The sequence below is a fragment of the Ictidomys tridecemlineatus genome, chromosome 1, assembly GCF_052094955.1.
Source record: "Ictidomys tridecemlineatus isolate mIctTri1 chromosome 1, mIctTri1.hap1, whole genome shotgun sequence".
Lineage (NCBI taxonomy): Eukaryota > Metazoa > Chordata > Mammalia > Rodentia > Sciuridae > Ictidomys > Ictidomys tridecemlineatus.
The window spans coordinates 77,102,085-77,174,173 of NC_135477.1; the positions used below are offsets into that span (position 1 = coordinate 77,102,085).

General features: G+C 37.8%; 1 protein-coding gene and 1 long non-coding RNA gene across 5 annotated transcripts; one reads left to right on the forward strand and one right to left on the reverse strand.

Annotated features, from left to right (window-relative positions):
- Window positions 1-5,373: 5,373 nt before the first annotated feature.
- On the forward strand, window positions 5,374-35,290 carry Znf239 (zinc finger protein 239). Of its 4 annotated transcripts, none has more exons than XM_040273823.2 (3): window positions 5,374-5,496; window positions 6,309-6,350; window positions 25,749-35,290. In XM_040273823.2, exon 3 carries the CDS (start codon window positions 26,242-26,244, stop codon window positions 27,418-27,420), a length of 1,179 nt encoding a protein of 392 aa, XP_040129757.1. In that variant the 5' UTR covers window positions 5,374-5,496; window positions 6,309-6,350; window positions 25,749-26,241; the 3' UTR covers window positions 27,421-35,290. The 4 variants fall into 4 exon arrangements, with proteins under 4 accessions (XP_040129757.1, XP_040129759.1, XP_040129758.1 ...); XM_040273825.2 differs by having other exon boundaries at window positions 5,389-5,475; XM_040273824.2 differs by having other exon boundaries at window positions 5,483-5,561.
- Window positions 13,659-25,753, reverse strand: LOC120885902 (uncharacterized). The gene is made up of 3 exons (XR_005728699.2): window positions 25,536-25,753; window positions 25,342-25,437; window positions 13,659-13,875 (listed from the first exon to the last, which is right to left on the reverse strand). It is a non-coding gene; the product is annotated as an uncharacterized LOC120885902 (long non-coding RNA).
- Window positions 35,291-72,089: the final 36,799 nt, after the last annotated feature.

The window sequence follows — 72,089 nt, forward strand, 5'->3', positions numbered from 1 at the left end:
GTAGCAGATTACAACAGTCACTAATATGCCATTATGTAAAAATGTGAGTATGTAACAGATGTGATTCTGCAATCTGTATTTGGGGTAGAAATGGGAGTTCAAAACCCAATGGAGTCAAACGTATGAAAGATGATTTATCAAGAGCTCTGTAATGTTTTGAACAATCAATAAAAAATAAAATAAAATAAAATAATTACTCGGAGGCATATTGTCTTTAAATGGAAGCATATATTCAATCATTCCAATCATCAAATATAAACAATTAATGCAAAAAGTGTTGGGTGTACCAGAGCACCAAACTATCATTAATGCACACTAATTCAATACTATAAACAAATCATACAATGCTGGGGTAACGTCGAGCCTCAAAATACCTCCAATGCCATGTGACTTCTCTAAGCCAAAGAGTAGACATTGTCGTTGTCTAGTGGTTCTCTCCAGACAATGGCTGGATGTCAGGGAATGGTGAAGGTGGTTCAAGGATGGACAGTAAGACAGCCAGTCTCACCAATGTCCTTGGAGAAAAACTCTTCAATGTGGCAGGACAAGACAAGCAATTTAAAAATACAGTTCCAAGTTGGTGGTGTATGTTGGTGATTGGTTACACCCAATGCCTATTGTTTATGTCCAGTGAAGTGATGTAATTGCGATTGGGCATGTTCTTTGCTCATGTCCATGGAGCTGTGCCCCCTATCAATTGTAATTGGTCATTGCTAAGCATGTCTATGGCTAATGCCCCTTCCAGACCTTATCAGTTGCAAGCAGACATGACTAAGCACTTCAACAGCTGCTGTTCCTTATGGCCAGCAACTTAGTAGGTCCCATCATGTCCCAGAATATCTATGGCAGCTGCTTATTACACTTCGGCTGGTCTGAAGTTTGCAATCCTTCTGCCTCAGCCTCCCATGTCGCTGGAATGACAGGCCTGCGCCACTGCACCTGCCTGGCTATGCTTCTCAAGGCTGTGTGTGTGTGTGTGTGTGTGTGTGTTAAATCCCAAAGCACATGTTCTTTATAATTGATTCTACTACTTTCTTGCTTTATCTGGTTATTCCTCATAAGACTTGGTTTTTCCACTTATAATATGGGAAGAATATATGGGCCTTTTCCTGTTGCAAATAATCAGCTGTTTCATAGCAGGCAGCAGAATCAAAAAATGCCATTACCCTATTAATCAGGGTGTGAATACCAGTTTCTCTTCCTATCCTTTTGTTTATTATCTGACCTTATCTCCCTCCCTTTAGGATGGACCTCTGTCCCATCTACCCCATGTCTATTCTAGGTGAAGAGATTTTGAAGAAAAAGGACTGTCCCCAAAAGAGGAAATGTTTTGGCCTTATACATTGAGTAACTTCAAGAGAATTGCATTTTTCCCTTAATTTCCCACATCTATAAAACCAAGCCAAAGTTGGAAAGACAAGATCCTTAGGTGGATTTGTACATTACAGACAGCAAAATAATACAGATGACATAAAATCTTGGGTTCCTGGAAAATGGGAATTAGAGCCACATATAAAGAATTTACAGGCTCTAATTTGTTTTGGTATAAAAATACAATATATAGTTTAAATATTACAAATAGATTCTGCTCCAACTGTAGTTCTTTCCTAGAAAACCACCATGTCCTTCCCAGGATCTGAGACTAGTTTGGGCTGTGTAAGTAGTATTTGATTCTCTGGGCTCAACAGAACAAAGTTCAGTACTTTGGTGAATGATGTCAGAAACCATGTGGGCAGCATATTCATGGGATAGCATCTAGAAGGCACCTTTGTGGGGTAGGCTTGCAAATGGTAGAAAAGTGCTTTACCACTGAGCTACCACAGCCTCCTGAAGTTTCTCCCCTCCCACTGTACTGGGGATTGAATCCTGAATCCAGGATTCTGAGCTTCATCCCCAACTCATCTTCCTGCATGTTTGTTTAATTTTGAGATAGGGGTCTCACTAACTTTTCAAGACTGTCCTCAAACTAAGTAGCTGCCATAGATATTCTGGGACATGATGGGACTCACTAAGAGTCCCCAAGGCTGCTAAGTAGCTAGAATTACAAGTGTGCACCATCACATCCAGCCTGAAGTTTCTTTTGTGAAATTTTACTGTATAATATCAACCAAATACTTGTTGAAATTTTGTTCCAGATTTAATGGAAATAATCTTTGTGACTTTTATATTCAAAATGTTCAATTTTTTTTTAAATTTTAGACTTCACTATTCTAGATCTTCTAAATCAAGTATATTAATTGTTTTTCTGTATTCCAAGCATATTATTGTTAATACTTTTTTTTTTTTGGTACTGGGGATTGAACACTGGGGCACTCAACCACTGAGTCATACCTCAGTCCTATTTTGTATTTTATTTAGAGATAGGGTCTCACTGAATTGCTTAGTGCCTCACTTTTGCTGAGGCTGGTCTTGAACTCACAATCCTCCTATCTCAGCCTTCCAAACTGCTGGAATTACAGGCTCCACCACCACACCCAGCTGGATACTTTTTTTTTTTTTTTTCTGTAAGAGTGTGTGTTCCAGAAAAATCCTCTACTATGATAGTTAACATAAATTAACATTCACAACTTTCAGGTATTAGGAAAGATTTTTCCTGTTAATGAAAGTGGTGGTTTCTTTGATTTGAGTTTGGGTTTTGTTTGGGGGCTAGGGATTGAACCTAGAGCCTCATGCTTACTAAGCAAGTGTTCTACCACTGATCTATACCCCCAGGCTAAAACGTTTTACTCATATATTTTGAACCTATGCTGTTGAAAGTTAATGATGAGGGGGCTCAAGCGGTAGCGCACTCGCCTAGTGTGCGTGCGGCCCGCGTTCGATCCTCAGCACCACATACAAACAAAGATGTTGTGTCCGCTGAAAACTAAGAAAAAATAAATAAATGTTAAAATTCTCTCTCTCTATCCCCCTCTCTCTCTCACTCTCTCTTTAAAAAAAAAAAATAGAAGAAAGTTAATGATGACTTTTCCATTGGACTGGTAATGGAAAATCACCTAACTGCAGTAGGTTTAAGGGAATAGAGGAAAATTGGAATTGGAAATATCTATAGAAAATTCTTTGAGGAGGTCTGCTGTAAGGGGAAGCAGCAAAATTGGGTGGTAGCTAAAGAGAAATAGGGTGGGAGGAAAACATTTTATTTTAAAGCAGATAGCACAGCATATTCATTAGTATGCTGGTAAATACGTACAGAATGAAAAACTGGTGACAGAAGAAAAAGGTGAATGTCATCATGCATGAGAAAAGGAATAAGATCCAGGACCCAGAAAGAGAGTTCATTCAGAATGCAAAGTGGAGCACACAGGTTCCGTGCAGAGAGGTCTGCAGATGTGCTTGTGCTTGGGTACAGAAATTCTCTTTTCTCAGTAACAGAGAAATCAAATTCATCAGTTATCAGTGAGGTGGGAGAAAGGAGTTGTTGGAGACTTGGAGGAGGAGGAGAAGTTGTGAATTAGTCATTTAGGAAAATAAATTGGTCACAAATTGAAAGCAAGAACTTTCAGGGGCTGTGTGTTTTTCTTAGGCCACATCTGCTATGCAAGTACAGGCAGAGAGCAGACAGGGAGTTGGAATCAACTAGGTTTTATGTTTTATCAGAATGAAATAAAATGAGACGGAGCAAGACAGTTAATGGTATATACAAAGGACTGATCATATGATGGTCAGTGGTCTCTAAAATATATCAGCAAAGAGGGATATGAGGACATTGGGGTAGGGGTGAGGGGTGAGGCAAGGGTTATACAATCAAAAGATTAGGGAAGAGCTCTATGATTTTCCATCAGAGATTAATAGTGGTGAGTCAAAAAGAGATAACTTTGTGTTCCCAGACAAAAGGTAGGAGAGTAGTTCTGAAGGGGAGCCCAGACAGGAAATGGGTTCATGCTCCTACAATAGGCTGAATATAATGGTTCCCCAAATGTGTCCAAGCCCTAATCCCTAGAAGTTGTGAATGTTAATTTATAATTTATATGACAAAAGGGATTTTCAAAATGTGATTAAATTAAGCATCTATTTTTTTTTTAAAGAGAGAGAGTTTCTCAATATTTATTTTTCAGTTTTCGGTGGACATAACATCTTTATTTTATTTTATGTGGTACTGAGGATCGAACCCAGCGCCCTGCTCATGCCAGGCCAGCACGTTATCGCTTGAGCCACATCCCCAGCCCCAAAATTAAGCATCTTGATGTAGAATGATTTTCCTGCATTATCCAGTTGGGTCCAATATAATTGCAACTTATTGTAAGAAAAATGTAGGAGTCACCAGTGCTGAGAAAGTGATATCATGAAGGAAGAACAAATTGGATTACAGTACTTGGAAGATAGGAAGAGGCCACAGGCCAAAGAATACATTGAATCACTGGAAATTGGCAAAAATTCTTCCTCTAAAGCTTCCAGAAGGAACCAGCCCTATAGACACTATTAGCCCAGTGAAAATTATATCAGACTACTGACCTCCAGAACTGCAAAATAATAAATTTGTTGTGGTGTACACCAATTTGTGAAAATTTGTTACAGGAACAAATGGAAACTGATAGAAGAAGAAGAAGGGTATAGAAGAGACGCCCAGGAAGCAGCTTTCTGATCTCCCAAATAAATCTGAAAAAGATTTGAAAGAGGCCAAACGGGCAGCTCTGTGTCACTTAGTGAGAGGTGCAGCCTGGTAGAATTATAGTGCCTCCCTATGAAGATATCAAATAAAAGAGTCTCTGAGGCAAGATTTCTGCTTCCCTTAGTAAATATTTGATATTATTCAATTGTAAAAAGCAAATTGCAGGCCCACATACATGGCATGTTTTTAAAAATACGTACAAACAGTCATATCTGTGTAGTTGAAGGAGAGTTCTGACTGCTGAATGCCACATGACCAATCCTCTCACCTTCTCAGTCTTTCAATTGTAGCCTACATAAAATCAACCACACATAACCACACAAGCACCCCTCATCAATCTATTTTTTCCATAACATCTTTCCATATCACCTTATACCATACTATGTCATTTATTTCTATTTAAATTGCTTGTTTCCCCCACTAGAATTTAACAAGAATCACTGAAAGGGCAATGATTTGGGAGTAACATCTTGAAGAGCTCCTGCTATGAATGAACTTCGGAACTGAGACAGAAGATATCGAGTGGTAAGTATTAATTTCAGAATTTTTTTTTAAATGGTGGTATTTACGTCCTTCTCCCCCAGCGGAATTTTAACATTAAAAAAATCATAACAGGTATTCCTAAAATAATTCTTAGGCGTTTGTAAGAAAAAGCCTGGAGGATAACTTTACCACTTTGCAAGGAGAGGTGAACAGCAGCGTGGACAATCGCCTACACCACTGCTCAGCTCTTCGCAAAACGCTCTCATCTCGGGCGCCGCCGGAAGTAGGTGCCGGAAGTGGGCTGTCCCGCGCGCGGTTCGCTGGGACTTGTAGTTGGGGGCCCATGGCGAGGGCACGGGTCAGTTTGCGGATCACTGCGTTGCCAGGTGTGGGATCTCACGTGGGAGGTGAGACGGGGCCGGCGGCCTTCGTGGCTGGCAGAGGTGTCACGGATCAGGGTCGTGGGCCTCTGGTGAGGTGCTGGGCCGCCAAGATCGGAAGCCGGGCGAGAAGCCGAAGGAGAGTGCGACCCGCGGAGGGCAACTCAGGGCCGCACGTGTGTCTGGGTGCCGCATTCCGAGCAGTGGCGCCCCCTGGGCTAGGCCACACGGAGGCCAGGCCTCTACCGCAAAGGAGGCCTGGCCCCTGAGGGCCCCTCCTCTCGTGTGGCTGAGACTTGGCCTGGGCCTGCCTGGGAGCTTTGTGGTTGGCTACATCGGCCTTTTCCAAGGAGTTGTTCTGTGGACATTAGGCAGTCGAGAAGGGCTCCCTGTGGGACCCAGGTTTCTGCTCCACAGCACCTTTTTTCCTCGCTGAAAAAAATGTTACATCAGAACCCTGTACCCCAGAAATGAATCAGGTTGCAGAGAAAAAGGATGGCGTCTTATGTATCCAAAATCCCATCTCAGAGGCGATCTATATAACCTGAGAGCTCCTACTCTAACCAGAACTTTAGGGCAGAAATTGGGAAGTCTGAGGGAAAAGGCTTTCAGATGCAGACAGCTACCGAATTTGAATTTGCTTACTCTCACGTGCTTTGATGGGAGACTTGGCCTATTTGTTCCAAAGCCCTGAAGAGAGGGATAAGAGAACTGCAGGGAGTGAGAGAGGAAGGATTGACTGATAGCAAGAGCTGAGTAACTTTTTCCAGTGTTGGACCGGCTAGTCTGTGTCCTACAAGTTGGGCTTGGTTTTTATGGATTTTTCTCTGCCTTTCCAGGAATCTGCATTTCCCTGAGAGGAAGATATGACAAAGTTCCAGGTGAGTTGGAGTTTTTCCTAAAATTCCTTTCTAAAAATTAAACATAACCTTTTTTTTTTTCCCCCTTGGGACAAAGAGAACATGTGCATGAGAGCTTGGCTAGTGTTAGATCCTGTGTCTGTACTGTACTGTATTTATTTTCCTCTCCCTCATCCTTTTTTTTTTCCTTTGTCAAAAAGTTCAGTATGAGAAACATATATTTCTGATTATATTTTATACTGCCCTACTTTTTTACATTTGGTCTGCTCTTCAGAGTACCTGCATGTGCACTTCTAAAGAAAGACCACAGAGCATCTTTGCCTGGTCCTTTCAAAGCTAAACTTTTCCTGCCAGACATTTCACTCACATCCTGTTAGTTAACTTTCTGTTGCTGTGAGAAAATGCCTGATGTAATCAATTTATAATATTTATTTTGGCTTACAGTTTCAGAGGTTTCAATCCCACAGTTGCCTTTGGGCCTGTGACAGCACAGTGCATCATGGTGGGAGAGCAAGGTAGAGGAATTCTCTTCATCTCATGGCAGGCAGGTCACAAAGAGGTGAAGGGGCTGAGATTCCAATACTACCTCCAAGGGCATGCCCCCAGTAACATAGTTTTGCTTCCACTAGGCCCCACCTTCTAAAAGTTCCACCACCTCACAGGCTGTTCTTTTAGCATATGAACCTTTGGGAGACACAAAAGATCCAAACTATAAACTATAGCATGTTGAAAGTCGTTCAGAGCTACTGTATGTCCAGTCCAGTGCTAAATGGTCTCAGGAAAACAAATAGAATGATAAACTATGGTGCTTTTCTTCAAGGAGCGCACTTCTTGATGAGCATATTATGTGTACTCAAAACATATGCATATTAATCATGACCATTTATAATTGTGAAAGAATGAAAAATATTAGAACATTAGTTAAATGTCAGCACAGTGATAACAAAATCACTGCTACAAATGCTCCTCACCTAGGCGCTGCATCAGAATCATCTAGGTTTCCAAGAATTAAGGTTCTTAGCCCTCCCCTGCAGATCTACTAAAAGGAGACTCTCATTCCTCTTTGTTTTCTGAAGATTTATTGTGAAATAATAATACTCCACATACTTGATGTTAGTAAGTATGGTAGGTAAAATGACTACCTAACCAGATAATTTACGCTCTGGTTGCTATGTTCCCTTCCACCAACATGTCTACTAAATTGATACAGTGAATGTAGATTTACCAAATAGCACTTTTTTTAAAAAAAAAAATTGTCTCTGTAAAACCATGTGTAGATAGTTACCTAAAGATTGACAGAATCATGAGTGTTTGAGATGGAAATGGTCAGCCCACTCTCTGTCAGAGTGCTAGTGTTTTATGGCTGCAGAGAGCTGTGACTCAGAGGAAGTTGAAGAGAAAGCCTTGTTTTTTGTTGCAAAAAACAGCAGAGCCAGAAATAAACTCCATGTTTTTCAGATCCAAGCTGCTCTTTCTCCATAACTAAATAGGTCATCACACCTGAAATTATTTGAATAAAATATCAGGCTACATTTTTTTTTTTTCCAATGAGATGGGGTCCTCTGTGTTGCCCAGGTTGGCCTCAAACTCCTGGGTTCAAATGATCATGTTGCCTGATACCACAGGCCTATGCCTCTATGTTGGGCTCAGATTGCATTTTAAGGAAAAAAAGAGAATTGGTTCTCTCTCTCTCTCTCTCTCTTTTTTAATTTAAGAATTGATTCTTTTTTTTTTAAATATTCTTTTAAAGAGAGAGTGAGAGAGGAGAGAGAGAGAGAGAGAGAGAGAGAATTTTTAATATTTATTTTTTAGTTCTCGGCGGACACAACATCTTTGTTGATATGTGGTGCTGAGGATTGAACCCGGGCCGCACGCATGCCAGATGAGCGCGCTACCGCCTGCGATTCTTAACACCACTAGCAGTAGAAGCCTCTTTTTGTGTCCTGGTTTACAAGAAGAGACCATTAGCCTTATAAAAATCTGTGTGTATGGAGGATAGTAATCTTCCTGGAGGTACAGAGAGCATTGAAAATGTTTAAGGACTTCAAGAGAGATTAACATGCACAAGACCCTGTGTTCAGTATATTTTTCTCCCTTCTACCTATTCCCCTGTAATTATTCAATGTTGATGTAGTTAGGGACTGCAGGCATAGTAAATTTTGAGATTCTGGTATGTTAAGTAATATGTTAAGTATGTTAACTTATGTTAAATAATAATTTTTTTAATTTAAAGAAAGCACTTTATTCTACCACATATACTTATTGTTTTCTGTATTCCAGACATCATCTTTGTGTGTGCCAAAAGGCAGGAGTCCCAGTTTAACCCTTTTCTCCCTCTGCAACCTTGGATAAGTCACTTCATTATGAACCTTGGTTTCTCATCTATAAAATTGGGGTGTCTGGCTTGATGATCTCTAGGGTCTCTTTATTTGTTGCATTTCATTAGTCATTTAAATTGAAAGTGGCCAGGTATGGTGGGGTACACCTGTAATCCCAGCAACTTGGAAGCCAAGGCAGGAGGATTGCAAATTTGAAGCCAGCTTTAGCAACTTAGCAAGGCCCTAAGCAACTTAGTGAAACCCTGTGGATGTAACTCAGAGGTAAAGCAATCCTGGGTTCATTCCTCGGTTCCAAAAAACAAAAGAATTGAATGTGAATTTATAAACTTCTATCTTTTAGATTCCAAGTTGGTTGTGTTAATTGCTGGGGATTTAAAGATTAGTTGAGTGTGACCTCTGTCCTTCACAATCTTACAGCCAATTTGTGAGACAGATTTAATAGCTATATCAGAGATATGAGAAAGATGCTCTGAGGTCTTAAAGAAAGAAGCACCTGGCTTATCCGCCTGCTTCAGAAAGGGCTTGCTGATTATCCTGAGATAAAGGAATTCCAAAATGGATGTGAGAAATCCAAGTCAGGGTAGAAGCAACGTGAAAAGAACTATGCTAGACTAGAACATGCTGGGTGTAGATGGTTCCAAGTAATCCACTGTGACTACGCCACTTACCAGCTTCTGCATTACTGTGTCCTGCCTCTCAGTAAATTGTTATATCAAGCTGGGAGGCATCTGGAATGGAAGTTGAGAGCCATGGGATAACCTGTCTGGAGTAATGAGAACTTTAACATTTGGTGAAAATAGGAAACTACTGGTCCTATGACCTTCCTCTTTGACCAGCCTGCAGGATATTGAGAACACTTTCCCACTGTATGCAGAAGTTCAGTCTTGGGGGCGATTCATTAACTCCACTGATACCAAGGAAGACTGTTTATTATTTAGATTCTTTTAGTCTCAGCTCTCTCTTGCTATAAAAGGAGCATTATTTTTTTCCCCTTCCATCCTCCCCTTCCTCTCACTTGGTCCTCTCTTGTAATATTTCTCACCCTGGAATTTTCAGTCTTCTACAGTTAATAATCCACCCACATATCCTTTTCATTCTTGGCATGGATTTCCCCCTGCCACTTTGTTTACAGGATCTTAAAAACTACTAAGTCTGACTATGAACTGAAAGACAATAAAACTTGTTCTGTGAAAATTTGGTAAGAAGTTATTGTGGTCTAAGGTTTATTTTAAAAACAATGACCTTACTAAGACATTGGTAATGGAGGAGAGAGAACACATTGGAAGGAAATTCAAAGGATAGAACTGACAAGATCTGAAGTGGTTTGAATATTGTTGAGGTAGAGAAGGACGCTTAAACAATCCAGGTGACTAGTGGAAAGGGATAAAAATTGAAAGAAAAGATAATTGATGGATCTGAATCTGAGGAAAGAGGAAGGGATTCAATCTAGAGTACCCAAAGAGAGATTAGCTTGAGCAGAAAGAAACCTTTCTAAAGTGGGAAAGAAAATGTCTGGTTGAGAGGAGTGACTGATTCCTCTCCTCCTCACTGCCCCCAGCCCAGTGCAGGGGATTGAATTCAGAGGCTCATGCAAAGCCAGGTTAAGTGCTCTCCCCATCCCCCGAGCTCTACCCCAAAGAATCCACTTGCTTGATATTCACTGGGCCCTGCTTCACTAGAGGCTATGGTGATGGAGCACTAAGGCATCATTCTCCACTTCTTCTTTGTCCCGCCTTTGCCCAGGCTTCTGTTGCCTAGCCTTTTAAGCAGAGTGGAGACACAGTCATTGAAAGGAGAGCTTGAGAGAAAGCTTCTACTCTCCTCATTTTTACTTTGTCCACTGGTGACTAGTTGGGTAAGTCACATGCTTCCTGCATGGCAGGCCCTGCTATCCTCAATTACTGAGGAGGGAGTAGTGGTGTCTCCTCAGCCTGGAAGTTGTCTAGGCTAATCAAATTTATGAGGTAATGCTGCCTTCTCAAAGGTATTGTGGACTTCCTGGTCCATAATTTAGGTTTCATTTGACTCATTATTTTTAATAAATTCTATCACTTTTTTTTTTAAAGAGAGAGTGAGAGAGGAGAGAGAGAATTTTTAATATTTTATTTTTTAGTTCTCGGCGGACACAACATCTTTGTTGGTATGTGGTGCTGAGGATCAAACCCGGGCCGCACGCATGCCAGGCGAGCGCGCTACTGCCTGAGCTACATTCCCAGTCCTCACTTTGCTTTTCAAAGTGTGCCTTCTTAACTAATGCCAGCCCATGAACCATGCAGACATAAGTATAGAGAGTAAATTGTTTATTAAAAAACAGAATCCTGGTCCTTCACAGCAGATAGTTTGAAAAGTGTTGTACCCTCAGACAGAACCCTGGAGAGAAACAATCATCTGAAATTAAATGAATAAGTAATTGGATTCCTTTTATGTCCCAGCCTGTTTGAGGCCTTAGGAATGCAGCAAAGAATGACAACCTCTCTGTCCCAGGAAACTTACATCTTAGGGGAAGAGACAGTAAGAAAGCCCTTGAATAGATAATGAGGTAAGATAGAAGTAGAATGAAGAAATTTAATTGGGAAAATGATTAGCTGGTCAAGGAAATGCTTTTCTGAGGAGACAGTAGGTGGGCTGGGATCAAAATGATAAGGAACTGGGATGAAGGTGTGAAAAAGCACATTTGGGACAAAGAGGGAAGCTAGTGCAAAGGCCTTGAGAATGAATTTGATGTGGTTCAGGAACCTGCAAGGTTGCTGGGACCAAGTATAATATTAAGAAAGGAGTGTGTACAGCTGAGGTTGGGAAAATGACAGGTATTGAACTGTTGATTACCAGTGACCCAAGTTCCATTTCCCAGAAGTAAAGATTAAACACTGAAGCAAGTGTAGAAAGCAAGTTTTATTTAAAGAATAATAATAAACTTCTCTCGGGAAGAATAAAGGGCCATAGCTGGTATTCTGATATCCAAAGTAGGAGTGTCCTATACCTTTTAAACATTTTATATTTTCTTTGTTCTACCCTGTTGTTCCTTCATTTTCCCATCCTGCCTACATGACTAGTGACCTGATTAGTTGGGAGGTGGTGGGGTGCCGGTGGGATGGCCAAAAGGTGAGAAACAGATGGGCTAGAAGGGCCAAAGATGGAATGATCCTGGGCAGGAAGGGAGCTATAGCCCAGGAGGCATTAATTAACAGCTCCCTGTCTGCTCAGGAGGTGCTTGTTAACATCCTTTTGGGAGGAACAGTATAAATTGGTAATCTTGGTAATGGGTGGAGAAAGGTCTCTAGAGGCATTAGCATTTCAGTCCACCAAAGCAGTCTCCAACTTCCCAGACCTAACTCAGCTTTCATTTTCCCCATCACCTGTCTACACTAACTAACTAACTGCCTGTCCTTAATCATTGCTTTAGTACTGGCTCTGCAGAAGCTTCCAAGCCAAGATGAAAGGTCTGGATTTTATTTGATGTTCACTGAAAAGCCTTGGAAGGTCTCATTCCTGGTTTGTGATTTTCAAAAATCACAATAGCTGCTGTATGGCAAAATTTTAAGTTCACAGGAGTGAAAGTAGAAATAGAATGATTAAAAGTTTGGTGCATGTGGAAGACGACCACCCCTCAGGCTGTAGCAAAAACAATGCAGTGGCCCTAGAGCTGCAGCTCAGCAGCAGAGCACTTGCAGAGTGCTTGCCTAGCATTTGTGAGGTACTAGGTTCGATCCTCAGCACAAAATAAAAAATAAACAAATAAAATAAAGGCATTATTTCCATCTATAACTACAAAAAAATTTTTTTTTTAAAAAAAAGCAATACAGGATGGAGAGACACAGATATGTTCTAGAGTGAGTAGGGGTGAGAGTTTGTGATGGATGAAATGGAAAGAAGTGTGAAGGAATCAAAGAGTAAACTATTCTTGATTATACTTATTGTGATTTAATGAAATGAGACTGAGATCATTGGCTCAATGGAGTTTAACAAATGCAAGGTCAGAATGTGGGGTCAGTTGTTGCTAGTGTTGAGGTTGTCAGGATAATGGTGAGAATGGGATTTGAGAAATTATATTCCATCTATGTATGATATATCATAGTGCATAAATACATTCTACTGTCATTTTTGTAAAAAAAGACAACATAGCAATGACCATGAGATGACAATGACAAGGAAAAATGGAATAGCTGATAGCTTGAGCTTGGATGGGTAGTGGACAAAAGGGGAAAATTTGAATGGAAGTAGCAAAGTAGCTGGAAAAGGAAAGGTTTTCCAACACAACTTGATTTAGTTTGCTCAGATCCCTGATCTGCAAACTTCTCAACTCTTCTCACCTTTTCCAGTGCTACCAATTTCACTTTTCCAGGGCATTTGTGCAGTAGTTGTTGGTTCCTAATATTTTAGGAACCAGTAACATTCATGGATGTGTGTATGGTTTCACTGAGGAAGAGTGCAGTTACCTGGATCTTGCTTAGAGGAAGCTGTACAGAGTTGTGATGGTGGAAAATTACAGGAACTTAGTCTCAGCGGGTAAGAACATTACAAACCTGAACATTGCTTATTGGAGTCTTTGTTTCCTAATTCTTTTTTATACCAAAGGATATTTTCTAATTATCCTAAGCAGTTGAAGAACTTTATTAAGAATTGAGACTAGGCTAGGATTGTGGCTCAGTGGTAGAGCACTCCCCTAGCACGAGCAGGACCCGGGTTCGATCCTCAGTGCCATATAAAAATAAAGGCATTGTGTTGTGTCCATCTACACTTAAAAATATATATATTTTAAAAAAAAAAAGAATTGAGACTAGTGAGTGGCTTCACTGAATCCTTTTCAGAACCCAGACGTGTTCCTTTTTTATAAACCAGGGATTGGGGTTTATACCTGTGGGTTTAATCCCTAGTACCAAAAACTAAAATAAATAAATAAATAAAGTAGTGAAAAAAATGTGTTGCTTACTAAATGTATCCAAGGGCAGTAGTTAGATGAATTATTATGAATCACAGAAAAGATAATACATCCTGTTGATAAAGAATTTTTAATTAGTTGGGAAGATGAATAGACACATACTAGGTTAAGTCATGTGAAATTACCATTTTGTAGTCAAAAACAGACACCACAAAAATGACTGAAAAAAAGCATACTGTTGTGGTGGCTCTTTAGGGTTTCCCTGCCTCAGTCTGTGGCAGATTCCTGGTTGTTCTTCTCTTGATAAGTGTGGCTCTTCAAGCTAAACCTGGAGAGGAGGTTGAAAAATACTTCTGAGTGGTAAGAATTATGTATTTTCATGTCCTAGGCCTGTGCTTTACATGGATACCAAAATTGCTTACTTGAAGCAATAAAGCAAAACTTTCATAAGGAAGTATTTTAATTTTTTATTTTGTTTTGGTACTGGGGATTGACCCCAGGGGTGCTTTACCACTGAGCAACATCCCTATCCTTTTTGTCTTTTATTTTGAGACAGCATCTTTCTAAGTTGCTGAAAGTCTCACTAAATTGCTGAGGCTGGCCTTGGGACTTAAGATCCTCTCTATTGCCTCAGCCTCCCAGGCCACTGAGATTTCAGGCATGTGCCACCATACCTGGCTTGACTTTTGAAATGGGGTATCTCTGTGTTTCCCAGGCTAGACTTGGACTTTGGGCTCAAGAGATCCTCCTGCCTCAGCCTCCCAAGTAGCTGGGACACACCTATAGGTGTGTGCCACTATGCTGGCTTGTTTGTCCCCTTCAGAGTTTTTCCTTTTTCTTTTCTTTCTTTCTTTTTTTTTCTCTTCCAGAGTATTTACTGTTATCAGTTTTATTAATGGGTTTTACAGTGTTAACCTTTTCTTGAAATTCTTTGCCTTGTTTGAGGTCATAGTTGTCCTGTTTCCTCCAGCCTCCTTCATATTTCTTTTTGCTGCAGATTTACTTTCTTCTGAATTTGGAAATCCCAGAGGGCTGTTTTGTTTTTACAGTTCTGGAGATTGAACCCAGAGCTCACAGATGGCTAGGGTAAATGCTCTATCATAAGGTACACTCCAAGCCTGCCTTTTTGTTGTTGTTGTTTGTTTGTTTGTATGTTTTTGTTGTTGTTGTGTGGTGCTGGGATTGAACCCAGGGACTTGTGCATTCTACCAACTGAGCTATATCCCCAGCCCCTGTTTGTTTTTGTTTGTTTGTTTGGTACTGGGGATTGAACTCAGGGGTACTGGACCACTGAGCCACATCCCCAGCCCTATTTTTTATTTTATTTAGAGACAGGATCTCTCTGAATTGCTTAGTGCCTCACTTTTGCTGAGGCTGGCTTTGAACTCATGACCCTCCTGTCTCAGCCTCCCAAGCCACTGGGATTACAGGTGTGCACCATGGCACCCCGCTGCCTATTTGTATTTTGATCACTATACACCCCATCACTATTTGTCAATGATTCACAACCATTTCTTCCTAAGGAGACAAATTGAATTAAATTTCTCTCCAACAGAAATTAAGTACTAAGGAATAAGATTTTGCCAAGTAGAATTGCTTTAGAGGACTAAAAACCAAGTGTAATGTGTTAAGAACAAATTCTCATCCCTTTGGGGGTGATATTGCCCCTCTTGAGAATGCATACTGTGTGTAGATATTTGAATAAAGAGATAATATATATTTAAAAGGCTTCAACTACCTTTCTATTTTGATAGCCCTAATGTCTTTATTTTTCTATCCTCATATTAAACTCTACTCCCATGTGTTTTCTTGGCCATGGATAGATATCCATGGATAGATATCTTGGATAGATAGTACTTGAATATCCAGGGCTACTTCAAATTCAGAGTGTTGAAAATTTTAAGACTTTTCCTTTTTAACTTCTCATATTCTTACTTTTGTTTTTCTAGTCCCCTCGTTTAGAAATAGGCCTTTATTAAGTTCTTTCTCCCCATCCTCAGTATCTGCAAATTTCACTGTGTGTACATGCACTTGTGCTTGCACTTGAAGGACCACAGGAAAACAGACTTAGCTGAAAAGAAGGGTGAACTTGGCAGCAGAGAACAATGCTCCATAGACCACAGGACACAAAAGACCTCAAAAGTCAGACAGGGAGCTTAGCCTCCACACCAGCAACTAGGGTAATTCTGGCTTTTTATCCAAAAATGACAGATAAGTGACATTTAAGGGAGAAAAGTCACTGGGCATGGCCACACTGGCCTGTAATCCCTGTAACCCAGGAGGCTGAGGCAGAAGGATCACAAGTTTAAGGCCAGCCTCAGCAATTTAGTGAGGCCCGAAGCAATTTAGCAAGACCCTGTCTTAAAATAAAAAATAAAAATTAAAAGGGCTAGGGATGTGGTTCAGTGGTTGAGCACCCCTGCATTCAATCGTTGGTACCAAAAATAAATAAATACATAAATAAATAAGGGAGACAAGTCTATGTATAATATCTAATTTAAGCTTGAAAACTTAAGTTAACAATCTGTCTAATTTTTACCATAATTCAAACCTTAAGTGCAGCTAAACTCTGTGGGGCTTAAGTGTGCAAGTAGGAGGTAGAGGAGGACAGTGGGAAGTTGGAGAATAAGTACCCAGACACAGTTAGATAAAAATAATAAATTCTAAGTTCTACAGAACAATGAGGTGACTACACTTCACAATAGTCAATTATATACTTTATGATACCTGGAAGAGAAGAGCTTGAAGTCTTCAAACACAAAGCAATGATAAAGAGATGGAAACATAAATTACCCTCATTTTTTTAGTACATACTGTGTGTGTGTGTTTGTGTGTGTGTGTGTGTGTGTGTGTGTGTGTGTGTGTGTGTGTTGAAATATCATACTGTACCCTATAAATTTGTACAATTTAAATAATTTAAAATGCTAAGGAGGTAGCTCAGTGGTAGGGCATTTACATTGCATGTGCAAGCAAGTAAAAATAATAATTTAAGTGTTAATAAATTTAAAATAGCTTAAAGTAAACAAAAAAATCAGTGGCTAGGGTGTGGCTCTGTGGTGGAGTTCATCCATAAGGTCCTGGGTTCAATCCTTTGATTATCCCATGCTCTGGTTCCTGATTGGTTTTGCCCTTTAAGATTTTTTTTTTTTTGAAGTTCAAATCTATATGAAACCTTTTATTAAGCCTTCCACTTGACCCCCCCCTTTCAAAGCTTTCTATTTATATCTCACAGTCTCAGACCCAGTGGCATATTCTTTTATATGTTCTTCTTTTAACCATTGGATGTTCAAGTCTGATATTTTCCTTGTTTCCAGCTAGGTTCCTGGAGAGAGCCAGCTATCTAACACAGACATCCATCAGTATCCATAGATTTGTTCCAGGGTCCCTGCAGATATCAAGATCTGAGGATGCTCAAAACTCATATGAAATGACTTAGTATCTACATGTAAGCTATGCACATCCTCTTGCAAACCTTACATGATTTCTAATACAATGTAAATTCTAGATAAATTGTTGTTTTGCTATATTATCTAGGGAATAATGATAAGAAGAAAATTTGTACATGTTCAGTTACAGGCATAGTTTTTTTCCCAGATATTTTTCATCCACAATTGGTTGAATCCATGAATGTGGAATCCACAGACATGGGAGACTGACTCTATTTTCAGTGCTGTATGTACATGGTCAATATTTAATAATTGACTACTGCAAATTTAGTAGAGAAAAAACTTTTTTCCTAAATGTATTAATTATACATTAATTCTTTGTATTATTGCAGGTTTTTTGGTGGTGATTATGGTTTTGTTGTTGTTTTTTGTTTTGTGTTTTTTCAGTGCTGGGATTGAATCCCTTTGGAGTTACCTACCCAGCACTTCTTATTTTTTGTTTTGAGACAGGGTCTCCCTAAGTTGCCCTAGCTAGCCTTAGGCTGGCCTTGAACTTGCTATCCTCCTGCCTCACCCTCTTGAGCCATTGAAATTACAGGTATATGCCACCATGCCCAGCTATATTATTTTAAATATTTAAAAATCTGATAACCACAAAGTTTTATTACTACTTGTGAAAGCTATCAATAAAATTTCTCCTTCATTGATTTCATACACCTGTAATTTTTGTAGCCACTAGCCATTCCCAAGTATTGTACAGTGAGGATGTTGAAATAGTATCCTTTCATTATTTGATAATTTTGGCCTCAAATTAGTGGTTTTTCTTTTGTCATTTTTTCTTTTTTTATTCTATTTGTGTCAATGTGGTTTTTTGTTGTTGTGTTCTTTTTTTTTTCTTCCCATTACTCTTTTTTTTTTGGTTCTAGAAATCTAACCCAGGGGCTCTTTACCACTGAACATTTTTACTCTTTATTTTGAGACAGGGTCTCACCAAGTTGTTTATGGCCTTGCTAAATTGCTGAGACTGTCCTCAAACTTGTGATCCTCCTGTCTCAGTCTCCCAAGTTGTTGGGATCACAGATGTATACCACTGTGCCTGGCTCTTCTCATTATTCTTAAAATTTGTAAACACAATGATATATATTTACTAGGTAAGCAAACTGTAACAAAAGGCTTATGATAAAAGCAGTTCTTTGTTATCTGCTGCTCCTCCAGCCACACTGAGGCTTCCTAAGGGCACTCAGTTGTGATCCTTTCAGCTGTTCATTATTGAGTGTGTCTTCATTCCAAACCATATGCTTAGACAGCTGTTTGTTATCTCTCTTTTTAAATAATAAATGTATTTACATGGTTAAGAAAAGAAGTTTGAAAAGGAACACATTGAAAAAGCTTCTTTATGTTCCTAACAACTATCTACCCAGATTCTAGTCATTGGCTTTTACAAGCCACATAAGGTGATTAATCTTATATAATTGCCTGGAAATCTAGAACATGAATGCACACCTTTATGATTTTGATAGATAACTATCAAAATATTCTTCCTTCGTGATGAGTGATACCAGTTTGTACTGAAGTATGATGAGTGATACTAGTTTGGGAAGTATGCCTTTAGACTTTGAGTTTGTGCTGGCATAAAAAATGGGAAATAATACCTCTGCATCATTTTAATTTTAATTTGTAGTATTGTGATATACTGCTATTTCCCAGTTTATCAATATTTGATATTTTCTATTGACTTCTTCATATCAGAGATGAGGATATAGCTTTTTTTAATTTAACATTTTTATTTGTTTTAATTAGTTATACATGACAGTAGAATGCATTTGTGCACTTTGATATACATAGATGAGATATAATTTCTCATTTTTCTGAGTGTGCATGTTGTAGAATCACACTGGGCATGCAGTCACGTATATACATAAAGTAATGTCTGTTTTGTTCTACTAAAGGATACAGCCTTTTTTTTTTTTTTAAGAGAGAGAATTTTTTTAATATTTATTTTTTAGTTTTTGGCGGACACAACTTTGTTGGAATGTGGTGCTGAGGATCGAACCTGGGCCTCAGGCATGCCAGGCGAGTGCGCTACCGCTTGAGCCACATCCCCAGCCCAAGGATACAACTTTTTGATCTTACCTCCCCTAGCATTCTTATTCTCCTGTATGTTAGTCTTTCAGTAACTAATGCTTACATTGCTTTTTACATTGGACTTATGGGTCATTTTAGAGTTAAGTAGTATGTATTATGATTATGATTCCTTTTTTTTTTTCACAACTCTAGCTAATACTTGCTTCTCTTCCCCCCCCCCCACCTCCACCAGTGCTAGGACTTGAACTCAGGACCTTGCTTATGCTAGGCAGGCAAGCAGTGTGCCACTGAACTATCTATACTCCGAGCCCTTATAAAAATTTTTGAGACAGGCTCTCATTAAATTGCCCCAGCTGGCCTCAAACTTGCAATTGTGATGCCTTAGCCTCCCAAACTGCTGGAATTATGGGTGTGCACCATCATGTTTGGATAATACTTGAATTAAAAAATATATATATCTTATTTCAGGGGATTTTGATTCCATATTGCTATTGTAGAGTCTGGGTTATTTTTTTATATGTTAACTGTAGATGCAACCTAATTATGTATTTTATTGACGTATTTGCTTGCTGCAATTCTATCATGCATCTTCTTTTCCTTTTTCTTTTTTACCATACGATTTATTTTTATTTTTTTTAGTCATAATGACAGCAGAATGTATTTTGACATATAATACATACATGGAATGTACATACATCAATCATATTGTCTATTCTATTCTGCTGCCCTTCCTATCCTCCCTACTCCTCCCCTCCTCTCCCATCCTTTCTCTCTATCCAATCTAATGTAACACACTTTTTTTTCTCATCACAACATCATATATGTATTCTGTATAACAATGAGGTTCTCCTTCCATCTTCCGTGCAACTCCCCTTCTCCCTCTTTTTCCCTCCCATCTCTCTTCCCTATTTAGTGGTAGTCTTCTTCTCATGCTCTTCCTCCCTATTCCATTTTGAGTCAACCCCCCCCTTATATCAGAGAAGACATTCGTCATTTGTTTTTTAGGGATTGGCTAACTTCACTTAGCATAATCTGCTCTAATGCCATCCATTTGCCTGCAGATGCCATGATCTTGTTATTTTTTAGTACTGAGTAATATTCCATTGTGTATAAATGCCACATTTTTTTAATCCATTCATCTATTGAAGGGCATCTAGGTTGGTTCCACATTCTAACTATTGTGAATTGTGCTGCTATAAACATTGATGTGGCTGTGTCCCTGTAGTATGCTCTATTTAGGTCTTTTGGGTATAGTCCGAGAAGGGGAATAGCTGGGTCAAATGGTGGTTCCATTCCCAGCTTTCCAAGGAATCTCCATACTGCTTTCCAAATTGGCTGCACCAATTTGCAGTCCCACCAGTAATGTATGAGTGTACCTTCCCCTGCCCCATCCTCACCAGCACTTATTATTGTTTGACTTCATAATGGCTGCCATTCTTATTGGAGTGAGATGGTATCTTAGAGTAGTTTTAATTTGCATTTCTCTGATTGCTAGAGATGGTGAGCATTTTTTCATGTATTTGTTGATTGATTATATATCCTCTTCTGAGAAGTTTCTGTTCAAGTCCTTGGTCCATTTGTTGATTGGGTTATTTGCTTTTTTGTTTTTTAACCTTTTGAGTTTTTTGTATACTCTAGAGATTAGAGCTTTATCTGATGTTTGAAGGGTAAAAATTTGTTCCCAGGATGTAGGCTCCCTATTCACTTCGCATATTATTTCTCTTGCTGAGAAAAAATTTTTTAGTTTGAATTTGTCCCATTTGTTGATTCTTGGTTTTAACTCTTGTGCTATAGATGTCTTATTAAGAAATTTGGGGCCTGCCCACCCCACCCCACCCCCCCTGGTGAAGATTAGGGCCAACTTTATCTTCTATTAGACACAGAGTCTCTGATCTGATTTCTAGCTCCTTGATCCATTTTGAGTTAACTTTTGTGCATGGTGAGAGAAAGGGATTCAATTTCATTTTGTTGCATATGGATTTCCAGTTCTCCCAGCACCATTTGTTGAAGATCCTATCCTTTCTCCATTGCATGGTTTTAGCACCTTGGTCTAATATAAGGTAGTTGTAATTTTGTGGATTTGTCTCTGTGTCCTCTATTTTGTTCTTTTCCTTAATTAAAAAAAAAAACTGCAGTCCATCTCTGAATGTTTCAGTAATTGAATTATTTCTTATCTGAAAAATTATCTCTTGGGCTCTGGTTGTGGCTCAGCGGCAGAGCACATGCCTAGTATGTGCAAGGCCCTAGGTTAGATCCTCAGCACCACATAAAAATAAATTAATTAAATAAAGGTATTGTGTCCAACTATAACTAACTAAATAAATAAATATTTTTAAAAAATATCTCTTTTCCTTCTATTGGATTGACTGTGTATAGAATTGTTTTTCAATTTTTTTTTGTTAATGGACAATTAATTAATTAATTTATTTATTTATATATGGTGCTGAGAATTGAATCCAGTGCCTCACACATATAGGCAAGCTCTGTCACTGAGCTAAGACCCCAGCCCATAGAATTTTTATTGCACAATCACTTTTTCTCCAGATTTTGTTTAATGTCCATATAATTCATATTTTTTACACATAGTCTGGCTTTCCTATCTGGTTGCTTTTAGCATTTTGGGGGTTTTATGGGGTTTTTATTATTTTATTATTTCCTTGGATTGAACCCAGGTGTGCTCTACGACTGAACTATATCCCCAGATCTTTTAATTTTTTTAAATTTTGAGACAGGGTCTCCCTAAAGTTGCTTAGGCTGCTCTCAAGCCTGTGATCTTCCTGCTTCAGCTTCCTGAGTTGCTGGGATTGCAAGCGTGTGCCACCATGCCCAGCTTTTTGTTTTGTTTTGGGTTTGTTGTTTTGTTTTGTTGTTTTGATTGGCCTTGTTATTATTTGTTTTTCTTGAATTCCTGAGGTTTTATAAGGCTGTGCCTAAAAATTATGGGTCTTTTCACATACCATTTTAGCATCGGCTCTGAATCTTGATTTCTGAGGGGAGAAATTTTTTGTTATCTCTTTTGATAATTTTCTCTGACTTTATTATGCCATTACTACCCTCATAATACTAGTAGGAAATGGACCTTTACTTTTATCTTTCTTCTAGGAGAATCCCTCAATCTTCCAGCTTAGCCATATTTTCTTTTTCGCCATTAAAATAAGATAGCCTGACACTTATCTGTGATACAGGTCACTTAAGCTTTTTCAGCCTGAGTTTCCTCATGTGCAGAATGAGTATCCTACTAGCTCTTGTAACATAAAATTATGCAGCCAATACTTGAATGCTTTAGTTGGGTACAGCAGGTATTACTTATGTTTAGTCATTTTTTAGAAGAATTATGATTTATTTTTCATAGCAGTATGTTTATATTATCCAGTTGTGTTTAAATATGATATCCTCTGATTTCTCTGGTATTTTAATTATGTACCTTTAAAATCCTATTTCCTCTGTTCACTGTTTCTTGAGTTTGTGCCTCTTAGTAGTTTTTTTTTAGTCCGATTATATATATTTTTTAATTGACTCCTTTTATATTTTTTCAAAAGTCTTGTATTCCCAGTATGATGGTATACTGTGCATCCTCAGCCAATGCTCTACCACTGTGGCACATGTGTGTTCTACTTTAGGGATTCCTCTGCTGGTTGGGCTTGGGAGAATCTAATGAAAATTTAGATGGTGGATGGTAGAAGCCACTTTTAAAGGCCACCCCTTTGTTCCAGTAAGTTACTTGGGCAAGTCCTGCTTCTCCAGCTCAAGCTCTGGGCTATCTTGCTTTCTCCAGAAGTCTGCTTCAGAGGTTACCATAAGGCTATCCTGGGCACATATGGAGTCAGTTGCTTCTTTTTGTACCTTAATTGGTCCTGTCATTGTATAGATTCAACAATAACCCAACCTCTGCTTCTCTCTTCAGCCCAAGTAATACTATTAGGAGCCTTCTGGCTGGCTGATGGTGTTTCTTGAGACTTTATATGGGGTCTCTGCTGTTAGTCACCAAAATTTCAGGTTTTGTGGGCAAGAGGAAAGTTGGGAGAGTGGTGCTACTAATGACAACATGTGCATTTGAAATGCTTAACTTGAATTAGTAAGCCTGTCTTGCTTTATATTATTGATTCTAGAGTCTGGTTTTAAATTTCTAGGACTTTTTGAGAATCCCTTACCTCCAAATTCTTCTCCTATACATGATTTGAGCTGTGTACTTTTTTCTTTAATTTTCCCATCATTCCTAATCTGTCTGTTTTCTATCATCTAGAAGTTCCTCAACATTTCTATTCTAATAGCAATCTAATATTTACACTGTGTTTTAATGTTTTTTTGTAGTTATAGATGGACAACGTCCCTTTATTTTGTTTCACTTTTATGTGGTGCTAAGGATTGAACCACATGCTAGGCAAGTGCTCTGCCACTGAGCTACAGCCTCAGTCCGACACTGTGTTTTAACTAGCATACATACCAGTAAGTAAACTGTGTATTCTGAGCCAATTCTATTAGGATTCTAGACCCATGTAGCTCTCTGATCCTGGACAGCTATAACAACACCCCACCAGCACCACAAATTAAACAAGTCAAATTTTAAGTTTGTTATCTGTCTCCTTCCCCACTTCAACCTTTTCCCCTTTCACTTCCTATCCATTATAGCACCAACACACCAGTCACTCGGACAGGGAACCTGGAGAGCATGCTTAGTGTTTCTTTCCCCTAGGCTTCTAGGTTTTGGTTTTTATCACATGATTTAGAATGAATTTCTCTCTGTCTCTCCACAACAGTCACCCTTACCATTTTTTTTTATGAATTGCTATAGCAACTGTCTATCTAAAGTCTTGCTTTCCAGTGGTGTTTATAATCACAGTTATTTCACCCTAAATGTAAATCCTTAATAGGTTTCAGTTAATGCTAAGTTTGGCTGGAAGAACTCAGTGTCAGACAGCAAGCCCTTTGCTCTGCCTCTTGCTTTGTGTGTATATGTGTATGAGAGAGAGAGAGAGAGAGAGAGAGAGAGAGAGGAAGGAAAGAAAAAATGAATTGGGTATGAAGCTCTGGGACCTTGTATGTGCTAGGCATGTCCTCTTCCACTGAGCTACACCCTCCAGTCCCACTGTTACCTTTGTTTTTAATCTGCTTTACAATAAGCTACTTTTAGTTTTTCCAAACACATATTTTCTCTCCATATTTCACTTTTTTTTTTTTTTTTTTTTTGGTACCAAGGATTGAAGCCAGGGGTGCTTAACCACTGAGCAACATCCCCAGCTTTTTTTTTTTTTTTTTGAGACAGGGTCTTTGTTTTTTAATTTTTTATTCTTTTTAGTTATACATCACAATAGAATGTATTTTGACTTATCATACATACATGGAGTGTAACTTCCCATTTTTGTGGTTGTGTATGATGTGGAGTTACTGGTCATGTAATTGAACATTCAAAATGTTCATGTATATGTACAATTCATTCTACTGACTTTCCCATTCCCCTCTCCCCTGCCTCTGTCCGCCCCCCCGCCCCCCTCCAATCTAGTGAACCTCCCTCCCCTCCCCCAGCCTATTGTGAGTCAGCATCCACATATCAGAGCGAACATTCAACCTTTGATTTGGGGGGATTGGTTTATTTCACTTAGCATGATAGTTTCCAGTTCCATCCATTTACTGGCAAATGCCATAATTTCGTTCTTTAAGGCTGAGTAATATTCCATTGTGCATATGCATCACATTTTCTTTATCCATTCATCTGTTGAAGGGGACCTAGGTTGGTTTCATAGCTTAGCTATTGTGAATTGAGTTGCTGTAAACATTGGTATAGCTGTATCGCTGTAGTATGCTATTTTTTAAGTCCTTTGGGTATAAACTGAGGAGTGGGATAACTGGGTCAGATGGTGGTTTCATTCCAAGTTTTCTGAGGAATCTCTAAACTGCTTTCCAGAGTGATTGCACCAATTTGCAGTCCCACCAGCAATGTATGAGTGTACCTTTTCTCCCACATCCTCACCAGTGTTTATTGTTACTTGTATTTTTGATAATTGCCATTCCGACTAGAGTGAGATGAAATCTCAGTAAAGTTTTATTTTGCATTTCTGTAATTACTAGACATGTTGAACATTATTTCATGTATTTGTTGACCGATCATTTTTCTTCTGTAAAGTGTTGAGACAGAGTCTTGCTAATTTGGTTAGAGCCTCAGCCTCCCAAGCCCTAGGGACATTTCACTTTTTCCCCCCGCTTTGGCCATCATATTCTCTGAGAAATTTTTCCAAGGCCCCAAGATTTGGGTTGATTTCCCCTACTTTGTGCTCCCATTGCTAGTTGTGCATGTATTATGTTGTATATACATCTGTACCACTTACCTTGATATTATTGTTGTTGCTATATTTGTCTTTCATCCCAGGAAGCTCTAGCTTGCTAAGCAGAAGGATTTCTGTTTTCTTGTATCCCCAACACCTCTGAAAGTAGAGTATCAATAAAATAAGAATTTGTTAAAAATAAAATACAGTAAAATGAAATGTTATTTGTGGGAAAGAAGGGTATAGGATTCAGTAACCTCTTCGTGATTATTGGCCTTGTTTTAGATCAGAAAGGGAATGTCTGACTTCTGAACTCAAGGCTTTTTCCTCCTGACATTAATCCAAGGACATGACTAGAAAGACAAGCTGAACTTTCTCCTGGTTACAAAGTCTTCAGGCCTTAGCTACTCCTGTCTGCTATCTTAAAATTTACCCTTGGTTCTTATCACTAAATTCTTCTTGTTCCCTAGGAGACATGAGTGAAAGTTCTGTGGAAAACCAAGAGAAAGAACTTCAGGATCTGTTATGGCATCTACTGGCTAATTTTGAAAGAGATGACAATATAATACCTGGAATCTGGATTACATTTATAAATCCTTAAAGAAGTCCATGGGGATCCTGAGACATTTCCCTGTGTCAAAAGTGGAGAGAAGCATCTTGTTATAGTTCCAGAAACAGGAATAGTAATAGTGTAGTTACTCTTTTTTTTTTTTAAGAGAGAGAGAGTGAGGGGGCGGGGAGAGAGAGAGTTTTTTTTAATATTTATTTTTTAGTTCTTGGCGGACACAACATCTTTGTTGGTATGTGGTGCTGAGGATCGAACCCGGGGCGCACGCATGCCAGGCGAGCAGGCAAGCATGCTACCGCTTGAGCCACATCCCCAGCCTGTGTAGTTACTCTTCAAAGTGATGATTTCAGAAACATTGCAAGTGAAATATATTTGTCTTTGATATTCCAAGCCAAATGGCCACACAAGACTCCCCTGTGAAATTCTGTAAGAAAGAACTTCAGGATCTTCAGGAGAGCAGAGATCTCTTTGTAACTGAAGAAAGCACTGAGACAAAAGTAATAAGAGGGGAAAATCTTTCGATAAACCATTGTTCAGAAAACCTTCAAGTTAAACTTGTGTCTGATGTAACAGAACTGGAGTCACCATTGTTTGGTCATGAGGCCAATTGCCAGAGTAGACAGTTGGAGGGTTCTCTGGGTCCCTTTGACTGTAACTGTAAAGATAATTACAGATGGAGATCACAGTTGGTTAGCTGTAGTCATCAGAGAGCTCACACAGAGGAACAACCTTGTAACCATAATGACTGTGGGAAAATACCAATTACCAGCCCAGATGTGCACCCCTCTGAAAAAATCCATACTGCAGACAAACAGTGCAAATGTGGTGGGTGTGGCAAGGACTTCAGTCAGAACTCAGAAATACCACTTCATCAGAGAGACCACACAGAAGGAAAACCCTACAAATGTGAGCAGTGTGGGAAGGGCTTCACCAGGAGTTCAAGTCTGCTGATCCATCAAGCAGTCCACACGGATGAGAAACCTTATAAGTGTGACAAGTGTGGGAAGGGCTTCACCAGGAGCTCTAGTCTGCTTATCCATCACGCAGTCCATACGGGCGAGAAACCTTATAAATGTGACAAGTGTGGGAAGGGCTTCAGTCAGAGCTCCAAACTGCACATCCACCAGCGAGTCCATACTGGGGAGAAACCCTATGAGTGTGGGGAGTGTGGGATGAGCTTCAGTCAGCGCTCAAACCTCCACATCCACCAGCGAGTCCATACAGGAGAGAGGCCCTACAAGTGTGGAGAGTGTGGGAAGGGCTTTAGCCAGAGCTCAAACCTTCACATTCACCGGTGCATCCACACAGGAGAGAAGCCTTACCAGTGCTATGAGTGTGGGAAGGGCTTCAGCCAGAGCTCAGACCTTCGCATCCATCTCAGGGTCCACACTGGGGAGAAGCCCTATCACTGCGGCAAGTGTGGGAAAGGGTTCAGCCAGAGTTCCAAACTCCTCATCCACCAGAGAGTGCATACTGGAGAGAAGCCCTATGAGTGCAGCAAATGTGGAAAGGGCTTCAGCCAGAGCTCCAACCTTCACATCCACCAGCGAGTTCACAGGAAAGATTCCCACTAAGTGACATGAAACCTGTTCAGGCTTTTGAGTACTTGTACTATAAAGACTCAAATATTTTTAGTATAACTCTTACTGTATCTCATGAAGGAGATAGATAGTAAGGTTATTCATATATGTTCCCTCACTGAAAAATCATTCATCCATTTAAAGTATTTAAGTATCACTCACTGTGTTATGCTATACAATGAGTGGATATTATTCTGGTTGATGACAGTGAAAACATCTGTGTTGTGCAATTTAGCAGTGTTATTAGAATTATGTATCCTATCCAGAATTTTTAACTGCAAGAACTTTATGTTTATCCAAGCAGGGCATGTTTTTCTTTGTTCACATCCTCTTGAGAAATAAGACTTATTGTTTCTCTTCAAATTATGTGCCTTATGTTTTTCATATTTCCTTTAGGTTCTACGTAGCCCTCTAAAATTCAAGAGCAGGGATCAAGTTACTAATGGAAATGGAAAATGGTATAGGCCTTTGGAAAACAATTTGGCTGTTCCTATAAAGTGAGACAAACTTATCACCTGGCATGGCAATTCCACTTCTAGGAGTTTATTTTAAGAATAGTGAAAATTAATGTTCACCCATAGCCTTTACATGAAAGTTCTTTGCAAGTTTTATAACAGGTGTAATAGAGTGAAAACAACCTAAGTGTCCATCAGAAGATGAAAAAGCAAAACAAACCACAGATTCATGTAATGAATACTTTTTTCATAGTAAAAAGAAACTGCTGAGAAAACAACAGGGATGAATTGCAAAAGCATTATGCCAAGGGAAAGAATTCAGGCTCAAATTACTGCATACTGTTTAGGAAATTCTAGAAAAGGCAAATCTGTAACGAGATAAAGCAGTTTAGTGGTTGTTAGTGGGTAAGAGGTGACTGAAGTGGCATAAGGGATGGAAATTTTCTGTAACTGTCTGATCATTCAATTGAGATAACTCACTACCTTCAGACCAGCCTGAGGGATGGAAATTTTCTGTATCAGGTTTGACTACATGACTGAATTGCTCACAAAAATGGGTGGATTTTATTGTTTATAAATTGTACCTCGATAAAACTAATTGACATAAACACACCAGTGCACATCACCTTGTCATCAAAACACTGGTTTCACAATCTCTCCTTAGGCAGCGTTGGCAGTTTGTTCTACTATTGAAAACTGGAGTTTTAAACTCTGCTGTTAGATAGATACTAACCATGGGTTTCTTTGAACTCAGGGAAAAATTCTCCCCACATAATTTTTGGTCAGGTTTTCTTGGGTCACCAACTGATCTCTGATTTCCTGAGAACACTGGCTCATTTATATGAATTTTCCTCCCACAGATCTGAGGCAGCATGATTGTCAGGATTTCAAAAGACTCAAGATTCTTTATTTGTAAAAGTCCTTTGGTCCTTTTCATCTTGAAAATTTACCACTTGCTCCTCATTTTGGGCAATCTGAACAGATGATCCTCTCTTTTCTCCAGAGAGAAAAGATTTTGTGGCAGGATTCTATTTTTTTTTTTTTTTAAGAAAAAGGAAAAAGAAGTTTTATTGCTTTGCTAGCAAAGGAGAAACACAGGGAACTCCTATCCCAAAGGCTGTGATTCTCACAGGATTCTTTTTTTTTTTAAATATTTATTTTATTTATTTTCATGTGATGCTAAGGATCGAACCCAGGGCCTCATACATGCTAGGCAAGCGCTCTACCACTGAGCCACAACCCCAGCCCTCACAGCATTCTTAGGCTTTTTTCTGGAAGCTCTAACTCACAGTGTCATAGTCTGTTTTATGTTGCTAATAATCATACTACTAATTGGGTTATAAAGAAAAAAGGTTTACTTTGGCTCATGGTTCTGATCCAAGGTCTAGGGATTATATCTAGAGAGGTTTTCTTGATGGCAGCAGAGGGCATCACATGGGAAGTGTGCATGTGTCATTATATCCTCCCTCTTATAAACCCACCAGTCTTCAATGATGGGGTTCCACCCTAATGACCTTACCTAAGTCCTAATCAATTCTCAAAGGCCCAACTACTAATCACCATAGTTGGATTAAGTTTCCACCCTCTTAATGCCTCATAATAGGGTTTTTGAAGGGGATAAGCCATTTCAAACCATACTGCACAAATAAAATTAAGCACCCGTCTTTCCTAGACACTCTAGCCAGAGAAAGGTCCAATTTGTGTGTCTTCATTATTGTTTTATCTTTGTACTATAGAAGATTTTAAACAGTAGCAGCAAGAAAAAACAATAAAATGTTGCTCCAGTTCCTACCATTTTAATATTCCACATCTGACCCCTTCTCACCACCTTTACCAGCACCACTGTGGTTACTGCCTTTGCTACAGTCATCTGTCGATTCCACTTTTATCCCCTTTAGACTAAACACAAAGAAACTGGAGTTATCTTTTTAAAAACCAAATATGTACAAAACTTGTTCAAAACTCCTTTAATGGCTTTTCATGACAAAGTAGAATCCAACTTCTGCAGTCTTTGTTCTGGGTCCTTCTCCCTAATCTCATTTTCAGGCACACTATCATTCTTTTCACTTCAACCATACTAGCCTTGTTCAAAATGTGTGAGGAGAACAGAAATCCTACACAGTGGCAAGCCTCTATGATAAAGGGAAGGAGGAAAATAAGAGAAGGTTCCAAGGAAGCAAGGAGATTGAAGGATCAACCATATTAATTCTGTAGACAGCAGAAGGGTGAGCATGTTAGATTGTGGAGTAGGGGTTCAGATGGGGAGGAGGAAGAGACATGCATGGTCATGTGAGGTGAAAAACCTCACTGGTACTTATAAGTCCCACCTCTTCCTCCCAGCATTTATCTAAACATTCCCTAAGCAGAAATGTCAGTATTCCTCCCTTCTATTCCCTTCAGGTTACAGAGATAGCAGAACTGTTAGAAAGTAGAACTGAGATAAAAAGAAAAGTGGTCTCATCCTAGATTCAGATTATGAAGACTTTAGTGTTACTGTGCCTAGACTCTTGTCGCCCCACCCTCCACACTCTTTTGGTTTGTTTTTGGTTTTGGTACCAGGGGTTGAACACAGACATACTTAGCCACAGAGGCACATCCCCAACCTTCCTTTTTTTTTTTTTTTTTTTTTTTTTTTTTTTGAGACAAGGTGTCAGTTGCTTAGGTCCTTGCTAAGTTGCTGAGAATGGCCTAGAAAGCCTGCCTTGGCTTCCTGAGTCTCTGGGATTTAGAGTGGGCCACCACACCTGGCATTCCTTATCTTTTTTGACCATCTTTTAGCTGGCTCTAGGTGGTTAAATTGAGCTGCCAGCAGTAGAAACAGAGACACAGAAAAGACATTGCAGACTTAGCTTTAATCTTTTTCTCCATATCTGGGAGTCCGCTGACCTGTCAACCACCCAAAAAAGTTTGGGTTTTTTTTTTTTTTAAAGTTTACTAGTGGGCTGAGGGGGGATAGCTTGATAGTAGTAGGATGCTTGTTTAGCATGTGACGGGAGTTGGGGTTCAATACCCAGCACCCCCCAATTTTTTTTTTAAGTTCACTTAAGCAAATTGTAACTTGATTTTGGCTCCAGATACTAGAAAATGCTTCCACCCAGTTCAGGAGAATAATTTTTATGTATGTGGTACAATAAGTGGCTTCAGGGCTCCCTAAAATTATACCCACTTATATATGTATGATGTTTTCTAATTTTCCATTGTTATTCTGTGTTATTTAATCCTCACCAACCACCCTGTGAAATAGAAATTCTCATTATACAGATTTATGAATTAAAAATACTGAGATGGCCACAAATCAGTGACCTGAGAAAGTTGATGGCTGGTAAAAACAGTAGCTAACACATGTAGTGCTCATGAAAATTAGGTACTGATGGCCGTCATACTATTGACATGACCTCTGAGGGAAGGACCATGATTATCCTCTGTTTAACAGTTGAAGAATCCAAAACGCAGAGCGAGCAAGTTGCTCGAGTTCACACAACAGGTAAGAGGAAGGCCTGGCGTTCTACTCCAATCGGCTGTCTCTAGACCCTACACTGAACCTCTAGTCTGTATGTGATGGGCTTCTAAGGCCTCAACTTGCATTTGAACTGAATCATATTCCTTTGTTGTTAAAGATACCTTTAAGTTTTTAGAATAATTGGAAAAGAACAGTAACAGATCCTAGTTATAATTCTAACCCACCAAACACCATTGACATCCAGGCCAGAGCTCCAGCTCTTGGAGCTCCTCCTCCTCTAGCTCCCCCACCTTTCTGCTCCTCAATATGTCTTCCTCCTTTTTAAAATGGATTCCTTTAGTAATAGGAATAAGGTCATTTTAGTTCATCTTGTCTGTAAACATGAATTTTCATACATGGGGTATGCTTTAAATGAAATACAAGTAACTGGTATGTTCCTCTCTTCCTTCTTTCAAGCTTATAGGATTTTATTTTTTTGTTTTTTGCCTACCATTCCCACTAGCAAGTGGCCCATTCTCATTAGCACCAGGGGAGTTTTCAGTGGATCACTATTTTTTTTGTTTCTCTTTTTTTTATCTTTTTATTTTTGTTATACATGACAGCAAAATACTCTTTGATTCATTGTACACAAATGGAGCACAATTTTTCACTTCTCTGGTTGTACACAAAGTAGAGTCACACCATCTGTGCAATCATACATGTACCTAGAGTAATGATGTCTGTCTCATTCCACCGTCTGGGCCATTCTTTTCTGTTGCTGTATCTCAGTAACATGTCCACCATTTTGTGTGAGTGGATTTTTGGACTGACATTTTGTAATCTCTTGATACATAAGGTGATAACCAATCTAAAGGCAGAACTTTAATCTTCACCTTGGTAAGCATGTGTGTGCTTCCTCCTTAATGTAAACACTCTTTGTTACCTTATGACTGTTGGTACCCAACCTCATTTGTGGACTGAGAGGTATACAATGTGGAATTTTAAGAACAAGAATGCTGGAGGTTGATCCCAACTACCACTAGCGAGCCCTGGCCCTGTGTGTCACCTTGGACAAGTTGCTTGAACCTTTCGTTTCTTAGTTTCATCTGTAATCTGAGGTTGTGATAGATAGTTCCTCTCCTCATAGTGTTGTGAGGATTGAGCCAACAGAAAGGATTTAAAGCAGGCATGTTCCATAGTAGATGAGATATAAATATCATTGTTATTTCCAACTGAACCAAATGCAAGATGCTTGGTGTGCTGAGTAAGAAGGTCCCAAGGATGATAGAACATTGGCAAATGTTTATATATATCTATATATAGACAACCTGTAAGGAATGATCTGAGAGAGCATCAGGTCTGCACTTTAGAAGAAATGTGATGTCACCCTGCAGGTCAGGGTCTGAGAATGTTTAACTGTTGGGAGGCAAAATCAGATAATTCTTTGTTTGGGAGAAAATATGTCCTGTGCATAGTAGCCTGTTAAGCAGCATTCCTGGCCTCTACTTGCCAGTAGAAAACCCCCTACATTAGTGTAAAAACCAAAAATATCTCCAAAAATGTATGGGTTGGGTGAAGATTGTCCCTCATGAGAAGCCCTACATAGCCCTAACCAAACAATGTCTACATTTGAATCCTATCTAGGAATACAGAGATGAATTAGTTTTTACTTATTGCACTATCACCACCTTAATGATTTATTGAACACATGCTTTGTGCCAAGCTCTGTGTGTGTCTATATGTAAGTATATGTACGTGTATATGTGTATGAGTTTATGTATATTGTTTTCCCTCTGTACCCAAGAAGTATTGGGTTCAGGATTTCCCCATCCCCTAAAGATAAAACCAAGTCCACAGATGTCAAGTCCCTTTATAAGGTATATAGTATTTGAATGTTCTCTGTATGTTCTCTGTATCCTTTGAATCTAAATAATTTATAATACATAATGCAGTGTAGGTACCATTGTGTATTTAGGAGGACATGACAAGAATAAAAAGTCTGTATATATGCAATACAGACGAAATTTTTTTCAAATAGTTTTGATCCATAGTTGGTTAAATCCATGGATGTGGAGCTTATAGATGTGGAGTATATATGGCAAAGAAAGAATATATGGTATTTGGTGGATCCCAGAAGGATGAAGAATTTCTACCACCATTGACAAATAACATTTTTCAATGAAGCCAAGATCCTGAACAAACAGGAGTGAGAATGAATACTACTCACAATACCTCTTGTCCACAGAATCTCTCATACCAACTCACTGCCACAGTAGAAAAATCAATAAGTATTTGTGAATAAATGAAAATGTATGATACTGTGAATAATACTATGAAGACTTTAGATTAAAAAGCACTTTACTGTAATGTGGCCTTCTCTAAGGGAAAGGCAGTGTTATCTCTTGTGGGCAGTCCCCATTGGCAGCAATGGGAAAAGATGATTGTTGTTGGTTAAGTATAGAGACAGATGTGTTTATTTTTTCTTCCAAAGTGCTCACATTGCATTTCAATAGGTATGGATTCAGGTATACAGGAGTCACATATGTAACAAAATGGCCATGCCAAACTCAAATGGTTTTGGAAGGCCAGTGGTTGTGTCTCAAAAGTAATCCTTCAATGGGGCTGGAGCTGTAGTTCAGTGGCAGAATGCTTGCCTAGTACATGTGAGGCACTGGGTTTGATCATCAGCACCACATAAAAATAAATAAAATGATGGCATGCTGTCCATCTACAACTACAAAAATTTTTTTAAACAAACTAATCCTTCAAAAACTGTGGAGAGATAAGTGGAAAATAAAACATTTTAGTTGACGTTAAAAACAAGCACACAAATAATGGAGGAGTTCAACCAGGGAGTACAGATTGTGTTTCTGAGAGCCTGCAGCAAGGATATCCATCCACCTTGAAGACCCAAATCTTCAAGACATTCCTGCCTGCATGTAGTTTATCTTTAGGGTGAATCTGGCAGTGCTTTTATCTATTTCTATTATAGGGAAGATTTTTATCTTTGGCACACCTTCTTTTTTTATAAAAAAAAAAGTCTTAATTTCTTTATTATGTTTCCTCTCTTTTAAGCACAGGAGGAAACCTCATTAGGAGCAAGGAAAATCTTCCCTTCTGGGCTCGCTCTTTTCTCAATTTGATTCCACACGCTGTATCTTGTACTCACAATTTTTTTCTAACTCCATTGCCTGTTAATGTTCACCATTCATCTAACTCCCTGTTTTGTCCTTTCAGAATTTTTATTAGGATGTGGACTGTGAAGATCTTTCTGGAGATCTTCATTTATATAATCAAATGAGGCCATTTCACATGGATCCCAGGAGAGAGCTGTTCTGAGGGACCCTGTTTGTTGGCAGTTTCTGTATGTGAGCTGGTGTAGGGGCAAGTGAGATTTTCTTTCTTTCTTTGGTTTTTATATAATACGTATAACAATTCTCTGAGCCTTGGTGCATAAATTAGGGACTTGACATAATATAGGGGAAAATATATGAGTGAAGATATACGTTTGGCTGCAGGATCTATGAGTCTGAAATTCAAGAGAAGTGCTATGATTCGGATCTGGAATATCCTCCAAAGGCTCATATTTGAAGACTTGGTCCCCCATGCAGCAACGTTCAGAGGTGGGCCTCTTGGGACATGATTGACTCATGAAGACTCTGATCACATTCGTGGATTAATCCATTGATGGGTTCATAATTGAATGGACTGTTGGGAGGTGATGGAAACTATAGAAGGTGAGGCCTAGCTGAAGGAAATAGATTACTGGGGCATGCCTGGAAGGGTATATCTTATCTTGGCCCCTTTTCTCTGCTTCCTGAACACCATAAGGTGAGCAGCCTCCTTCACCATATGTTCCCATATCCATGATGTTCTGCCTTTCTTCAAACCCAAAGCAGTGGAACCAACTGACCATGGGCTGAAAAACCTCTGAAACCTTGAGCTGAAATAAATATTTTTCTCCTTTTAATCTGTTTATTTCTGCTATTTTTGTCAGTGCAACAGAAAACTAACTCAAGAGGGTTCTTCTTTTGAGATGTAGTAATGTCCTGATAAACCCATTGTAAGTTGAAAATATCATAAATTGAAAATGCACTTAATGCAACTTACTGAACACCCTAGCTCAGTAACACAGTCTATTGTAGAGTATAAGTTGCTGCCTCTCCTGAGCTGTGACTGCACTGCCCAGCATGAGAAACTTATACAGCAAATCACTAGCCTGAGAATAGATCATATTTTAAAACTAAAAGTATGGTTTCTACTGAGTGCACATCTCTTTTGCACCATTGGAAAGTCAAAAGATCATAAGTTGAATCATCATTAAGTCAGGGATCATCTGTATATAAATCTAAGTGTTATTAGCATATAGATATTTAAACCGACAGACTTGCCAAAATTCCCAGGGAGTCAGTATAGATTGAACTGAGGGTAAAGGACTTAGGACTGGGGAGCTCCAGTAATTAGAAGTGGAAAAGACAAGGAGGAATTGAAAGTGACAGCCAGGACAGTAAGAAGCCCAAAGAGGGTGAAGTCCTGGGAGCCAAGTGATGAAGGTATTTGATTGATAAAGGAAGATATAATCAGCACTGGCAAATAATGCTTATTCTTTAAGTTACTTGGATTGACCATTTTATCTGGCCACCCATAAGTCATTATGCATTGATCACTGATGCTTTGACAAGGACTGGTTCAGAAAAAGGCTGAGCATGAACCCTAACTGGGGTGAACACCTGAGAAACAGACCAAGGGTCTTCATCAATAACACTGGAATCATAAAATCCCTATCTGGGGACTCAGTGGTAGAGCGCTCGCCTAACATGTGTGAGGCACTGGTTCAATCCTCAGCACCACATAAAACATAAAAACAAAAATAAACAAAATAAAGGTATTGTGTCCGTCTACAACTAAAAAATAAAAATAAAAAAACCCTATCTGTCTCTAAGTATCTCTCTAAAGATCAAATATTACATGTGAAAAAGTTTAATAAAATAGAGAGCAGGATATAAAAAGACATAGAGTTTTCATTATAATCATAGCTATTGATAACTACCCACAATCAAAAATGTGTACATTTACTTTAACATTCAGGATTACTTCACCTCATATTGGAAAAATAAGTACACCTCTCCTCCTTTCAGGTTTTACTTCATTTCAGTTCTCAAAACTACTAGCTGCTCAGAAGACTCAGGAGAAAATGAAAGACCGTGTTATAAAAACAAATCAAAATTAATCACAATTATTTACTAATACTTGATGATGAGGCAACATTGGGAAATTGGAGAAAGAAAGCATTGGAAGCTATACAATAGCAGATAACTATCTTAATAATGAAATAATAATAATTGTCAGAAACCCTGACAATGGGTCTCTCTCACTGCTTACTACCACTTCTTATTCTCTACATGTCTCTTGCCTAAATATGTTTCCCTTTTTCTGGTAATTATGGAGAATCCAAGCCCTTGTCCCAGTCAATATGGCTCTCTGGCAACCAAGCTGCATAGCTAATCCCCACAGAGAAGCTTCAGTGGAATGTAGGCCCCCACCAGCTGGAGTGCAGGCTGAGGTAAGCCAGGGTGCACCAAACTTTCGCCCCTTGGCAGTCTGGATCCCATAAACAGTGTGAAAATGGAAGTGGGAACAGACCCAAATGGAAGAAAGTTTAGACTGAAGAGCTATCTAATAGTGTTGATACTTTTCTGAAACCTGATTAACATAAATTTGGATCAACAGCATTGACCCAAGAGCTATGTAAGTCCCTAGATCAGCACACTCAAGCAGCAACCTGCTATCAGGTCCTCCTCGCCTTGTAACAGTTCTATTTCTATTCTCATATTTAAATAAATCCTACGCCTTTCACTTTTGCATTCCATTGTTTGTAAATTTCATTCTTTGGATTTGAGAGACAAGAACCCAGAAAGAAATTGGCAGTTAACTGTTGAATCTGCTGTGACACTGAATGGCATAGCCTGCCATTAAGAGCTGCTACATGTCACTTAATAGTAGTGAAGAAGAATCCAGGTTTGCAAGTTGTGACCCCTGCAGCTATTGCTGGCAGGCATCCCCTGCCTTCATTATCTGATAACACTAAAATGAGCTTTCTTAGCTGCAGAATCCTGCAACTTATGCAAACCCTACCCACCAGCAGAAGTAGAGAAACTCCAGTTTTAGTGGGACTGAACAATCAGCAATTATGTTCAGCTAGGGTCCCATTTGAGGAGTATAAGATACTTCCTCCATATTTCATATATCTTTCCTCTCTCTCAAAGAAATTTGGAGATGACAGTTGTTATTATTATGCCCTCAGTCCCCTCTGTGTGCATTCTCCACCTCCACTGACCATCCACTAGGTACACAGCATGTGTAGAGCATAACAGGAACATTGTTGCTAAAAAGGAGGCCCAGTTTTGCCTTTGTAATTAAACATAGGCTAAAATGCAGTCACTATCTACATGAATAAGATATTGTAGTCACTCCTGACCCTCAAATACCCTTATCCACAGACTCCAGTGGATGCCTGAAAGAACAGATAGGACCAAACCCTATATATACTGTTCTTTTCTATACATACTATGATAAAGATTAACTTATAAATTAGGCACAGAAAGAGGATAACAACAACAATATAACAACAAGTATAACACTATTCTATAACAAAATTTATGTAAATGTGGTTTCAAAATATTTTCTTATACTGTGTTCAAACTTCTTGTGATGAGGACAGGAGACACAATGCCTATGTAATGAGGTGAAGTGAGGTGACTGACATAGGCATTATGAAGTAATAAGGCTACCACTGGCCTTCTTACCAGAACAGAAGCACTGCAATACCACAATCTGATAGCCAAGATGGCTACCACGTGACTAACAACAAGCTACACTGAACAAAGTGTTCTGGGCTAGATGGAACAGGACAGCATGGAATTTCATCATCCTCCTCAGAATGGGATGCAACTTAAAAGTTCTGAATTGTTTATTCCTGGAATTTTTCATTAAAAAATTTCAGACCACAGCAGACCACAGGTAACTGAAAGTATAGAAAGCCACCCATAAGGGTGGATTAATGTATTACTTACAGGGAAGATATAACAAGATATAGTAACTTTGGTCCAATGCTTTTCTTCTGACTTTTTAGGGAAATTGTCCTTTCCAGGATCTTGGTAAGAGAAGGAGAGTGTGTAAAGCACATGGGTTGAGATGGGGGAGTAGTGAATTCACCTATCAACCCTGAGATCTGCTTTGTCTTAATGGTGAGCCTATCTTGGAGGAAGGTAAAGGTGAAGGAGACAATAGAGGATTGTCTATTGTCTATTTTTTTGGTCTTAGAGAAGACCAAAAAAAAAAACACAAAAAAACAAAAACCCTCCCAATAAGCAATTTTTATTATTTGTTTTAATTAGTTATACATGACAGTACAATGTATAACTAATTAAAGACATATCATACATTTGAATCAGATGGGATATAATTTCTCATTTTTCTGAGTGTACAGGTTGCAGAATTACATTGGTCATGCAGTCACTTATATACTCACAGCAATACTAATGTCTATTTTTATTCTGCTGTCCTTCCATTCAATAAGCAATTTTAGCATGTGCTCAACCCTGGGGAAAATGTGGTACTTCAGTAGAAGGAGAAAACTTTATTTTCTAATCTCATATTAGTACATTACTAGTGTTGTTTAGCTGGACTTATCACTCATTTTTTTCTAAAGTTCATTTTCCTTATCTATGTCAAAAATTCATGAGAACTAACTAAAATAATAAACATGAAAAAACAACTTTGTAATGCCCAAGATCCTGCACTATGAGGTGTAAGACACTTCAGGAACACATCCTAGTCTGTCACTGATTTCCAGCAGCTCCCTGACTGTTCCATAGTCACTGTTAGGAACAGCTCTCCACAGACAATCAGGGGATGTGTGGATCTTTCCCACAGGGGGATATAGTGTAGCTTACCCTCTAGATCAGTCTGGCAATGTTCTTGATCTCTAATTTCTCTGTACCAAGACATGCCGTGGTGCCACCTGAAATGCAGGTTCTCTTAGTCCCCCTTCCTGGTTTACCTGCAGTGGATCAGCTCCCCACCAGTAATGGGTTTTCTTCTTTTATTTTACCATATCCAAATTTCTGTTTCCTTAAACTGTTCTGAGAGTCTAGTATTAAGTCCCAGTTAAATCTCTCTTTTCACGAACCACCTCACTGAGAAGCTGTTTATCTACCTTCCTGGTCTCATGCCATGGAGCAGCTTGGAAAACAACCTCCTCAACCTTTCCATCTTCCTCTAACCCCTGTCTTCTCATGGTTTCTTAAGGTGGAATGTTAGATGACTAATTTGAGAATTTTTAAAATATAAACATTATACCTATAAATTCCCTTTAAGAACTACCTTAGCTTTATCACATAAATTTTAATATATGATTTCATTCATCTCAAATTATGTTCTAGATTTATTTATTTCTTCTGTCACTTACTGGTTATTAAAGAGTGTTATTTAATCTCTATATTTTTGTGAGTTCCTCAAATTTGGTACTGATTTTAAATTATTTCTCTGGTGGAGAAGAAACTTTATATTTCAATTATTTTATATTAATCAAAGTTTGTTTTATGTTTAGTATATGGTCTGCCCTGGAAAATGTTTCATTTATATTTGTAAAAAATTATATTCTGCCCTTATTAGGTGGAGTGTTCTTTATAAATGACTCTGTTAGGTCTAATGGGTTACATTATTGTTCATGGTTTTTCTCTTCCCTTATTAATCTTCTGCATAATTATTCTATACATATCTTAGTCAGTTTGGGTAAATAAAACAGATTACCATAGACTGGATGGTATACACAACAGAAATTTATTTCTCACATTTGTAGAAAGTTTGAGATCAGGAGGCCTGCATGGTCAGATTATGGTGAGGACATTCTTCTTGGTTTGTAGATAATCTTCTTGCTCTGTCTTCCTCACAAGGCAGAAAGCATACAAAAATTAGTTCTTTTGTCTCTCCTAATAAAGACACTAATCACCTCAAAATGGTTTCACAATCATTACCTCCAAAGGCCTTATTTCCTTATGAAAACGTCCCTCTGGGGATTAGAATTTCAACATATGAATTTTAGGTGAGCCCATTCATGCAATCCATAACAATACACTACTGAAAGTGGATTACTGAAATTTTCAAGTATAATTAATTTTCTTTTTCTCCCTTCAATTTCTGTCAGTTTTCACTTCATGTATTTTTGCAATATACACACACAGTATACACACTTGTTATATCCTGATGAAAGTACCCCTTTTATTACTGTAAAACATCGCTGTTTACCTCTCTATTTCTAGAAACATTTTTGTGTGTTTTAAAGTCTACTTTGTCAAATAATACATAGCTAATTCAGCTTTCTATGGTTACTTATGAATATCTTTTTTTTTTTTTAAATACTAGGGATTGTGCTTTATCACTAAGATTCATCCCCAGGACTTTTAAATTTCTTTTTAATTTTATTTTTTTGATACCCAGGGGAAATTTACCACTGAGATACATTCCTAGCCCTTTTTATTTTTAATTTTGAGACAGGGTCTCAAAATAGAGGCTCTCTAAATTGCTGCATAGTATGCCTTGAACTTGTAATCCTCCTGACTCAGCCTCCCTACTAGTGGGATTACAGGCATGTGTTGGCTATATGCATATCTTTTCCATACTTTTACTTTCACTCTGTTGGTATCTTTGAACCTAAAATGTGTCACCTATAGATAACACAGAGTTCATTTTTATTTGTTTTTTCCTGTTGGACAATCTGTACATCTCATTGGGTTGTTTAATCTATTCCAATTCACTATTTTAGCCAGTGATTCTTCAGGAAAGACGCTGGAGACTGGTAGGAAGGCATTTTCTTCCTCTTGGAAAATTCAAAGGAAGTTCATCTCTCCCTCTGGATGTGAGCAAGAAAGAACTGTCACCCTATTTTTATAACCTCATGGGAAAATAGCCAGTATTGTGGACAGAGCAGATAGAGAGAAAGAACTTGTGATAACTAATATCAACTGCTTAAGATAAAAATAACCATTTGCTTCAGGTTCATCCTACGTGTGTGAAAGTCCTCTTCAGGCCCAGTCAAGACAGTGATGTTTTATTGTGGCCCATCTAACCCATGGGCCACAAATGCATCTTTTTTGTCCCATCATCCCTACACACTCTTAGAAGCAAACCACAACCTATTGCTTCTCTGAAGAGGATCTAGCTACTGAGTGTCTCTGCCATCACGGTAAAAGCAACCTCACATGTGTTGACATACTGGAATCTCTGCTCTTTCTGTATCACATCCCAACAACCACTGACTTATTAGTTATTTGATGCAGTTAGGAAGATTTTTGGAACTATCTGTTCAAATCTGGCAATTTCCTTCAGTGCATAAATTGGTCAAAATTATCTTGTTTACTCAATGGAATAAGTCTACTTACTGAGAAAAATAGAGGCTATCTAAATATCCAAAGCGGGGCTGGAGATGTGGCTCAAGTGGTAGCACGCTTGCCTGGCATGCATGCAGCCCGGGTTCGATCCTCAGCACCACATACCAACAAAGATATGTGTCTGCCAAGAACTAAAAAAATAAATACTAAAATTTCTCTCTCCTCTCTCTCTCTCCTTTTTAAAAAAAATAAATAAATAAATATCCAAAGCTAGGACATGGGTAAACTGAAAAGCAATTTTGAAAAGTGGAAAATTATTTGGCCATTAAGGACACCGTTAAGATAAAATAGGGACATGGAATAAGATTTCATTGTTATCATAATATTTAAAATGTAATTACATAAGAACATGTAAGATATAATCTCTTTTTAAATACTATACACATATTCATACATTCCCAGCCCTTTCAATTATTTTTATTTTGAGACAGGAACTTACTACATTGCCAAGGCTGGCCTCTAACTTATGATCTTCCTGCCTCAGCTCCCTAAGTAGCTGGGATTACAGATGTGCAAAACCATGCCTAGCTAAAACTATTTATTTATTTACTTGTTCTAATCTGTTATACTGACAGCAGAATGCATTTCAGTCCATAGTACATAAATGGAGCACAATTTTTCATTTTTCTGGTTGTATACAAAGTAGAGTCACACCATTGGTGTCTTCATACATGTACTTAGGGTAATGATTTCCATCTCATTCCACCATCTTTCCTACCCCCATGTCCCCTCCCTCCCCTTTGCCCTAACCAAAATTTCTCCATTCCTCCCATGCTCCCCACAACCCCCATTATAGATCAGCATCCACTTATCAGAAAAAACATTCAGCCTTTGGTTTTGGGGATTGGCTTACTTCACTTAGCATGATAGTCTAACTCCATCTATTTACCTGTAAATTCCATGATTTTATTCTCCTTTAATGCTTAGTAATATTCTTAGTTTTCGGCGGACACAACATCTTTGTATGTGGTGCTGAGAAAGGAACCCGGGCTGCACGCATGCCAGGCAAGCGCGCTATCGCTTGAGCCACATCCCCAGCCCTAATGCTTAGTAATATTCTATTGTGTGTATATACACCACAGTTTCTTTATCCATTCATCTACTGAAGGCCATCTAGGTTGATTTCCACAATTTAGCTATCGTGAATTGTGCTGCTATAAACACTGATGTGTCTGTGTCACTGTAGTATTCTGTTTTTAAGTCCTTTGGGTATAAACTGGGAAGTGGGATAGCTAGGTCAAATGGTGGTTCCATTCCAAGTTTTCCAAGGAATCTCCATACTGCTTTCCAGATTGGTTGCACCAATTTGCAGTCCCACCAGCAATTTAAGATTGGGGAAAACCACATCCTCGCCAACACTTATTATTACTTGTATTCTTAATAACTGCAATTCTGGCTGGAATGAAATAAAATCTTAGAGTAGTTTTGATTTGCATTTCTCTAATTGCTAGAGATGTTGAACATTTTTTCATATATTTTTGGATCGATTGTATATCTTCTTCTGAGAAGTATCTGTCCAGCGTCTTTATCTAAAAATTTTAATGAAATAATTCCATAACAATTTTCCTTTAGAAACTGAATGAAAAAGGATGCATTCTTTTTTTAAAAATACCTTTATTTTTTATTTATTTATAAGCAGTGCTGAAAATCAAACCCAGTGAAGCATTCTACCACTGATCCACAATCCCAGCCCCGAGAGGATGTATTCTTATACAACATAAATTCAGACAACTCCCACATATTTTTATTGTGGCTTTATATTTTTATAAGCATTTAATTTCAATAAAACAATGAAACAGTGTATCCTAGTACATTTCTTCTCAGTCCCTGGGTATCCTATCTAACCTTATGAACACCTGGGTGACATTCTTATGTAATTTTAAATTACAACACTGGATATTAAATAAAAACCAAAGTCAATAAATCATCTTAGAAATCTAAAAAGCAGGTAAATAACAGGACAATTTATTTTTAGGATACTGCCATGATAATTTTTCTCCTTAGTACCACACCAAGCAGAAATAAATTCAATTTATAATTCACCAAGCATGTGAATTTTAACCTTTGTGATATCAGATATTTATAAAATATTTTGAAATTGTCTTAAAATTTACATGCAATGTGAAAGTATTCATTTTTAAGGTAGATTTGAAATTTTTATGACTCATTCCAATGAACTGTCAATACTGGGATATTTGTACTTACATAGGAAATGATCAGGAAGAGTGAGCACTAATCTAATAATATTGGTTTATTGGGTAACAAGTCCTAATATTGGAATCAGTGTATTAAAGGAGACTTTACTTATCAATTCATTTAGGAATATATTATATAGTACTTGTGAAATAAAATTAACTTTAGAAAAACAAAATAATCATATTCAGGTATAGGTATGCATTTTTATATTTCCATTTTAAATGGATAGGCAAAATCAATCTTTCTCCTTGTCTATATCAGTGAGGCCCAATCTCTAATCCTCATTTGTTTCATCATTATCACAGAGAACCCACTATCTACTATGTCCAGTTTAGAAAAATATGACTTTGAGCATTTCTAACACAATTCCACAGTAGGTACTGAAGAAGGTGCTCTTAAGCACCTACCACCATACAGAGTTTGAACCATTGAGATGGGAAATGAGTTGCCTAGATTCCCCCCAGCAGTGACTCCAGGGGAACCTGATCTCTCCTTTCCAGTATGATCAGATGGTGCTAGCAGAGCTGGTAATCCTGAGCTCTGAGCTATAAACTTAGGAACTACCAATGCTGAGGGAGGGTCCTAATACCCTATGAAGATGGAGCATGGTTCCTATACTCTTCCAAGTTTTCTTTCTCTTCAATAGAATGTTACTCTGAAACTATAGAACATGACTGCATTCATTCACTGAGTTGGAATTGTGCAGCCATCACATCTAAGCCCATTCTCCTAGAATCCCTGAGTAGCAGACAGAATACCTTCTTAGACAATGGATTAATGGAGTATTGTTCAAGGGACATTTCTCTTCTTGCTTAATGGGATAATTCTCCCACATAGAGATGGAGAAATAGAAGCTTCATGGGAGGGGAAAACGATAAGTAATACAGAACCTAGAAGCTTCATTTCAAATATCTGATAAGGGCAGAATGATCGTATCCCTTGATCACCATCAAAATACTTATTTTGAAGCTTATTTGGAGATGCAACCCTGAAAGAATTAAGGTAAAATTAGGCCATAAGGATGGGGCCCTGATCTGATGGGATTCATATCTTTAAAAGAAGAGACACCAGCCAGCTCCCTATCTGAATGCATGTACTGAGGAAAGGCCATGCAATGACATACTAGGAAAGATAGCTGTTTGCAAGTCAAGAAGACCTCACCAGAAGTAGAATTTGCCAGCACCTTGGTCATGAACTTCTATTCTCAGAACAGAGAGAAAATAAATGTCTATTGTTTAAGCCACAAAGTCTGTGGGGTTTTTTTGTTTGTTTGTTTGTTTGTTTGTTTGTTTTTAAGGCAGCCCAAGCAGATTCACACAACATTAAAAACATCCCTAAAACTTGTCCACTCCCAATATATTCATGGGGGGATGTAAAAAAATGCTAACGGGGAAAAGACTGTGATCTTAGGATCTGAAGGAGGAGGGATCTTGTTTGGTAGAAACATGGATGATTCTCAACTCTGTATGAGCCCGGGGAAGTGTTTGTCTTAGAGTTCCCCGTAATAGTACCTTCAGCAGCCTGCTCTTTTTTGCAAAGCCTTAAAGAAGCTCATCTTTGTGCAGAGTAGCACGCAGATTTCTCAAGCTCTCTCTCTGCTAGCTCCCTTTTCAGAATGCTTCCCCACACATTCAGCTGCTCTGAGCTTCCTGAACTCTGAATTATCTATTTTTTATGAGCAAGGATATGTTTTCAATTACCTCTACTTTTGCCATAGTTTCAGAATCTCCTCCTGACAGGAAGTTGGAGCAAGTTCAAGTTTATAGGAGAAAGCAAACATTCTTTAAATAATTTTGTATTTAACTATTGTACTGATTATTATTCCATTTAACTGACTGAATTTTAAAATACATCGTTTGAACTATATGTGGTGACACGTGCCTGTAATACTAGGGACTTTCCTGGCTGAGGCATGAGAATTGCAAGTTCAAGGCTAGCCTCAGCAATTTAGTGAGACCCTGTCTCAAAAAAAAATTTTAAAGGGCTGGGGATGTGGTTCAGTGCATAAGTGCCCTTGTGTTCAATCTCCAGGATCCACTCCCAAATACATTGTTTGAGTTCTTTATTGGGGAGTTAATTTAGGAATAATGGCCATACCTATTCATATACAGCAAGAGTGGAAAGAAAGATATGTCAACTTATATTCCATAAAAAATTCAGTTAAAATATATATTTGTTCTTATGGATAGAAATCTAGTATCCAAAGAAAGCATATACTTAGGCTGTGGAAACAAGATCAGAAGCACAGTTTATTCTGCTCTGTATCTTCATTTTCTTCTACCAGAGTTGTTCTCTAAAGAACCTGTAATAGTCTCAAACCATAAAATTTTCCTTTCTATCAAAGACCCAAGTAAACAGATAAAATTAAAAAACTTTTAAAAGAAAATATATGTGTAAGTCTTCAAGTCCTTGGATTTGTAAAAAATTCTTAGATTGACAGCAGAAATACAAACAATAAATAAATAAATAAAATGAGACAACCCAAATATCCATCAATGGATGCATAAAATGTGACATACTCACACGATGAAATGTTATTCAGTCATAAAAAGGAATAAAGTACTAATATATGTTATAGCACAGGCAAACCTTGTAAACTTTATGCTATGTGAAAAAAAGGCAGATACAAAGCTACATATTATATGATCCATTTATATGAAATGTTCAAAATAGGTAAATTCATAGGAAAAGAAAGTATATCAGGGGTGGCAAGGAGCCTGGAAGAGAGGAAAATAAGGACTCTGCTTAATGGGTACAGGTCTTCTTTTGGGGATGGTAAAAATATTCTGCAGTTAGATAGTGGTGATAGTTGGAAGAACACTGTGAATGGACCAGAAACTGCTGAACTGTATATAAGTTGAGTATCTCTTATCCAAAATGAATGGGACCAGAAGTGTTTCTGATTTGGGAATATTTATATATGCATATTTAGATATCTTGGGGATAGGATCCAAATCTAAACACAAAATTAATTTATTCTTCATATATACCTTATACATAGCCTTATTTTTTTTTTTTCAGTATTGAGGATTGAACCCAGGGTCTTTTGCATTCTAAGAAAGCACTCTATCAGTCAGTTACATCTCCAGCCTTTTTTTTGAAATTTTATTCTGAGACAGTCTTTCTAAAGTTGCCCAGGTTGGCCTTGAATTTGCAAACCTCCTACCTAACCTCAGCCTCCAAAGTAGCTGGGATTGTAGGCATGCACCACTGTGCCCAGATCTTAATGGTAATTTTATACAATATTTTAACATAATTATTTTCATAATAAATGAGGTCAAGTATGGTATTCAGTAGGTATTTCTGTCAAAACTTTCAGAATATGAGTGGGCTCAGTGGCACATGCCTGTAATCTCAGCGTCTGGGAAGGCTGAGGCAGTTAGAATTGCAAGTTCAAAGCTTGCCTCAGCAACTTAGCATGGTGCCTGCCTGAAAATAAAAAATAAATAAAAAATGGCTGGGAATGTGGCTCAGTAATAAAGCACCCATGGGTTCAATCCCCTAGTACCAAAAAAAAAAAAAAAGAGGGAGTTGGGGATGTGGTTCAGTATTAAACCCCTCTGGATTCAATTCTCAGTACCAATAAATAAATAACAAAAAAAATGTATTAAAATGATATAATTTGGGGCTGAGGATGTGGCTCAAGCGGTAGCGGCGCTCGCCTGGCATGCGTGCGGCCCGGGTTCGATCCTCAGCACCACATACCAACAAAGATGTTGTGTTTGCTGAAAACTAAAAAATAAATAAATATTAAAAAAAAAATTCTCTCTCTCTCTCTCTCTCCTCTCTCACTCTCTCTTTAAAAAAAATGATATAATTTTATAACTTGTTAATGTAATAGCATTTGAGTTTAGTGGTTGCTATAATATGAAATAAAATCAGGTAATGTTTTTTCTCCTTCCATTGTGAACTGTGTTGGTTTCAAAGGTGAACTGAATGCCTTTCCAGTATCCCAGTAGGCTTTTTTTGCAGGGGGGGGGGGGTGGCGGGCAGTGCTAGGTATTGAACCCAGGGCCTCACATATGCTAGGCAAATAACCCACTAAGCCATATCCCCAGCCTGCAGTAGACTTAATTTTTACTGTAATTTTTAAATAATCATGGTCACTGTGCCATTGAAAATTAATTTTTGTTAAAGTGTTATTTTCCTATCAGGGCATGTGTCAGATTCTTAACATTTATGTAACCTGGTTTTCTTTTTTTTTTTACGGAACAAATAGCATTTTTAAATGTGGATTTTAAAGTTTTTACTCTTCAATGTTTATTTTCTTCAAACAAGATTTTTGTCCATGATCTTTTCAAACAACTTGTAGAACAATGTTCACTTTTTTTCATTTACTCAGAAGATACATGCAAATATCCCATTGTTTTCACAAGTAACCAGGTTTACAAGTTTGCCAAGTTATTTCATCTCAAAAATAATTATTATCATATGCTTTCAACGTAAGGTATTTTTTCATTACATAGATTTTACTTTACATGCTTCTATTGTTACAGCTATTAATTGATCATCATTTGTCCTTCACTGGTACCAAAATGTACATCATGCAGGTGTGAGTCTCCTCTTAACAAAGACCACCAGGACCATACCTGTTGTCACATAGTATGTAATGAACTGTAGTAATAAATATGTCTTCACATCATTAAAAAAGAAATGAATTCTCTGGGGGATGGGGCTGCGGCTCAGCAGTAGTGCACTTGCCTGGCATGTGTGAGGCACTGGGTTTGATTCTCAGCACCATGTATAAATAAATAAAAAAGAGAGATCTATCAATAACTAAAAAATATTTTTTAAAAAATGTATTCTCGGGCTGGGGATGTGGCTCAAGCGGTAGCGTGCTTGCCTGGCATGCGTGTGGCCCAGGTTCGATCCTCAGCACCACATACCAACAAAGATGTTGTGTCCGCTGAAAACTAAAAAAATAAATATTAAAAATTCTCTCTCTCTCTCCCCCCTCTCTCACTCTCTCTTAAAAAAAAAAAAAAAAAAAAAAAAAAAAAAAAAAAACTTGTTGTGTTCACTATTGACACCTGAAGAGAAAATGTCACACATAACACACCTAATCTAGAAATATTTTGACATTTTAATGTTGTGGGAGAACAAATAATAGAAGTACCCTCAGAAGTACCTATCCATATACTAATGGATACTTTAATCCCAGCTGTTTGGGAGGCTCAGGTAGGAGGATTGCAGAATCAAAGCCAACCTCAGCTATTTAGCAAGGTCCAAAACAATGCAGCAAGACCCTGTCTCCAAATAAAACATATAAAAAAAGGACTAGAGATGTGACCAATAGTTAAGGGCCCCTGGGTTCAATCACCGGTACCAAAAAAAAAAAAAGTACCCTATCCATATACTAATCTTTGATTCATGAAAAAAAAATCTGAGGCTCCTCAATTGTCTCACTTTCTGGGAATGTAAAAAATGAATTTTTGGCTATTCAGTGTATTATTCATCAGGAGGGACTGTAAGCAAAAATAACCAACATGGTTTCAACACCATTATGAAAACACAAATAACTGGGATGGAAGCAGACCTCAAATGGAACAGTAAGCTTCCTTTATTCCACAGTGGAGTCAATCAATCAGGCATTGTAAGGGCTCCTTTTCTGGGTAGAAAAATGGCCTTCAGTTACAAAAGGGGTATGAGTTTTAAAGTTTACAATCAGGGCGGGTTTAATCATTGGAAACTGCAGACATGCTGATCAGACAGTCAAGGAACTAGCAGTGTAGTAGAATCCCCTTTCTCCACAGAAAAGTCTTTTTTTTTTTTTTTTTTTTTTTTATTGATTGTTCAAAACATTACAGAGCTCAAGACATATCATCTTTCATACATTCGACTCAATTGAGATTTGAACTCCCCAAATACATAATACAGACTCACTTCTGTTACATACTCACGTTTTTACATAATGGCATATTAGTGACTGTTGTATTCTGCTACCTTTCCTATCCCCTACTATCCCCCCTCCCCTCCCCTCCCATCTTCTCTCTCTACCCCATCTACTGTAATTCATTACTCTCCTTGTTTATTTTCCCATTCCCCTCACAACCTCTTATATGTAATTTTGTATAGCAATGAGGGTCTCCCTTCATTTCCATGCAATTTCCCTTTTCTCTCCCTTTCCCTCCCATCTCATGACTCTGTTAAATGTTAGTCTTTTCTTCCTGCTCTTCCTCCTTGCTCTGTTCATAGTTGCTCTCATTATATCAAAGAAGACATTTGGTATTTGTTTTTTAGGGATTGACTAGCTTCACTAAGCATAATCTGCTTAACTGGGCTTCTCCAGAAATCCTCACCATGGCTGATTTGGGGACTGTCAGCAAAAACGTCTCTGCAAAAGAGTTCAGTGTAGATAAACTTCCTATTTTCCTGTTGCCCTGTTTTACTTGACCACTGGCCAGGAAGATATCAGCACTCCAGGTGCTGGACACCCCCTTACTAGTTTTTCACAAATGTATCCAGTATAGTAGTTTGTAGAAATGTGCAAACAAGGCCTCTGGCCTTGAGCTGGGCTTCACAGAGATGTCTACATTTTTAAGATAAGATACCAACTGGGCTCCATGGTAACAGCTGGCTGGGGGAGGAAAGAGAGGGAAGGAGAGAAGAAGCTCTCCCCTTCTCAGATGTTGTCCTTGAAGTGTTAACTTGCCCAAAACAATAAGAGGAAAAAGCTGCTTTTATGTAAACGTCTGCAGACTGTGAACTTGTGGGCCCCTCCCCTTACATGCTGGATATAAAACTCTGAAACTACCTGAACTCAGGGTTCAGGAGATTGATTGATTACAGCAGAAGCTATGCTCTCTGAACCTAGCTGCAGCCACATAAAACTGTTTCCTGCTATCTTTGGTGCCTTACCTAGTCTGTCCCTACAACAGTAGTCCAGGTTGAAATTTTAACTCAGGAAGGCAGTTGTAAAATGTTTGAAACTCTAACAATGAGGAGATAGGAACTCAGATCCTGAGAGATGAAAACCCAAATCCTACTCATTGCATTTCTTCTTCCCATGGAATTCATTGTTTCCCAGAGTTTCTCACTATCTACTGTGCTCTGTTCAGGACTAATTGGTAATTGCGGAAGTTCAAAGTTTAGGGTCCAGGCTTCAGTATCACCTCTTTCCTTCAGGGCCCATTGTTCTTGGAAAAGGTTTAATGTTTGGCTAATTTCTCTCCCTCTCCTGAGCCACATCTTCTTTCCTTTTTTTTTTTTTTTTTTGGCTTTTAATTCAAAATTGTACTTACATATTTGAGTGGAAATTTGCTTAAAATGAGAATGGATTTCAATTACAAGGAGCCTGCAAAAATAGGAAAGAATTCTCAAATATTAAAAACCTTGCCAGGGGCAGTGGCACATGCCTGTAATCCCAACAGCTCAGGAGGCTGAGGCAGGAGGACGGCAAATTCAAAGCCAGCCTCAACAATGGCTAGACACTATACTACTCAGGGAGACCCTGTCTCTAAATAAAATACAAAATAGGGCTGGGGATATGGCTCAGTGGTCAAGTCCTCCGGAGTTCAATCCCCAGTACAAAAAAAAAAAAAAAAAAAAATCCTAGACTACTGAATTTGAAAACCAAAATCAAAACACCCAACTGAAGGAGGGAAAGAGAATGGATAAATAAGAGATTCAAACCTTCTTTCCCGAGTATCTAAAATAACAACATTTTCTAGCTTATTAGAAGAAAAAACTTATTTGCCCTCTACTGTCTACAAAGTCACACCAGCTCAAGAGAGTCTTTAACTAAAGTATAAGGCCACACTCTGAACAACAAACTACAAAGCATGCCAACAGGCTAAAAAATAAAACAAACTCCGAAGAACAAGCAATCAGAACCAGACTCAGATAGGACCCAGATGCTGGAATTATATATAGACAATTTAAAATAAGTATGATTAATTTGGTATGGTATTTTAGTCAGCTTTTCATCACTGTGACCAAAAGACATGACAACAACTTAGAGGAGGAAAAGTTTATTTTGGCTCATGGTTTCAGAGGTTTCAGGCCATGGTCAGCCAACTTCACAGATCTAAGCCTGAGGTGAGGAAAAACATCATGGAGAAAGTGTGCTGGTGGAGAGCTGATGAGTTCATGACATCCAGGAAGCAGAGACAGAGGTCTGCCCACCAGAGACAAAATATAAACCCAAAGACATGTTCCCCCCAAAAATGGCCTACATTAATATAATTGTGAATGACAAGGATAAAATCTTAGAAGCTTCCCAATGAAAGAACAGCTGATACACAAAGGAAAGAAAGATTCTTGCTTCAGATTTCTCCTCTATTGTGGAGGAAGCAAAAATACAATGAGATTATGAGAGAAGAATTTCAGGAATCCTTCCTATACACACACAAACACACACACACACACACACACACACACAAATTGTCTTTCATTTGATAGGTCCAAAACCAGACATGTTCAAATGGGCAGGGCCTCGGGGAATAAAATACCCATAAATCTCTGCAAGGAAAATGCTGAGGCGGGGTTAACAAACTGCCTAACAAGTCTCTAGCCAGGGCAAAGTAAAGAGGGGAGAAATGGGAAAACAAGGTCTTGCTATTAATAATATAGTTACAACAACATGCAGAGTGCCCCCATGATCCACAATGTAACATGAAATGTCAACAACTTTTGAAATAAAAGAGACCACCAGAAAGGAAAGAGCCAGTAATATCCTGATAAATTAGCAAAATAAAGGAGGTTGGATATGGGTTGGGCTGGAGTCTGGGATAGGGTGGGTAAATTAAAGCTTTCTAAAGTCATCTAGGACAGGCTAGAGAAATGGCAATCAGTACACCATGGATCAGGAGAAGAGCAATTAATTTATCCTAATATAAGCTAGGTTATAATAAGAGGTTATGGGTTAGTAACAAAGAGAACTGAATACCAGAAAACTACCAAACTAGCAGAAAGAATAATGAGCAAGAAATCTGAACAAAACAGAAAAAAGAAACTAAGTATGTTAATTGTATACATTACAAAGCATGCTATAATTATACTCAGATATAAGGATTGAAAAACCAAGTTGCAGAGCAAAACCAAAATAGAAGCAGAAAATATGAATGGCTAAATTTCTTCTCTGAGATATATAATCATAATAATTTTTTAAAATACAGTTATATAATGTTTAAGAAATAAATTCAAAACAAAGAGATGAAAGAAAGCAAAGAAATGGGCAAAATACTTCAGGTAAAAGCAATTAAAAGGAAAGCAATAGTGGCCTTACTTACATTAAAGTGAAAATTGCAGTCTTAGTCTTGCCTTTAACTTAATGGTATGAAAACAATTATCACCCAGTGATAAATAGAAAAAGTAGTCAAGGATAAAAGTCAAGTTTCTGTATATCCAAAGACAAAGTCAGTTGCAACCTTGGTTATAGAAAACAAACTCTTGAGGCAAGATACTTCTTTCAACTTACAAGGAGATAAAAATTAGCAAATATAGCCATCACATGGTATTATAAACAGAATATTTCACCCTTTTATTCTAGGAAAATTAACAAAACTTGATGAGATAATGACACTTAAAATTCAAATATAAAATTTAATACTGTAAATTTGTATAATCTAATAATTCTCAACAAACATGTAATATAGGTATTATTATCTGCAACATAAATTATAAGAAAACTGGAGTAAAAGAAGGATAATTAACATGTCCAGGATGGGAAGGAAGTCATATGACAACAAAAGCATTCATTTATAATCATTAGATCATGTATTGGTCACTAAGAAAGAAAAAAATTTTTACCACTGAACTACATCCTCAGGGTTTTTCATTTTTTATTTAAGACAGGGTCTCACTAAGTTGCTAAGGGCCTCACTAATTTGCTGAGGCTAGTCTCAAACTTGCCAGCCTCCTATTTCAGCTTCTCAAGTAGCTGGGATCATGGGCATGCACCATCACATCTGGCTATTACGAAAATTTTTAATAAATTCTAGAAAGCATGGGGCTGGGGATGTGGCTCAGCAGTAGAGCGCTTGCCTTGCATGTGCAGGGCCCTGGGTTCAATCCTCAGCACCACGTAAAAATAAATAACGAAAATAGAGGTATTGTGTACATCTACAACTAAAAAAATAAATAAATATTAAAAAATAAAAACTTGCAATCCTCATGCCTTGGCCTCCCAAGTCACTGGGATGTAATCCCAGTGCTGCTGGGCCTGACATCTTTAAAAAAAAAAAAAGAATTTTAGAAAGCAGAAATGTATTAAAAGTAGCATTTTGAGATACTACATTCTCAATTTTGAGCTTTAAAATTGAAAAAAATATATATTATTTTACCTAGGATATGAACTCATTAAAAAAAAAGAGAAACAGTTCTATAAGAAAAATTTTGGACCAAAGATAAATACCAAAATCTAAATTACTAATTATCTGGCATTAAATGTAATGAAGATACTTTACATGACAATTTTAGGGCCACAACCAAAGGTATTACAAAATACTTGCCTTTAACTTATTTTTAAAACTAATAGACTAAAAATAGATTATAAATTATATGTTTCTATAAGAGAAATTAGGAAAAACAGGATAAGTTAAGGATAAAATCATAAATGATTATAATTAAAATAAACAAAAGGAAATAAGGAGTGAGCCTAAATATAAAACTAAAAGCGGTTTGTTAGAACTAGCCTAAGAAAGAGATTAAATCTAAAACTGAAAGCCAGAGCAGTGGCCCAAGCCTGTACTTCCAGCTACTCAGAAGGCTGAGGCAGGTCAATCACAAGTTGTAGGCCTCAACAATTTAGCATGACCCAGTCTCAAAATAAAAAGGGGTAGGGATGTGGCTCAATGGTAGAGCACGCCTGAGTTCAATCTCTAGAACTAGAACTGAAAAAAAAATCTGAAGTTGATGTTAGAAACTTTAAAACAGGGTAATAAGGCAAAAATATAAATATAGCTTTGAGAAAGTACACTTAACATATCCTATGAAATAAGTATTTACACAAAAAGAAACCACAGGAAAAAGGAAATCGCGGGGAAAAATAATCACTTAAATATTTTATTTAACTAGGGAATGATTCTGACCAAATTATATTGTTGTATCATGTGCATATATGAATAGGTAACAATGAATTCCACTATTCTCTATAATTATAATATTTTTAATAAAAAACATTTTAAATTTTTATTTAAATGTTACAAATAAAATAACAGCTGGACTATATTGTTATGGTTTTGCTCATGTGTGAGACAATGCAAGAAAGCTTAGAAATAAATGATTGGGTTATGAGAACATTAACATAATCAGTGCATTAATCCTCTGATTGAGGTTAACTGGTTTGTAACTTTAGGCAGGTGGAAGGAGGTAGGTCATTGAAGATGTGCCTTTGGAGTTTATATTTTGTCTGTGGTAAGGGGAGATTCATTCTCTCTCTCTCTCTCTCTCTGCTTTCTGGTTCCATGTCCTGAGCCTCTTTCATCCACCACACTCTTCTGCCATGATGTTCTGCCTTACCTCAGTCCCTGAGGGATGGAGCCAGCAGACTGTGGACTGAGAGCTCTAAAACCATAAGCCCCAAAGTAAACTTTTCCTTCTGTAATTGTTCTTTTTTTTTTTTAATTTTTTTAATTTATTTTTTATTTTTTAGTTGCAGTTGGACACAACACCTTTATTTCACTTGCTTATTTTTGTATGTGGTGCTGAGGATCGAACCCAGGTCTTGCATGTGCAAGGCGAGCGCTCTACCGCTGAGCCACAACCCCAGCCCCTATAATTGTTCTTACCAGTTTTTTTTTTGTTGTTGTTGTTGTTGTTTTTTTTTTTTTTTAAGAGCTTTATCCCTTCCAGACACCTGTTATGTCCACAGAACAGTGTATAGGTATTAGGGAGTGCTACTAATAAAGCCTAGGCTGGGGAAAATAGGACCAAAACCAAGAAGACAACTTATATTTCCTTAAGTGTTTTCTTTACTCACTCTTTTATTTATTCATTCATGCCTTTAACATCTTTATTAATTAAAAAAAAAGCAGCTAACATTTAGCTGTTCAGTCACTGATCGTTACATGTATCCACACAATAGTAAGTCGTTTTTTTGTTGTTTTTTTTTTGTTGTTGTTGTTGTTGTTGCAGCAGTGAAAAAGCTGACTAAAACATATATCTAGAAGTATACTGAAAGAATAATACAGCATGTTCCATTAAAATATGCTACTTATGAAAGAAAGTGATAACTTTATGGTTCATAGTAATCTTTCCCACACAATAAGAATAAGGGTCCAATATATATTCAATGAATAAATGCCCAAGTAGTATTTATCAAGAGTGTACAGCTTCTTCAACAATAAGAAATTCAGAGATACTGTGCCAATATATTAATCTTGGGTTCAAGATAATTATGGAAGTCACAAGCTAAATGAATAGACACAAATTTTAAGCATGTTAACCAACAAGTTAGAAATGGTAATGAAAGAAAAAAGGGAGTAATATCAAAATCAATAAATTAGTTAGGAATAAAATTAGCTTCATTGAGAAAATGACATTAGGGCTGGGGATAGCTCAGTTGGTAGAGTGCTTACCTTGCATGCACAAGGCCCTGAGTTCAATTCTCAGCACCACCGAAAAAAAAGAAAATGACATTTGAGCAAAGTCCTGGAGAATCATAAAACATACTGAATTAATCCAATAGAAAACAGAAAAAGAACAGTTAAGACAATTAGATGACAGACCTAAAGAAGATCATATCAATATTCATATTATATATAAGAATGTATTGGGGACTGGGGTTTTAGCTCAGTAGTAGAGCACCTGCCTATCATGTGTGATGTACTGGTTTTGATTCTTAGCACCACATATAAATAAATAAAAATAAAGGTCCATCATCAACTAAAAAAATAAATTTTAAAAAAAGAATGCTTTGGGGCTATGATTGTAGCTCAGTGGTAGAGCACTTGCCTAGCATATATGAGGCCCTAGGTTTGATCCCTAGGGCCATATAAAACTAAATAAACAAAATAAAAGTATTGTGTCCATTTACAACTTTTAAAAAAAAGAAAAGAAAAAAAAGAATGTTTGGCCCAAACATCCAAAGGCAGGGATTGTCACAGTGGGTTAAAAAAAAAAAAAAAGCAAGGCCTTTTTATAAACTACCTACAACAAACTCACATTAATATAAAAATAGAAACAAGTTAACAGGATTGAAAAAAGATGCATCATCATCCATTTTATGCTGCTCTAACAGAATACTTGAGGCTGGTTAATTTATAAAAAACAGAGATTCTTTCTTACAAGAAAGAAGCTGGAAAGTCCAAGTTCAAGGAGCCCTTATCTGACTTTTGTGCTGCATAATGCCATGGTGGAAGGCAGAAGAACAAGAAAAGGTGTGCACTTGAGAGAAAGAAGAGGTTGGAACTCGTCCTTTTATCCAGAATTTACTCCCCCATGATAATAACATTAATCCATTCATGAACTCACAGTCCTAATGAATCAATCACCTCTTAAAAGTCCTTCAAACCATACCAATATATCATGCTAACACTAATCAAATGAAAAAGATACAGTCTTACAGTTACTAACAATTAGATGAAGCAGCTTTCCAAGCAGAATATTACTAAGGATTAAAAAAAAAGTTTTATGATGATAAAGGAGTTAATTCATCTAGACATAAAAATCCTAAATATTTATATACCTCAAAAAGCTTCAAAAATACATGAAACAAAAACTTACAGAATTACAAGAAGAAATTGATAATTGAATATTTATAGTCAAATTTCAAACTCTTTTTTTGTAATGACTGATATAACAAGTAGACAAAAAAAACCACTATATGTATATCTTAAAAATCTAACCAAAACTATAAACTCAACTAACTTTACCTGAGACCCTACAACAGAATACACATTCTTTCCATATTTCTGGTTCATAAAAAAAAGTTTCAGGGGTTGAGGTTGTGGCTCAGCAGTAGAGTGCTCGCCTAGCATGCCCGAAGCGCTGGGTTCGAGCCTCAGCACCACATAACATAAAATAAATAAAATAAATGTATTGTGTCCAACTACAACTAAAAAACAAAATTAAAAAAACAAGTCTCAATCAGTATAAAAAGATTCAAGAACTACATACAGACAGAACACAATAAAAGAAACCAATATTAGAAAGCCAAAAAATCTTCCCACAAAGATAATTCCTGAACTAAATGAATTCACTGGTGAAATCTATCAAACATTTAATATGCAACAACAGACAAGTGTGGTGGTACATGCCTATAATCCCAGCAACTTGTGAGGTGGATCATAACTTGGAGACTAGCCTCAGCAACTTGGTGAGACGCTGTCTCAAAATAAAAAATAAAAAAGGGCTGGGGATATAGATAGCTTGGAGGTTAAGTTCAATTCCCAGTACCAATTAATTAATTAATTAAAAATGTAACAGTAATTCAACACAAATTTTTTCAGAACACTTCAGTGGAGGGAATACTTCCCAGCACATTCTATGAAGCCAGCATTATTTTTATAGCAAAACATATCACAAGAAAACTATGAACTAAGCCTAATAAACACAGATGTAAATATTCGTAAGTCAAACAAATCTTAATCTTAGTAAATACAAATCTAACAAAATATAAAAGAATGAGAAATGTACTTGTCCCAGATACTTGAGAGCCTGACATAGGAAGATCACTTAAGCTCACAAGATTGAAACCAAACCAGCCTGGACAACACAGCAAGACCACTATCTCAAAAAAAAAAAAAAAAAAATGGAGAGACACAAAGTGAGAAAACCCGTTTACTAATTAAAAAAAAAAAAAAAAAACTCCATGTCAATTTAAAGAAGAAAAATACAGCACAATGGTGTAAACAGGCAGCTACTTTGTGTATAATAAAAAGATAAATAAGAATATTCCAATTTGCTCTTCTACACAAAGACATAAAAGGAGGATATACAAAAAGCTAATAAGGCGACTGTGGGGAAAAGTGGAGAAAAACAATTAGACTTCCTAATATATATGTATTTACTGTGCTTTTAACTTATACAATGTGAACAAATTATTTAAAACCATAAAATTATTATTATTATTTAAATTTATGAAATTTTAAAAATATACCAAATAAGTAGTGTACACCTATAATCCCAGCTTCTTGGGAAGGTGAGGTAGGAGCATCTAAGTTCCAGTCCAGCATGGGAAACTTAGCAAGACCCTGACTCAAAATTAAAAATAGAAAAGGCTGGGCATGTAGCTCAGTAGAAGCTACCACAAAAAAGAAAGAACGGACAACTGACCAGATGAACAGGAAAACTGAGACGTGCAATGGTTTACAAGGAATCCTAGGGCTAGGGGTGCAGCTCAGTGGTATAGTGGTATAGCCTAGAATGAATCCTGCTTTTAGTCATTTGGATGACTTCTAAGCAGTGTTAACATCTTACAGGGAATAAAGGAATATGACTACTTTCATCTTAGATCTGCTACGTTGAGATGCCTTAGGACAAATTATACACAAACGGCAAGCTCTAAGGTGCACATCAGGGTCCATAGGTAGAACTGAGAGCCAGAATAAAAAGACAAATTCTAAAATGCTCCCAGCAGGTGCTTCCCAGCTATAACCACAGAAAGGATGGAACCCATTCTATGGAGACCAGGAAAGCCTTTTAGGAAAACATAATGTTCAAGAGAAGGAGGCTGAATAAAGCATCCTGAAAAAGAAAATCTAGCAAAGGCACTGAGATGTTGGCGTGGTGTCATAGAAAACCTCAAAAGAGACCAGTGGGCAGTGTTGATGAGACAGCAGGCACTAGAGAACAGCCACCATTTGATTATAATTAGGTCCCTGTGACCTTTACCAAATGCAAATGCAAAGGCAGAAGGAAGAGAGGTCTGAAAAGTGAATTAGGGTTGTAGACAGCATAACTCTGATCTGGGCCTCCCCATAAATACAGCCTAAAGGTGAGAAAAAATTTACTGAAATAACCTGAAAATACACTCAATATCTTCTTCCAAATATTCTATGCTCTATCCCTAGATGAAGTGGCAACATCAGAAAATGCTCTCGAGTAGCACTGCCCAATTTGGTAACTTCTAGTTACACACATGACAACTATGCCTTTAAAATGTTGTTATCTGACTTAGAAAATACATTTTGATTTTATTTAATTAAGCTGCAATATCCACATATGGTTAGTATCAGACTTATATTTTGATTCTCTGAACTTATATTCACTGAGGTTTTCCTTAGTTTTAGAATTCTCTATTCCAGTGGAAGAACTACTGAATGAAAGAAGCTGCATTTGTTTTATTGAAGTTATTGGAAGGTTGTATATTTCATCACTCATACAAAGTGCATAAAAGGAATGCCAGAGTCTTCATGTCCCATTAACAATATCATTTTTCCTCATGGAAAATGTAAATCCCATAACAGAGATCTGCATTTTGCCATGACTACCAGAAAGATCAGAGGAAAATTTGCAGTTAAATTTGGATAACACTATAAGATCAGAAAGCCTATACACACCTACACAATAAATCATCCTGTTATTGATCTGCTACTAGATATTTCTCCATTGTTTTGCATATATTTCTGTATTTCCATTCTAATCCAGTGACCCTTGAAAATTTCATACAAGACATTATAAATAAAGCTGTGAGGAATAACTCAACTGGGATCTCTTCATTTTCGATTGGTCTTGGGAAAACATGGAGAGTGTGAAGGTGGGGAAAAAGAAGGAAGAATGAAGTCAGGAAAAATCTGGCCTGTCTTGCAGCTCCTAAATTCAACTTCCTAAAATGTCCACAGAAGAGACAGTACAAACAATGTGAAGACACATGTATGATCATGTATGATCAGTGTTGAATTTAGACATCCAATTTTTATTTTTTTTTGTATCTGAGATTGAATATGGGGGCGCTTAATCACTGAACTACATCCCAGCCCTTTTGTTGGGGGGCGGGGATGGCGGAAGGGAGTCTGTCTAAATTGCTTAGGCCTTCACTAAGTTGCTGAGGTTGGCTTTGAACTTTCCATCCTCCTGCCTCAGCTTCCTGAGTTGCTGGGATTACAAGAAGGCACCACCACACCCAATAAGAATGAATCTTTGGAGAGGGGATGTACTTTAGGAACCTATACCTCTGTCCCTGCTGGTTATGGCTCATTCCCAGACACTCTGGGGGCACTCTGACTGAGTGCCCCCATCTCTCTACCCTTTCCTGTCTCATTTCCTTGCTAGGGCCAGCATTGTGTGTGTGTTTGTGTGTGTATGTATGTGTGTGTGTGTGGGGGGGGTGTATGTGTGTTGTTGTGTTGCTGGGGATCAAACCCAGGGATTCATGCACGCTAGGCATGAAGCCCTCTACCAATGAGCCCAAGTGCCCGTTTTTAACCCTACTCATCAATCATTTCAAGAAACTTCATTTTACTCTGCAGCACCCAGGAGAAAGATTCAACTTGTATGTCTGACAGATTAAATTTCACATTATCATTTTTAAAATAACAAAACTCAAGGTGGTGTGGTACTGCCATAAGGACATACATATAGATCATTCAAGTCCAGAGATAAATCTTTATATTTATGGTCAAGTGATTTTCAATAAAGGTACCAATGGGGAAAGATACTCTTTTCAGAACAACTGAATAGCCTCACATAAGAAAATGAATTTAGACACTTATACCATACCTAATAATTAAGCCAAAATGTGTCAAAGACATCAGTAGAGAATGGGTGTGGGGTTGGGGACTGACTGCAAGTGGACATGAAGGATCTCTTTACAGTGATGGAAATATTATAGAACAGGACTACAATTAAAAAGTCATTGAGATCTATATTTTAAGTTGTTAAATAGGTGAATGTTATGGTATGGAAATTGTACCTCAATAAAGTAATTTTAATTAACAAAAAAAAGAATGAATCTTTAGTGTTCAATTTTTAAAAAACAGTAATACTAATTTGATTTCAACTTCAAAATTTTTTGGTTTAAAAAGAATTGTTTTAACTGTGCAAAAGTATGCAGAAACCAAAAATCTCTTGCCTTGATCAGTTACAAAGGAATGGTCTATAACAATTAATTTACACCTCTCAGAGTCCAAGTTTTAACTTTTCTTTCCTTTTTTTTAAACTGGGGATTTAACAAAGGGGCACTTTACCACTGAGCTACATCCTCCCTGCCCCTTTTTATTTTTTGTTTTGAGACAGAGTCTCACCAAGTTACTCAGGCTGACAGTTTGATTGAGGCTGGCCTCAAAATTTATGATCCTCCTGTCTTAGCTTCCTGAGTCACTGGTATTACAGGAGCCCACTGCACTGGCCCAAGTTTTATCTTTAAAATTAGGCAAAATAGATAAACTTTGTATAGTCCACATGCACTATTATTTTGTAACTCTAAGAACATAATAAAAAGGGAATAAAAATATCCATATGCTAAATACATGTACACTCAGTTATCTGAAATCTGTGAGCAGAAGACAAAGGAAATTGTGGACTGGAGAGGTTTAAACTTCCTCAGTTCTAGTGAAGGATCCCTTACCTCTGAGCAAGCAACCGCAGGTAAGAGACATTTCCTGCACAATCTGTCCCTCATTCACAGTTCTGGCACAGCACACCTCTCTGCAGAAACTAGCTTGGTCATTCCACCTGTCACAAAGCCATATGGCATCAGATGGGTCTCAAGTCATGCTAAATATTTAGCACAGGGGGGATTGAACATTGCTTTTGTCCTTGCAAACCTAGAATCTATCGGGGTAGGGGAGAGATTCCTTCCACTTCTGTTTTGAATTTGTAGAGAGAGGTCTGAGGTCTCCTGTTTTCTTATAGCTGGGGTTCTAGTACATGTAGGTCTTTCCCTCTTGTCTGTCTAGAATTGCTTTGTTTCAAGGTGATGGGATCCAGGCCCAGTGACTGAATAATTTCATTGAAATTTCATAAAGGACCCCCAATCTGACTCTCTGTAAGGTCGCTGTCCTCTAGAATACTGTTAGCTCTTCTGTGGGGAACTCCTAAGGGTAGTCAGGAAAATATCTATGTCAGGGAATTGACCGACTTTGGGTATGCTATCTACCCTAGCAGCAGCAACGTGAGATTTGGACTACAATAGATATATCTTCCAGTCCAACTCCTCCATCACTTGCCATGCAAAATTGGTAACTCATTCACCTTTTCCCAATCTGTTCTTATTTGCTAAAACAGATTGCTGTGAAAAGCCACCGAGATGCCAAATGAAAACAGTTGCTGCTTCATCATTAGCTACCAGACACAAGACCAATTACTTCATATTAACGCTCCTTCAGAGCACGGAGACACAGGCCAAGAGCCTGGAGCTGGGGCAGTCAGAGCCTTAGCGGGAGGAGGAGGGGTGGTCCATGGGGTCAGGGGCACCTTCTGAGCTCTCCTGATGGGGGCTGGAAGCCGTCCCCCGGACCGGACTGGACCAAACCCCTCTCCACAAACCCTTGCAGTTCCAACGTGTGGCTCCACAGGGGTACCAGATGCCCAGCCGGCTTATCCTGGAGAGGCAACCGTGCAGCATAGCGCACAAGTGCACAGAGGCCAGCCCCTCTGAGAGACTAGGTACCTTTGGGGACCTGGTGGCAGCCAGGGCAAGACACCCGAGCTGTCCGGCTCCCCCAGCACAGCAAAATACTGAATATTTCATTATTACAATTTTCCAGTCCAGCCTCACCACCTCTGACACCCTGCAGAACTGTGAACATAAATATATAATACTTATTACCATTTTTTAATAAAACATTTTCTTGGAAACTATAACACCAGTTTTTAATACAAAAATAAGAGGTAAGTTCTGTTCACAATCGTTTAACAGTGGTCCACTTTATACTTTGAATATAGTCCTTGCTGCTCTGCCACTGCAACTTACTTTTTTTAAGATTTTTTTTTTTTTTAGTTGTAGATGGACACAATACCTTCATTTTATTTATTTATTTATTTTGACACCAGGTATTGAACTCAGGGGCACTCAACCACTGAGCCACATCTCCAGCCCCATTTTGTATTTTATTTAGGGTCTCACTGAGTTGCTTAGCACCTCACTTTTGCTGAGGCTGTGTTAGAGTCTGTAAACAAGTCAAAATAACACCTGGTATTTTGCCAGAGAAATGTTAGAGTTCATAAACAAGTCTGGAGGGTGCCTGGCAAAATGCCAGAGGGAGTGGTTTGAGAAGTAACAAAAACAAGCCATTAAGTGTGGAGATTCCTTATTGGTTGAATGATGTATCTAGTTTATGCTAATTAAGATAAGCTGTGCAAAATGTATAAATAGCTCTGTTGTCCTACAATAAACTGCTCCTACTCCTACTGTATCAAGTACAGAAGTTATTCATCACCCCCCAGTTATTCTGCTGCAGCTGGACTGCAGCAAGGCTGGGTTTGAACTTGTAAGCCTCCTGCCTCAGTCTCCTGAGCCACTGGGATTATAGGCATGCACCATCTCGCCTGGTCTATGTGTTTATTTTTATGTGGTGCTGAGGATCAAACCCAGTGCCTCAAATGTGCTAGGCAAGCGCTCTACCACTAAACTACATCCCCAGCCTGCAACTTATTATTATTTTTCAACTTATTTTTGGACATGTTTCGTTCTCTTCCTCTCTCTGTTCCTCCCTAATCTCTCCCCCTCACTAATCCACACATTGATTTTACCAGTAGTCACTCAGAAATATCTTGGCTAAATGGGCCACCTATAGGTATAAACCTCTCTAAGAAAAGGTTGTTTTACTGTAACACAATCTGTCTTTGAATGGTTTTCTGGATTATTATACAATCGTGCAGTTGAAGTTGGTCTGTTCAGAAGTAAAGAATATGAAAGAGATTCTGTCTATACAGGCATTTATGCAGTTGCATGATAAGTAGTCCAAACAGCCAGAAACTAAGTTGAAGGGGCCAAAAAGTCACTGCCTCAGGTGTGCAAGGATAGTAAGAAACTAGAAAGAAAGGGTTTTAAAAAATAAAGTTTTAAATCCTTTAAGCCCAGTGCTGGCACTCCCAGCTCTGTTTCTCAGCCCTGCCCCGGCAGACGTGGATCATCTCCTTGTGGGTTGAGGACCAGCCAGGGCTGGGAAAAAAAAATCGCAGGAAAGCTGTCTGGACTATAGAAAAACCAGCAAGGAGAACCTGGGCTCACCCATTTTTCCATAGAACTGGAATGTAGAAATTGACAGTGGGAAATGTGACAGTGGTCTACTTTCCACTTTGGATATATATAGCCCTTGCTGCTCTGCCACTGCAACCTATTTTTAAAATGGACATGTTTCTTCCTCTTCCTCTCTCTCTGCTTCTCCCTAATCTCTCCCTCTCCATAATCTCAGGGGAAACAGAGAAAATCACCTTTCTTCCCCATCCTAGGCAGATTTATCTGTCCTTCAGTACACAATCACCACAGGAAAAAAGTAATCCAGACTTTGGGAATGGCACCAGAAGACCTCAGAAATTATAATCTCCCAAATTAATAAGTGACTTACAACTCCAACAGAAAAGACATGGAATATAGCCTTTGAATCTCTTCTTTGAAAGCCACTCTGTTCCTGCTGATGGGCAAAACCACAGTCGCTGGGACAGAAGTCCCCTGTGTTTCTCCTTTGCTACAAAGCAATAAACCTGGTTTCTCAAAACCGTGTCCGAGTTACTGGATTGGCTTTAGGGACAAGGACCGAGCTTTGAGTAAAAATAGCATAAAAAAATGTACAAATACTTATTCAAGTTAAAGAAGAAAAATTAAAGAAAATGACATTTTGTAGCATAGAACTTAAAAGAATTAAACAGGGCCTCAGTTCAGGTGTGGTAGCACATGCCTGTAATCCCAGCAGCTCATGAGGGTGAGGCAGAAGCATCATGAGTTCAAAGCCAGCCTCAGCAACTTAGTGAGGCCTAAGCAATGTAGCAAGACCCTGACTCAAAATAAAATATATTTTTTAAAAGGCTAGGAATGATGACTCAGTGATTAAACACCTTGGATTCAATCCCCAGTATAAAAAATATATATTGAAAATTAAATGGGAAGTGATTTCTAGAAATTTCTCAAAAAAGAAAGCTCAATTTTTGTTAATCATTTTAAACAAGAAGTTTATTTAAACACAAGATGCTTAACTTGAAGGGAAAACAATCTAGGAATCTTTATTGTTTATTTTTTAGTTATAGGTGGACACAAGATCTTTATTTTGTTTTTTTATGAGGATCAAACCCCCAGTGCCTCATGCATGCTAGGCAAGCGCTCTACCTCTGAGTCACAATCCCAGCCCGGAATCTTTTTTTTTTCTTTTTTTCTTAAGTAATTTAAAGAGATATTGCCCTACATGTAACAGCTACGTACAAAAAAGTTATAAAACTGTCCTTTGTCTTACAATGATAAATGAAAAACTTTAAAATTCTCCAATTGAACAAAGTATGCAAGGATTTTTATGTTGTTCAAGTTTTGTTTTTTGGTTTTTTGTTTTGTTTTATTTTGTTTTGCTGTTGATTTTGTGTGTGTGTGTGTGTGTGTGTGTGTGTGTGTGTGTGTGTGAAAACAGTAAGAGCAAAATAACTTATTGGAATATAAAAATAAGAACTGAATGAGCCTGCCACTAATGGAGAAAGGGGATATTTTCACAGAACCAGTATTTTCCGCACCCCATCTCCATTTGATGTCAATCAAAACATATCATTGGCCATTTTTTTAAAAATGTGATATTCTTGTGCACATACACCAGTTACTTTATGTACAATGAAGGAATGGGAAGGGGAAAATGAAAGAAGAGAGAAAAACCATACTGTAATAGGAAGTGGTGGAACCAAATTGCAGTTTTCTAATTGAGAATGTATTCTGGGTTTGTAAGAACAGAGTTCTGAAGTAGCGGTTCCCTTTTTAGTAGACACCTCCTGTCTGCTGCTGGAACACAAGAATTGTCTCTGCATCCTTCATTTCCAACTGGGCAGCTGTGTCTGTTTCATTCATTGGCTGCGCTTCACATGGGAATCTGATCTGCCTCACCGACACATCCTGTCCTTCACAGATGCTCTCATCAGCTTGTCTTAAAGGCACCACCTCCACCTTCAAGTTCATGCCATCGTCGTTCTCAGTCTTGACTCCTTCCTTGGGCTTTTGGTCAGTCCAGTCCAGCGCGCTGGAGCCTCCTCAGCTGCCGCTTCACAAGAGGTACCAGGTCCGCAGAGAAGGAGCCCAAGAGCAACCCAAGAAAGAGGAGGCAGCGGAAAGAAAGCTCCATCTTTCACAATATTCTGAACCCAACTGCAACAAGTTTCTGAACCACTTTTATCTATTTTGTATTCTTACTCCAAGAAAAATATTATTTTTTTAAAAAAGTAATACCTACCATATATATAGCAAAAGGATTTTTTTTCTTTTTCTTTCTTTCTTTCTTTCTTTTTTTTTTTTTTTTCCGTACCAAGGATTGAACCTGAGGTGCTAACCAGTCCTTTACTCAGAAGTTACTAAAACTAGCTGGGTGCAGTGGCCCACACCTATAATCCCAGGGACCTGGGAGGCTGAGGCAGGAGGCTCAAGTTCAAAGTCAGACTCAACAATTTAGTAAGGGCCTAACAATTTAGCAAGACTCTGCCTTAAAATAAAAAATAAAAAAGAACCTGGCCTATGGCTCAGTGGTAGATCACTTCTGGATTCAATCCAAGTGCCAAAATAAATAAAACTAGATAGAAATTTTGGAAAAAGTGGTTGAATGTACTTTTCCAGGAAAAGAATAAGATGAAACTGGGAAATCTCACTGTACTAGAGAAACAATGAGGTAAAATAATAATAATAATAATATAGAAGACCCTTATCGTTATACAAAATACATGTATAAAGATGTGAATTTGGTGTCAACATATCTGTGTACAGAGATATGATAAATTGTGGTATAAAGGTGTATTAAGAATTGTAATGCAAATAATAAGAGAGCTCATGAAAAAAATAAATAAAAATTTTTTAAAATTAAAAAATAAAATGCTTTCTTGTGGAAAGAATTTTAAGTACTAATAAAATATTTTAAAAATAAAAATAAAATATGTTACTATAGTTTCCCCCCCAAAAAAACTAATAATAATATACGAGCCAGATCGAGGATGTTACTGTTAGCAAAATTTTGGAGTCAATTAAAGCATCTAAAAGGTTTTTGGTTATTATTATAATTTTTATTTTAGGTTTTTTCTTTTTCTTTTTTTCTTTTCTTTTTTTTTTTTTCTTTTCATTGCTGGGAATTGATCCCAGGTCTTCATGCATGTTAGGCAAGTACTGTTCTACTGAGCTCCCTCCCCAGCCATAAAGAATAATATTTAAAACAGAGGGAACACTTCCATTTCCAGGAAGATAAAATAGATGTACTTTCCCTATTTCAACTGCTAAATACAGCTAAAACCCCTGAAAACGATATATAAAATAAACATATGAAGACTGAGAAAAGAAATAGAAAACAGCAACAGACCTCAGGATCCAAGGAATAAAACAGTACCAGTTGGTTGGGTTCCCCTTTTTCTCTTTCTTTCTTTTTGTACTAAAGATTGAACCTAGGGGTGCTTTCCCACTGATCTACAAACCCAGACCTTTTAATTAATTAATTTTATTTTGTTTTGTTTTGAGACAGGGTCTCACTAAGTTTCTTAAGCCCTCACTATATTGCTGAAAAGGCTTTGAACTTGCAATCCTCCTGCCTCAGCCTCCTGAGTTGCTGGGATCACAAGCATGAGCCACCATGGCCCCTGCTTTTGCCTCAAATATTCCATTTTTGGAACAAAAGGAAGTGACAACCTGGAAATATCAACAGGAACAGAAGACAAATGTCCCAACACAAGCGTTCTCTTTCAACCCAAGAACTAGAAAAGGTTTAGACTAGGAAGACAGAAAAATTTTCAGTCATTAACTATTTTACCACAGGTGGGTGTGGTAAACTCATCATCACAAAGAGGGAGACAACCAGGCGTGATGAACCCCTAATACGATGCAACATCAAGAACATGATGCCAATCTTTTCAACCTGAACTTAATCAACTCTTCTTGTAACTTCATTTTACACATAATGTAACCATTTATACACAATGCAGGAAATATCTGAACAATATTAAGTTAAATGATTCAATGAGGAATCAATCAATCTATTCTATACTATGGGATAATCAAGTAGCTTGGACTCCTTAAAAAGTCAATGTGAAGGGGGAAAATGGTGAATGGAAGAGTACTCAACCAAACTAAAATAGACATAAAAATCAAAAGCAATGACCTAAGCTTGATAGAACACTGTTTTATGAAATATTGGGTACTAGATATTCATTGGACAATTGGGAAAATTAGAATTTGAACTGGATATTATAATGTAACATGGAATTATTTATTTTTTTACATATGAAAATGAAATTCTGGTTATATCAAGAAATTTTCTTATTCTTTTTTTAATATTTATTTAGTTGTATTTGGACACAATATATTTATTTTATGCACTTTTATGTGGTGCTGAGGATTGAACCCAGGGTCTTGCACATGCTAGGAGAGTGCTCTACTGCTAAGCCACAACCCCAGTACAAGAAATGTTCTTATTCTTAGCAGAGGAAGACTGAAATTTTTACGCATGAAATGTCAGACATCATGTTATTCTGAAATGTTTTAGCAAATATAATAATAAACTGCACATGGAAAAATCAATAAATCAAATACAGCAAAATTTTAATAGTTGCTGGATCTAAGTAGAGAATATCTGGGTGTTCATTGGGTTATTCTATTTTCTCCTATGTTTGAAATGCTCATCTAAAGAAAAGTTGAGAAAAAACAAACTATAAATTAAATAATATTCTTTTTTTTTTAATATTTATTTTTTAGTTCTCGGCGGACACAACATCTTTGATTGTTGGTATGTGGTGCTGAGGATCGAATCCGGGCCGCACGCATGCCAGGCAATCGCGCCACCACTTGAGCCACATCCCCAGCCCTAAATAATATTCTTAAAGCAAGTTGGTATGCACACCTGTAATCCCAGAATCCCTGGAGACTGAGGTAGGAGGATCACAAGGTCAAGGCCAGTCTCAGAAACTTAGTGAGGGCCTAAGCAATTTAGCAAGACCCTGTCTCAAAATAAAAAATAAAAGAGACTGGGAATGTGGCTCAGTGGTTAAGTACCACTGGATTCAGTCCTTGGTACTGAAGGAAAAAAAAACAAGTACTTTGGGCTGGGGTTGCAACTCAGTGACAGAACACATATGAAGGCCCGGGTTCATCCCCAGCAATAAAAAATTAAAATTAAAAATAAACTAAGTGCTGGGCGTAGCAACTCAGCAGGCTGAGGCAGGAGGATCACTAGCTCAAAGCCAGCCTCAGCAAAAGCAAGGCACTAAGCAGCTCAGTGAGACCTTGTCTCTAAATAAAACACAAAAATAAGGCTGGGGATTTGGCTCAGTGGTTGAGTGCCCCTGAGTTCAATCTCAGAACCAAATAAATAAATAATTAAAACCAAGCACTTTTATTTATTTACTTATAAATAAGTAATATTTTATTTATTATTTATTTATTTAAATAAAACCAAGTACTTTTATTTATTTATTTATAAATAAATAAATAAAACTGAGTACTGGGCTGGGGTTGTGGCTCAGCAGTAGAGCATTCATCTAGCATGTGCAAGGACCTGGGTTTGATCCTTAACACCACATAAAAATAAATAAATAAATAAATAAAGGTATTTTGTCAAACTACAACTAAAAAATAAATATTTAAAATCAAACCAAGTACTTTGGGTGAATAACACTAAAATCAGGAATCCTAAAGTTATAGACTGATAAATTTTAGTACAAAAAAAAAAAACACTTTCAAGTAAAAAATGTTTAATAGTAAACTAGAAAATACATTCAGTACAGAATTCATTACATAATTGGTGCACCATTTGGTGGTTTCTATTACATTTTTTAAAAACAAACCAAACTTTTAAAACTTAAAAGTATTCTTAGCTCATGAGTCAAAGTAAGTCACAGGCCAGATTTGCTTTAGTCAACTTTTTTTCCCTTTCTTTACAGTACTGGATGATTGAACCCAGGGCTTCGTACATGTGAGACAAGCACTTTACCACTGAAACATTCTCAACTTTAGTCAATTACCTTTTAAAGAAAAAAAGTCTTTGTTGTTGTTCATATTTTTAACCAGGCTGGGGATGTAGTTCAGTAGTAGAGTATTGTCTAGCATGAGTAAGGCCCTGGATTCAATCCCTAGTACTGACAAAAAAAAAAAAAAAATGTGATTACCTATATATTTACATTTCCAGTATAGAACAACTATTTGTGAAGATCCAAGTTTCCATCTCATATAATTTTTCATTTCTAAAAACTTCCTTTCACATATCATACAGTGCATGTCTGTTGTCAATTAAGTCTCCCAAAGTTGCTCATCTGATTAAGTATTTTGCTTTCATTTTTGGAAGATATTTTTGCTGCATAGAGAATTCTAGATTGACTATTTTTTCTTTCAGCATTTTAAATATGATTTTCTATCATAATCTAATTGCTGGGGTGGTACTCTGTTGTTCTATGATGTATCTATTTTCTCAAACTGCTTTTAAAATGTTTTGTCTTGCAGGTCATGGTGACACATGCCTAGTTTCAGCTACTTGAAGGACTGCACCTTCAAGGCCAGCTTCAGCAACTTAGGGAGATGATATCTCAAAGTAAAAAATAAGAATGGCTGGGCATGTAACTCTGTGCTACAGTGCCCTGGGTTCAATCCCCAGTACAGTGAAAACAAAAGTTTTAATTTAAAATTTAAATATTTTTCCTTTCAACTGGTATTCAACAATATGATCATGATGTATGCCATGATTTGAGTGTGTCTTCCAAAACTGTGTGTGTGTGTGTGTGTGTGTGTGTTCCTGGGGATTGAACCCAGGGCCTTGTGCATGCATGGCAAGCAGTCTACCAACTGAGCTATATCCCCAGCCCCCCTTATGTGAACACTTAATTGCCAGTGTGATAATATTAATAGTGGGACCTATATGAAGATTAAATCATGAGGTAAAGCCTGAGGTAGTGGTTTTGTGGCTTCTATATCTTCTACAATGTAAAGACACAGAGTTTGTCTCTTGCCCTTCTGCCCTGCATTACGTCAATGTTACAAGGTCCCATTTTGGTTCTTTTTTTTTTTTGGGGGGGGGGGGACCAGAGATTGAATGCAGGGGCGCTTAACCATTGAGCCACATCCCTAGCCCTTTTTATATTTTATTTTGAGAC

Excerpts from the sequence above, each read along its gene's own strand:
- Znf239 (XM_040273823.2), top strand. The coding sequence starts at position 26,242 with ATGGCCACACAAGACTCCCCTGTGAAATTCTGTAAGAAAGAACTTCAG.